The sequence below is a fragment of the Nicotiana tabacum genome, chromosome 23 (genome assembly GCF_000715075.1).
Source record: "Nicotiana tabacum cultivar K326 chromosome 23, ASM71507v2, whole genome shotgun sequence".
NCBI classification, from domain to species: domain Eukaryota; kingdom Viridiplantae; phylum Streptophyta; class Magnoliopsida; order Solanales; family Solanaceae; genus Nicotiana; species Nicotiana tabacum.
The window spans coordinates 123,764,143-123,836,231 of NC_134102.1; the positions used below are offsets into that span (position 1 = coordinate 123,764,143).

At 35.6% G+C, this 72,089-nt stretch overlaps 4 protein-coding genes across 18 annotated transcripts; 3 read left to right on the forward strand and 1 right to left on the reverse strand.

Moving 5' to 3' along the window:
• The first annotated feature begins 33,768 nt into the window (after nt 1–33,768).
• Nucleotides 33,769–35,254, forward strand: LOC107782587 (metalloendoproteinase 4-MMP-like). The gene has a single exon (XM_016603478.2). It carries the CDS (start codon nt 34,021–34,023, stop codon nt 35,089–35,091), a length of 1,071 nt encoding a protein of 356 aa, XP_016458964.1. The 5' UTR covers nt 33,769–34,020; the 3' UTR covers nt 35,092–35,254.
• A 1,339-nt stretch (nt 35,255–36,593) lies between these two features.
• LOC107782589 (uncharacterized) lies at nt 36,594–41,168 on the forward strand. Of its 14 annotated transcripts, none has more exons than XR_001647266.2 (5): nt 36,596–36,898; nt 36,971–37,162; nt 39,083–39,149; nt 40,486–40,528; nt 40,843–41,168. XR_001647266.2 is itself a non-coding variant. In XM_016603483.2 (4 exons), the coding sequence occupies exons 1-3, from the start codon at nt 36,735–36,737 to the stop codon at nt 40,503–40,505; spliced, it is 303 nt and encodes a 100-aa protein (XP_016458969.1). In that variant the 5' UTR covers nt 36,594–36,734; the 3' UTR covers nt 40,506–40,528; nt 40,843–41,168. The 14 variants fall into 14 exon arrangements, 7 of the variants coding, with proteins under 7 accessions (XP_016458969.1, XP_075102565.1, XP_075102564.1 ...); XR_012705995.1 differs by having other exon boundaries at nt 36,971–37,089; XM_016603483.2 differs by lacking the exon at nt 39,083–39,149 and having other exon boundaries at nt 36,594–36,898; nt 36,971–37,089.
• Nucleotides 41,169–42,075: 907 nt separating this feature from the next.
• LOC107782588 (putative pentatricopeptide repeat-containing protein At5g47460) lies at nt 42,076–44,443 on the reverse strand. Its single transcript, XM_016603479.2, has one exon. It carries the CDS (start codon nt 44,414–44,416, stop codon nt 42,629–42,631), a length of 1,788 nt encoding a protein of 595 aa, XP_016458965.2. The 5' UTR covers nt 44,417–44,443; the 3' UTR covers nt 42,076–42,628.
• Nucleotides 44,444–66,091: 21,648 nt separating this feature from the next.
• On the forward strand, nt 66,092–69,443 carry LOC107809002 (WAT1-related protein At5g47470-like). Of its 2 annotated transcripts, XM_016633584.2 has the most exons (8): nt 66,092–66,797; nt 66,909–66,974; nt 67,076–67,192; nt 67,578–67,809; nt 67,959–68,120; nt 68,252–68,403; nt 68,712–68,809; nt 69,111–69,443. In XM_016633584.2, the coding sequence occupies exons 1-8, from the start codon at nt 66,598–66,600 to the stop codon at nt 69,116–69,118; spliced, it is 1,035 nt and encodes a 344-aa protein (XP_016489070.1). In that variant the 5' UTR covers nt 66,092–66,597; the 3' UTR covers nt 69,119–69,443. The 2 variants fall into 2 exon arrangements, with proteins under 2 accessions (XP_016489070.1, XP_016489069.1); XM_016633583.2 differs by lacking the exon at nt 69,111–69,443 and having other exon boundaries at nt 68,712–69,068.
• Nucleotides 69,444–72,089: the final 2,646 nt, after the last annotated feature.

Consider the following 72,089-nt stretch of genomic DNA (forward strand, 5'->3'; position numbering starts at 1 on the left):
AGCATCCAATATGAATACAAGTCTGGAAAATATGGTCTATAATAGTCTGAGACCAAATATAATAAACAAGGAGATAGAGAAGGAGAGACAAGGTCTGCGAAACACGGCAGCTACCTCAAAATCTCCTGAAAATCAGTTGTACGGAAGAATCAACACCCGCCATGTCCGGGAACACCTGGATCTGCACACGAAGTGCAGGGTGTAGTGTGAGTACAACCAACTCAGTAAGTAACAATAATAAATAAAGAACTGAAGATAGTGACGAGCTACACATCTACAGTTCATATTCAATAGTTCCAGCGAAGAATAGACATGCTTTCAAATCTGGCAGTTTAATGTCAAATCATTTTTTATACAGTTCATATTCATGTAATCCGTATATAAAATCGTTCAGAGATTTCACAACAATTAGAGATAGCAACTAGGTGCAACAATAAATGGAAATCAAGCACAACCTCTTAGGACAACAATCACTCACTGGGCTCCCAGCCCTCATCACTCATACTCAATGGGTACCCGCACTCACTAGGGGTGTACAGACTCCGAAGGGGCTCCTACAGCCCAAGCACTATAATCTACACGGACAACTCACGTGCCATAATATTAATATCTGGATCCACACGGCTAACTCACGTGTTGCACGGTCAACTCACGTGCTATAGTATAATATAAGGATCCGCACGGCCAACTCACGTGCTGCACGGCCAACTCACGTGCTATAGTATAATATAAGGATCTGCACGGCCAACTCACGTGTTACACAGATAACTCACGTGCTATATTATCAATTTGTCACAATCAGGCCCTAGACCTCATTCAGTCATAAATCTCTCCAGTCTCTCGGGCTCTCAACAATCATGAAATCAACCCAAACAAAAATGATATGATGTATCAATAATAATAACAGAGACTGAGATAAAATGTGCAAGTAAAAACTGAGACTGAGTACATATAGCATTTAGCAGGCAATTCAACAAGTACGCGACCTCTGTGGGTCCCAACAATACTATTACATAGCCTAAACATGATTTCTAACATGATTTACAGTCAAATTTTATCAATACATAGAGAGCATATAGTTAACAACTAATTATTCAACTTTACAGTTCCCGGGACGAACCAAGTCATAATCTCCCCAGTGCACGCCCACACGCCCGTCACCTAGCATGTACGTCACCTTCAAAATAATCACATGATACCAAAATCCGCGGTTTCAAACCCTCACGACCAGATTTATAACTGTTACTTACCTTAGAGCGTGAAATTCTTTACTTTGTTATGCATTTGTCTGGCAAATCGGCCTCCGAATGCCTCGAATCTAGTCACAAATAATTCGTTTCAGTCAATAAAATTTATTGGAATTAACTTCATAAGAAAATACTAATTTTCCATAAAAATCCGAATTTTAGCTCAAATATCGTTTGTAGGGCCCATGTCTCGGAACTCGGCAAAGGTTACAAAATCTGGAAGCCCATTCAACCACGAGTCTAACCATACCAATTATATCAAAATCCGACCCCAACTCGACCCTCAAATCTTCAATTTAAACTAAGAGGGTTTTCAAACTTTTCCAATTAATTCACCAATTAAATGATAAAAACAACCATGGATTCGGGTAATTTAACCAATATTGAGTTAAGAACACTTATCCTATTATTTTCCTTGAAAAACTTCCGAAAATCGCCTCTTCTCGAGCCAAATCTATCAAAAACTGAAAATGGGTTGAGAACTTAAACTCTTTGTCCAGACCTCTCTTCTTCGCGAACACGACAGGTCCCTTGCGTTCGCAAAGCATAACTTGACTGCCCACAAATTTAATCCTTCGCGAACGCGAAGCTTTGCAAATCTTACCCTTCGCGAACGCGACCACCACTTCGCGAATGCGAAGCTTTACTAGCTCAGACCTTCGCGAACATGTAGAGCAAGGACCCGGGGGTCCCCAATAGCCTCACTCCTCTTCGCGAACGTGACACCTCTCACGCGTTCGCGATGCACACACAGACCAAACCTTCGCGTTGCGTTCGCGTTCGTGTCCTCCCCTTCGCGGACGCGAAGAACAAAACCTCACACTCAGAAAACACTCTTCGCGAACGCGAGGGCCCACTCGCGAACGCGAAAGAGAAAATTAGAAAAATATAGCAGCAAATATCATCAATCTCACCAAGGCCAAAAATGATCCGTTAACCATCCAAAACTCACCCGAGCCCCTCGGGACCTCAAGCAAATATACCAGCAAGTTCTAAAATATCATACGGACTTAGTCAAACCCTCAAATCACTTCAAACAACGCTAAAACTATGTATTACACCCAATTCAAGCCTAATGAACTTTAAAATTTTTAGTTTCTACAAAACGACTCCGGAACCTATCAATTCACGTCCGATTGACCTCAAATTATTCACACAAGTCATAAATGACATAACGGAGGTATTCAAATTTTCAGAATTGGATTCCGACCCCGATATCAAAATGTCAACCCCTTGGTCAAACTTTCCAAAAATTCAACTTTCGGCATTTCAAGTCTATTTCCTCTACAGCCCTCCAAATAATATTCCGGACAAGTTCCTAAGCCCAAAATTACCATACGAAGCTATTGGAATCATCAAAATTCAAATCCGAGGTCGTTTCCATATAGGTCCATATCCGGTCCACTTTTGTAACTTAAATTTTCAATTATGAGAGTAAGTGTCTTATTTCACTCCGAATTTCTTCCGGACCCGAACCCACTAACCCAGTAAATCATAAAACAACTATAAAGCATAAATTGACCAGTAAATGGGGGAACGAGGTTATAATACTCAAAACGACCGGTCATATCTTTACAGGGCGCTTCTGCGGACAAAATTGTGTGCTTGCGAAAATAGCCGGCCTTCTCAAACCTCGCATCTGCGGGCTCGCAGATGCACATTCCCCTTCGCACCTACGTTCGCCCCATGCCACCCCAGTCCACATATGCGCTAACACCTTTGCAGATGCGGCAAAATCCTCGCACCTGCGAGCACTGCCCAGTTTCACACTTAGCCGCTTCTGCGATAGATTTCACGCACATGCGGCTTCGCACCTGCGATCAAAAGCTTCGCATGTGCGATCACACCAGTAAGCAGCACTTCCAGAAATGTTTCAAGTTGAATTTGATCCGTTAACCATACGAAACTCACCCAAGCCACTCGGGACCCCGTCCAAGTACACCAACAAGTCCTAACACACACCACGGACCTACCCAAGGCCTCAAATCACATCAAACAACCTCAAAAATATGAACTACACACGGATTCAAGCCTAATAAATTTTGAAATTTCCAAATTCTACAAACGACGTCGAAACCTATCAAATCACGTCCGATTGACCACAAATTTTACACACAAGTCACATTTCACATTACGGACCTATTCAAATTTCCAGAATTGGATTCTGATCCTGATATCAAAAAGTCAACCCCTCTGTTAAACTTCCCAAAAATTCAACTTTCGGTATTTGAAGCCAAATTCCACTACGTACCTCCAAGTAATTTTTCGAACACGCTCCTAAGTCCAAAATTATTATACGGAGCTATTGGAATCATCAAAACTCCATTCCGGGGTCGTTTACAAATAAGTCGATATCCGGTCACTATTTTAACTTAAGCTTTAAATCTTGGAACTAAATGGTCCAATTCATTCCAAAACCTCACCGGACCTGAACCATTTACCCCGGCAATTCACACAACAACTGTGAAGTACAATTTGAGAAGTAAACAGGGTTGTAATACTCAAAACGACCGGCCGGGTCGTTACAAAAGAGTTTGATTGATGTATATTTGCAACCTCTGATTGATGAGCTAAAACAGTTGTGGTTGATGCAGTTGAGACATATGACATATCAACTAAGCAAAATTTCAACTTGCGTGCTAACTTAATGTGGACCATTAATGATTTTCCTGCGTATGGAATATTGTATGGGTGGATGACTACTGGAAAGGTAGCATGTCCTTACTCCATGAAAAACGGTAAAGCATTCACTTTAAGACATGGCCCATAGCAGTCATGGTTTGATTGTCATCGTCAGTTCTTGCCAGTTGATCATGAGTTTAGAAGGATGAAGAACGCATTCAAAAAGAATACAGTTGAACGCGATTTACCACCTCCAGTTTTGTCCGGTGAGGAAATTTAGGAAAGGGTTCAGAACTTCACTAAAGTTATCGAGGCCCCACCTTCTAGATTTCCTGGATATGGTGTTACTCATAACTGGACAAAACAGAGCATGTTTTGGGAGTTGCCATATTGGAAGGATAATCTTCTCCGACACAATCTTGATGTCATGCATATTGAGAATAATTATTTTGACAATTTGTTCAACAGAGTGGTGGATGATAAAAATAAGACAAAAGATAACCCGAAGGCTAGACTGGACTTATAAGAATATTGCAGGCGACTTGAATTACATTTGCAGTCTACGAACAATGGTAAGGTGTTCAAGCCCAAGGCTAGCTACACATTCATTTTGGAACAAAGACGACAGATTTGTGAGTGGGTTGCAAACCTAAAGATGCCCGAGGGCTATACTTCAAAACTGAAAAACGTGCCGATGTGGTTGAAGGAAAGCTGACTCATATGAAAAGTTATGACTGTCGTATCTTCATGGAAACCTTAATCCCTATTGCATTTTGTGGTTTGCTTGAAAATATCTGAAAACCCATCACAGAAATAAGTTTGTTCTTCAAAGACTTATGTTCTACCATATTAAGGGAAGAAAACCTATTTCAAATGAATCGGAAGATCCCCGTAATCAGTAATAAGCTGGAAAAGATTTTTCCGTGTGGTTTCTTTGATTTGATGGAACACCTTCCAATTCACATTGTACACGAGGCGCGACTTGGAGTGCCGGTTCAATGCATGTGGATGTATCCATTAGAGAGGTAATGATCAAACCTTGATTTATTCTTGTAATTTTATTTAATGTTATCATCTAATATGACGATGTGCAGGACTATCGGCAGGTGTAAACGATTTGTTAAACAGAGGAATATGATTGAAGGATCCATATGCGAAGCATATCTGGCAAAGAAAACAGCCAATTTTTGTTCTTACTACTTCGACAGTCATGTGCCATGTGCTAGAAATAGGTCCAATCGGCACAATGTCATGATTGCGATTGATCCATTATATCCACCAATGTACATATTCAATTAACCAGGCTGAGGTTCTAAAGATCAAACAAAAGGCGCCTAAGTAGTATGTGTCACAACCCAATTTCACCTATAGGTCGTGATGGCGCCCAACATCATAGCTAGGAAAGCCAACTAGTGAATTAAACATATATTTATTCTTTTAACAATACTCTGAGTAACTAAACTCTTCTTACTTGCAATATTTAAGAAAATATAAAGGTCCTGATTAAAGTAAAACCAGGAAAAATACTTAAATCCACAATTCTACTAGTGTGTGTGCCAAGACCTGGTGTCACAAGTATATGAGCATTTAGTAGATTATACAAAAATTCTAAATACTATCTGAAATAAAATAGACAGAATACAAAATACAAGGAGAGGCACTATTCGCTGCAGAACGACTCAGAAAGGCAGCTCACCACTAGGCCTCGGGGTAACGTGAAAGTGCTCAGGTAGGACCACCTAAAGCTCCTGTCTCAGATCCTGCACAAAAAGTGCAACAAGTATAGCATGAGTACATAAACAACGTGTACCCAGTAAGTGTCAAGTCTAATCTCGAAGAAGTAGTGACGAGAGGTCGACTTTGACACTCACTATGGGTCAATAATATTAAAATAAAAATATTTAAATGGACATGATTTATGTGAATAACAATAATTTTCTTAACAAGCGGAAATAAATAATTCTTTCAAATTCAATAAATTTCGATTTATCAATTAGCTTCACAAACTACAACAGAACGTCAAGGTATCGTGTAATTATTATTATTAGGCACGATTTCTGCCGAGGTTATACGGTCCAATCCAGAGTGTCGTGTACACTGTCGAGGGACGTGCGACATGATCTATAGATGCATCTATACTGCCGAGGCGTTTGGCCCGCTCCACAAGGAAGGAAGACATTTTCTTATGAACCTCCTGAATGAGAAGGTATTATAAGCTTAACACATAAGGATGTACAATTTCTATTAACAGTCAAGTAATTTGCACAAAATTTGAAGTATGTGAAATTTCGGTCCTTTATTATTTCCTCTAACAATTTACAATATAATTCCAGTACTTTAATTAAATAAAGGATGCAATTATTACAAGTAATTCATAATTTGAGTCCTAAACTATCCGGACATAGCATAATTAGTAGCAACACACATACTCTCGTCACCTCGTGGGTACGTAGCCCCTCCAATTAGCAATAATTATTAATTTAAATTACCTATGGGGTAAATTCCCTCTTACAAGGTTAGACAAGAGACTTACCTCGTCTCAAAGTCCACTTTCCGATCATAAATGTCGCGTTAAAGTTTCAATTCGATGCCGAAAAATCCAAAATTATTCAAATGTTATATAAAATAATTAATACATGCTCAATAATTCAAAATTAGACTCTTAAATTAATTACCCAACCCAAAATAGTAAAATTCTTAAAATTCACCCCGGGCCCACGTACTCGGATTCTGAAAATTTTCAAAGGAAATCATTACCTATAATCTCAAGAACTCAAATATATAATTTTTATCCCATTCCATAACCATTTTCGTGGTTAAAATCTCATTTTTATCAAAACCTAGGTTTTTCATCTAAACCCTTGATTTTCACGATTTACAGGTTATAATCTACCCATAATCTATGTATTTAACTCAAAGTGTGTAAAATTAACTTACCTTTAAGTTGCTAGTTGAAATCCCCTCGCAAAAAGTTCTAAAATCGCCCAAGAATAGAGGAAATATGGGCTAAAATGGTTGAGCCTCGTCCCTTATAACATTTTGCCCAAACAGCATTTTTGCACCTACAGAGGTACAACCGCACCTGTGGAAAATTCCTCGCAGGTGCGAGTTTCCCCCTCTTGGCCTGGCTCCGCACCTGCGGACAAGGGGCCGCTTCTGCGCATCCGCAGGTGTGCCCACGATTCCACTTTTGCTCCCTGCCCGCTTCTGCGCATCCTCCTTCGCACCTGCGTGCGTGCAGGTGCTCCTAAAATCTCCGCTTATGTGGCTTGTGGCCTGCCCCCCTTTCTTCGCTTCTGCGGCTTGGGGTTCGCATCTGCGAGCTCGCACCTGCGGCTGGCCAAGCGCAGGTGCGATTGCAGCAGAAGCTGGAAGCTTCAGCTGCTGCTCCAAATTCCAAAATTGATCTGAGCCTCGTCCACTTAACACCCGAGGACCCCGGGGCCCCGTTCGAACATATCAACAAGTTTGAAATCATAAAATGGACTCGCTCGAACCCTCGGAACGTTTAAAACAACATTAATACTAAAAATCATACTTCAAACCAAATTGATTTAACTTAAAATTTTCAAATTCTTCAAACTTACTCCGAACATGCCGAAACATACTTAAACTACTCGGAACGACACCAAATTTTGTGTGCAAGTCTTAAATAACCATATGGAACTACTCTGAGGCTCATAATTCCAAACGGACCTCGATTGCTCCAAAATCTACTCCAAACCAAATTTAAAGAACCTTAAACCTTTAAATAGTTAGTTTTCACTATTAAGCGCTGAAACGCTCCCGGGTTGTCCAAAACCCAATTCGAACATACGCCCAAGTCTAAAATCACCATACAAACCTATTGGAACCGTCAAATCCCGATTCCGAGGTCGTTTTCTAAAAATATTGACCGAAGTCAAACTTGGCCTATTTAAAGCCAACTAAGGAACTAAGTGTTCCGATTTCAACCCGAACATTTTTAAATCCCGAACCAACCATACCCGCAAGTAATAAATTAGTAAAAGCACATACGGGGAGTCTTATTTAGGGGAACAGAATTCTAAAAGGTAAAATGACCGGTTGGGTCGTTACAGTATGGAGTACAAATTAGCTTCAAATCATGTGCTGCTAAATTGTCCGGAAGTTCAACCCTTTCTTAAGTAAGTGTTGATGTAAGATTAATTTACATGGACTACTATTTAATTTGGTTGATTCAACTAACAAAATTTTCAATGTGCCGCTAAGTGACTTCGTGATTCAATTTGGCCATGATGCTGTGTATTCTACATTTGAGGCATGGTTTAAAGAGTGTGTAAGTGCATCTTACATACTTTCTCACATGTGAATATACATACTTGGTCACTTGTGAATGTACTTGCTCACTTTTGATTTATTTAACACTACTTGTAGGTCAATAATCCAAACAACGGTGTTAATCAATTTTTGAAAGACATATTTTGGGGACCTGCACCTACGGTTACAACTATGTCTAAGTATTTTGTAAATGATTACAAATTTCACACCGAGGAATGCTCCAAGTATAAAAAAAAAAGCAATAACAGTGGGGTATGTGTAAAAGGTGGTGAAGGCAACAAGGATGGGGAAAATGATTATTATGGTATGATCAAAGAAATTCTAGAATTATCATATTCAGGTTGGCTAAATAAGAAGATCATACTTTTCCGATGCAAGTGGTTTGACCCAACACCTAGAAGAGTTACAAATGTACACTCGTAGTACAACATAATTGAGGTTAATAAAAAGAGGGAGTATGATCGCTATGATCCTTTTATAATTGCAGAAAAAGTTAGGCAAGTATATTATGCTCCATATCTATTGCAGAGGGATAAGGCTGATTGGTTGGTTATAATCAAAACTAAGTCTGTTGGTAGGGTGGAAGTTGAGAATGTGCTAGATGTTGCTTACCAAAATGATACCTCAAGTGTTAACCAAATGGTGGATGATCAGTTAGAAAATGACTTGGAGCATCCTCAACGCATATTAGAATAAGTTGATATAGAGGAAATAACAATCATAGAAAATGAGTATGAAGAATCAATTAATGAAAATGAAATAAGTGAAGAGGAAGAATTTTCGGACGAGGAAGGATACTTCAAACACGACTAGCATGTTAGTTTTTCAAGCGCTCTCAACTTATATAGATTTATATTCTCAATTCTAACAATTTTTCAATTTATGCAGATGACCGTTAGGGGTCGAGGAAGGTCTAGGAAGGATAAGAGGCCTATTGATCATGATGATGGTGCTACACCCTCGCTTCCTTCCACTCCACACTTGCATCCCTCCGCTGTTGATGGCCGACAGCAATCTTCTAGGCACAAATATATTCCACCACATCCATCTACTCATCAGACTACCTACCATTCACCCGGCCAGCAATATTCTTACCATTCTCCGCCACAGGGCTATACCCCGCTTCCTCCACATGATCCTGCATATAGTTACATGGGTCCATCGAGTCAGTAGTCACAGGGCCATGTGGTGATACGCCCATCATTTGCTCCATTTGCTTCATCACCAGTTGGATCACATCCATATAGATTTCAGCCAGCCGGATTGCAACATTGGTTTGGATCGCAACATGGGTCTAGATCGCTGTAGAGGTGTGGATCGCAGCCATCTTTATCAGTGACCCCATCTCCCTCTCCGCAGAGTTCGTCTCCTAGCATTTCTAGACTTCGCCATCAGGATAGTAGCACCGATACAGATGCCCCCCCTTCTACGCATGCTTCAGATTCATCGGAGGAGGATGATCCAGAGGAAGTGCGGTATGATCGTTATCATAGGATAATCATCAGGCCTGAGGGAAATGGTAAGATTTATTTATTACTTCTTTATTTTTGCTGAATTATAATAGCTACTCTTATTTATTTAATGTAATTGCTATGTTGCAGGTTCATACCTAATCATCAAAGTACAAAGATAATCACTGACGCTCTTAGCCGGTTGTATGATGCACCCTATGCGACTTGGAGTGAATTTTCACCGGAGCTCGTGGAGTAAATTTTCAACCAATTTTAGGTTTTAATATAATTCTTATCTATTTAAGCATTATATTAATAATATTTTTATCTAACATTACACATTTTATTTACAGACTAAGTGTGTCTGGGAGGACCGGCATAACAGTGAAATTCTTACAAATTTTATGTTCAAATACCGTAAGAGACTATCTGATTCCTTCAGCTCTGCTCGAAAGAAGAGCAAGAAGCCTTCATGGGTTCTACCGCATATATGGGAGGATCTGCTGAGGCAGTGGACCACCGGAAATTCGAGAAGAGGAGTGAACATGGAAAGAAGGCCTGAGCATCTGAGAAGGGTGGCTCCTTGCACTGTGTGGGTGCGAGGAGCATGGGGACTGCGAGGAGACTACTGGTAATTTCTTAAAATATTTACATCTATTTTTATCGAACTATATTTATATATTTTAATTTAGTTAACATGTTTTATTATATTTGTAGGAAAAAAAATATGGGAGGAAGATGACTCATGATGAGTTCTTCATGGAGACTCACATCCGAAAGAAGAAGGCACCGGCAGATCCAAGTAGATGGGTCGAGAACCGGGCGGAGACTACATATGTAAGTTTTACAACTACTATAACTTGAAATTAATGTTTATAATATTATATAGTTAATAATTTTCTATCTTCTAAATAAAGGATCGCTACAAGACTAATGTAGAGGAGTACACTCAGAGCTTGCCACCGAATGAGCAAGGCGAGCGACCACCCATTTCAGACGAAGAAGCGCAGAAGATATGGTTGGATATTGTCGGTGGTCCTAAATAGGGGATAGCATACGGCCTTCTAGAGAGATCATTTCGGCGCTACAGGGATGGATTTCAAGGTATAGGGACTTCTGCCCAAGGCGAAGCAATTGATAGGTTGACTCTCTCGTCTATGGAGAAGAAGATCGCAAAGCTGACAGCAGAGCTTGAAGAGACAAAGGCTAGAGAACAAAAGAGAGATACGCAATTTGATACCCTTCAAGTTCAGCTAGAAAAGCGGGACCAACAATTTAATATCCTTCAAAGTCAGCTAGTCAATCTTCTTGCTAGTGGTGCTTTCCCCATTCCCCAATCTCGTGAGCTTTCCCCAGATGCTAATCCTTCGAACCATGCTGACGGTGAATGTTATAGTAGTGGAGATGAGGATGATGTAGTAAAAATACTCATTGAATGATGTTTGAACTTTTAACTTGTGAAACGTTTTGTTGTTGGATATGATGTTTTGTTAATATAGTTTAGTGGAGATGGAGATGGTGATAATATTTTGTAAATATAGTTTTGATAGTTGTTATTGTTGTTGGTATTGTTGTTATTGTTGTTGTTGTTGTTGTTGTTGTTGTTATTATTAGTTGAATGGAAGTAATGTAATGTTGCCATTATAGATGATTGATTGTTGGTAGGTGGTGCAGCTATAAAATAACTGTATTCTGCCAAAATATTACCTAGACAACCGACCGACTTCGGTCGGAAATGTTCATCTGATTTCCCAGAAAATCAACTTTACCGACCGACTTCGTTCAGACTTTTTGATTTTAAATTTTAATTATTTAATTAATACCGACCGATTTCGATCGGAATTAACAATTTTAAATAAAAATGAATAATTATATATTTTAAAAATATCGACCAATTTCGGTCGAAATTGAATAATTTTTTAAAAAATAAATAATTAAAATTCTGACCGAATTTAGTCAGTATTTTTAAAATAATTAAAAATTATTTTTAACAATACCGACTGAATTTGATCGGTAACTTTATTTTGTGTCATACAACTTGGTCAAGGTGCGTTGACAGTTACCGACCGACTTCGGTCAGAAAATATCGACTGTCTGCGGTCGCTCTCCGTTTGCGACCATTGTTTTATTGACTAATTGAAAACAGTCGAAAATCAGTCGATTTTTGATTGATTCCGACCGATTTCGGTCGGTTTTTGTGGACGCTTTTTGACAGTTTTTTAGTAGTGCTATAACTTGAACAAAGTAAGATTGAAATAATATTTATGTAACAAAAAAAAATCGAAAATCCGAAAAACCCGACAAAACCGAACTAATCCAAACCGATATTGTTGGTTTGATTTTATTTTGATAAAAACTGAACCAACCCGGTCCATGTACATCCCTACAAGTGAGAAAGCAGTACGTCCAATCTGAAATTTGATTTCCCCTTAAAATTCCCTATATCATTTAATTTATATATACATGCACAATGTAACGAATTTTTATCTAGTATCAGGTTGTTTGTTTTATTTTTTCTACATTATCAAATTAAACTTATTAAAGACAGTTGTTACATGTCGTTGCGGATTACTTTAACTTGATGTTTCTGTAAACTTTACAATGTCAATATATAAAAATTAAATTCATCACCCATATAAGTTATTTTAAAGGTTCACTGCTATTCCTTATATATATATATATATATATATATATATATATATATATATATAAAAGGAATAAAACGAAGGCCCTTAGCGAAATGTCGTTCACCTTTTTTACCCTTTAAAACATAGAGTTCACAAGGTAGTCTATAGTGTTCATAACAGTAGTATTGGCACGCAATCTCGCTTTCTATTGGTAGTAGGTTTCTTTATTTTCTTTCATTGTTGACCACCTTACTATCTTGTTGTTTTATCCTGCTTTTATATGGCTTTTTGTTATTGTCCCTTCTTATCTATATTTTCATTAATATGGTGCTTATACTTTCCCGAGCGGATGGTCTATTGGAAACAACCTCTCTATCCTCACAAGGTAGGGGTAAGGTCTGCGTATACACTATCATTCCCGGATCCCACAGTGTGGGATAATATTGGGTATGTTGTTGTTGTTGTTGTTGTTGTTGTTGTTATAAAGTGGCCGATCTCTTATTTTATTTAAAGAAGGTTAAATTGGTTCTCTAGTATCGGTAAAGCAATATCTTACCATTGCAAATAACAATAGTAAAACATGTACAAGTTTAGGACTAAAATAATATATTTTGATCTTTAAATACCACTCATTTCAAATATGATTTTGAGCATCCATTGTTTTGATTAAATTACTATTGTTCTTCTTTAGTTTTATTGTAACGACCCGACCGGTTATTTTGAGAATTATAATCTCGTTTTCCCATTTACTGCTCAAGTTATGCTTTACAATTATTTTATGACTTACCGGGTTAGTTAGTTTGGGTCCGGAAAGATTTCAAAGTGAAATGAGATACTTAGTCTCATAATTGAAAACTTAAGTTGGAAAAGTTGACCGGATATTGACTTATGTGTAAACGACCTCGGATTTAAATTTTGATGATTTCAATAGCTCTGTATGGTGATTTTGGACTTGAGAGCGTGTCCGAAAAATTATTTGGAGGTCCGTAGTGTAATTAGGCTTAAAATGGCGAAAGTCGAATTTTTGGAAAGTTTGATCGGGGGTTGACTTTTTGATATCGGGGTCGAAATCCGATTCTGAAAATTTTAATAGGTCCGTTATGTCATTTATGACTTGTGTGCAAAATTTGAAGTCAATCGGACTTGATTTGATAGGTTCCGGCATCGTTTGTAAAAACTTAAAATTCCAAAGTTCATTAGGCTTGAATTGATGTATGATTCATGGTTCTAGCGTTGTTTGGCGTAATTTGAAGTTTCGACTAAGTTCGTATAATATTTTAGGACTTGTTGTATGATTTAACGGGTCCCGAAGGGCTTGGGTGTATTTCGTTTGGATCATTGGTTGAGAGAATAATAAAGCTAAGAAATTTGAGAGTTTGACCATGGTCAATATCGGGTCAAGACGACCTCTTTTCAGTATTTTGAGTGCGCGAGCAGGTCTGTAGCATATTTTATGATTGAAATTCATATATGGTTTGTGCCCGGGAGGTTTCGGGTGAGTTTCGGATGGTTAACGGATCAAAATTTGGACTTAAACAGCTGCTAGAAATTTCTGCTGCTGGAAAAATCGAGGTCATGAAAAATCGAGGTCATGAAAATCGAGGCCAGGAAATCGAGGTCATGGAAATCGAGGTCATGAAAATCGAGGTAATGAAAAATCGAGGTCATGAAAATCGAGGCCAGAAAATAGAGGTCATGAAAATCGAGGTCAGGCCTGGGCAGAAACTTTAAGTTACAAAACGGGGATTTCGTCCCATTTTTTCTATTTTTGACAAATTGGAGCTTGGGGAGAGGCGACTTTTGGGAGATTCTCAAGGAAAAATATCTGGGTAAGTGATTTTAACTCGGATTTGGTCAATATACACGAATATATCATTGTTTTCATCATTTAATTAGTATTTTGAAATAGAAATTTGGGGGAAATGAGAAAGAGTTCTTGGACTAGAATTTGAGGTTTTGAATGAGATTTTGTTATAAGATTTGAGTAAAATTGGTATGGTTAGACTCGTGAGTGAATGAGCTTTCGAGTTTTGTAACTTTTGTCGGGTTTCGAGACGTGGGCCCCACATGCGATTTTTGAGCTAAATTTCGAATTTTGTTGAAAAATTAGTATTTTCTTATGAAATTAATTTCAATAAATTTTATTGACTGAATTGAATTATTTGTGGCTAGATTCGAGGCGTTTGGAGGCCAATTCACGAGAAAAAGACATTGCAGAATAAAGAATTACACGGCTTGAGGTAAGTAATAGTTATAAATTTGGTCCCGAGGGTATGAAACCCCGGAATATGTATTATGTGATTGGTTTTGAGGTGACGCACATGCTAGGTGATAGGCGTGTGGGCGTGCACCGTAGGAATTATGACTTAGTTAATTTCATGGAACTGTGTAGTTAAAAAATCTATTGATATCCGTATATTTTTTCCCGTATTAGAGAAATTGATGTATGAATCATGTTTAAATCATATGTTTACACTGTTGGGACCCACAGAGGGTGTGTACTTGTAAAATTATTTGCTAAATTGCTGTTTTGCACTCAGTCACAGTTCTATTTGCAAATTTTTACCTCGGTCTCTCTTATTCATTATTGATGCATCATATCATTGTTGTTGGGCTGCTTATCATGATTTCTGAGAGCCTTAGAGACTGGAGAGGTTGATGACTGAGTGAGGCTGAAGGCCTAATTGTGAGGATATTTATGGATCGGGCTGCACGCCGCAGCATGTTTCATTGATTTATGCCATGATTGGCTTGATATAGCGCTTGGTCTGAAGGAGCCCCTCCGGAGTCTGTACACACTCCCAGTGAGTGCAGGTACCTACTTAGTGCGAGTGCCGAGTGTCGAGTGATGAGTGACTGTGAGGAAAGAATGACCATGAGGTTGGAGTGAATGGGAGGACTGAGTGATTGTTACTCTGAGAGGATTCATTGATTCCATTATTTGCTGCATTTCAGCTGTCATATATCACTATTTTGAAAATTTCGAAAAAATATTATTTTCTGTTTCGGTCAAACTTGATATGAAATTTCAGTGAAATTTTAAATGTTGAACTTGAGAGCATGCCTACTCTTTTATATTGGAAAGTACTATATTTGGATTTAGCTGAGAAGCTCGTCACTACTTTCAGTTCTTTATTTATTATTGTTACTTACTGAGTTGGTTGTACTCATACTACACCCTGCACTTCGTGTGCAGATCCAGGTGATCTCGGATACAGTGGGTGTTGATTCTTTCATACAGTTGATTTTCTGGAGATTCAGAGGTAGCTGCCATGTTTCGCATACCTTGTCTCTCCTTCCCTATCCTTTTGTTTATTGTATTTGGTCTCGGATTATTATACACCACATTTTCCAGACTTGTAATGTATAGATGCTCATGTACTCAGTGACACTAAATTTTGGGAGTATTTGTATCGGTATTTGCGAGACTTATGGATTGCGTTTAAATATTATATTTTCAAACTTAAAAGAAATTATGATTTATTGAGGTTGTCGGCTTGCCTAGTATTGAGATAGGCGCCATCACGACAGGTTAGGATTTTGGGTCGTGACACTTATCATATTTCTTAATTCATGAAAATGGAAAAATATATGTTATTCTATAGATTATTGTCAGTATTTGTCCGTTATTTTGTACATATTCCTTCAAGGTCACAAAAAGATGATTTTTGCTATGAAAGAATACCCAATCAAGTGCCATAAAATTTTGATTTTGGTAGCAAAAATATGACCATCAAAATCAGTTTGTATGTTATACTCACGGGTAATTTTTAAAATTTTCATTTGTCTTCTTATATTCCTAAAGGAGTGAACTTATTCTACTTATGCTCTGGTTTTAACTCGACATTAGTTTCAAGAGTAATTTTCTTCTCATTTGGAAAGGTGAAATTAGAATCTCAATGCCATAAGTTTACTCTCTTTTGGGGATGGCACATAGAATTGATATAAAAATTAGAAGAAAAAAAATTAAAACTTGTTATTTGCATATTTCTTTGTAAAAGTCTAGGTGAGGATTGTTCAGTCAATGTGTTTCTATATTGATTTTTTTAATAATTTATTTATATTTGGTTTAGACCAAATATAAAGTCAGTGGGCAAATAAGATTAAATTGTCATTACAATTAGTTTTCTTTGTATTTTTGATTTGTTTATACGTGTATGTTTATTTTTGATTTGTTTTACAGAAATTTGTTTAGGTTTTTCTTATTTAATTTATAATTTGTTTTATAATTTGTCTAGGTTTAGTTTAGAATGAATACCAAAATCATTGAGGAGTCCAAACCTGTGGTCATTAAGAAATTCATTAACTTTAATTTGTTAAAATTGATATAGCAATGTATTATATGGAAACTCACGGAGCAAATTTTAAATAACAATAAATCATACAAGAAAAGATAAATATATAAAAAGAGATATAATATTATGATTTGGTCATGTGACCTATATATGAGCAATTCACAAAAAAAATAGTACACAAACTTTTTCCTCCAAAAAAGGAATAGCCAAATAAAAAGTAGATTTATATTTTTCTTTTAAGAAAATAACAAGATAATTGTGGCAAATATTTGTCCATGCTTCAAAGGAAAATTAAAACTTAAATATAATAAATTAGGTCAGAAGCAACAACATAACATATCATTATTTTATACAATAAAATATGTATAATTATATTTACTACTAAATAACTAACTCATTTCGTACGTGAAGATTTAGAAAATATTTAATTACTTTGAATTCATCTTGTCTTAACGTAAAGTATTTATTTTTTATTCAAAAACTTATTGCATATCTTACCCGCAACGACGTGTAACAACGGTCTATAATAAGTTTAATTTGACAATGTAGAAAAAATAAAACAAACAACCTGATAGTACATGAAAATTCTCTACAATCACATTGTGCATGTATATATAAATTAAATCCATCACCCAAAACTAGCCAAATTATACATGAAATTTGATTTCCCCTTAAAATCCACTAAATAGAAGTCATTACATAGTTTCAAGGGAAATTAGTAACCTGGCTAGAGTTACCAAAACTAGCCAAATTATTACACATGCTAGCTGAGATGTTCTTATTACACTCTAATATATTGCACTTTAATTGAGTTTGAACTTTAATCGCTAGTATTTTGCACTAATTATGTATTTTATGCCTTGTAGGAGTGATTCCAAGCTATGTAAATAATATAAAATGAATTCAAGTGATTTGGAGTTTTGAAATCTGAGAAAAATCCCAAGGAATTAAGCCGGGATCATGTTCGTAGATCAACGAATGATAGGGCAACGAAACGAAGAATCGAGCAGGCATATTGCGCATTGTCTAGTAAAATACACATAACTTTTCGCTTAGAACTCCGTTTGGGCTCCACAATATATTTTTGGAAAGCTAATTCAAAGGGTTATAACTTTCATGTTTTTATGTTTTTTCAAATTCCAAACAGAATAGGGTGACAAGTGCGCGGAAAGTGCGCGGCCGCGCACTAACCGCGCATATGGGGCAGAAACTGGCCAAAGTGCGCAGTTGATGCGCGGTTGATGCGCGGCCGCGCACGTGCTTCAGAGAAAAATCATCCAAGGTCAATTTTGCAAATTGAGAGGCGAATAACCTTGACCTATATGAAGCACAGCTCGCCCAAAAAGAGGGTATCTCTGTTTTTAGAAGAACTTTAGGGTAAGACAACACCCAAGGAGGCAAGAATACTCTAGGATCAAGGAGGAAGATTTAACCACGAGTTTTTTCCCTTCTTCTTCCTACTTTTCATTGTTGGTTATGACTTTTAGTATTGCAGTCTTACATACTATTATGAGTAACTAATTAATTATCTAGAGTTTTGATGGAACCTCTTGGAGGATGAATTCTTGTTATGTTTTAATATAATTTAACCTTTGAATTTATCTATTTGTCAACTACGTGCTTATTTCTGTTGATTGAATGGTCATCGATTGACTGTACCTATCTATTATGTATTTCTTGAGAAAGGATACATATTTAGGTGGTTGTTGAACAACGTCACTCCTAACGTATGTGAGAAATCAATACAGCGAGTTTAAAGATAGGTTTAGAAATAACAAAGCCTTGACATGATTATAGTGAGCGGTTTGATAAAGCCAACTAGCGTAGTTCGAGAGAATATGCTTAGTAAATTATTATAGTTGCTCGAGAGAGAATTACGGTACCTAAAGTGCTCACGATCAGTAGAAAATACATAGGCAAAATTGTAGGAAACATAGCGGAAAAGATTTTGACAATTGGAAAAATCATAACTCTAGACCTCCTGGATTTAGTCTCCAACCCTTAGTATCTTTAGTTGTTAATTTACTCTTTTAGTTTATTAGTTAATTAGTTAGATATAAGAATCTTAATATTTATAACTTAGGAATTGTTCAAGCTTGTCTTCTTGGTGATAGTAAACAGTTATAGCTAAACCTTAGTTCCCTATGGGATTCGACTCCAGACTCTTAGACCGGATTATATTTGCAGCGACCGCTTAGTCCTTATTATAAGGCATAGTTGGGCGTGATTAAATTTTGGCGTCGTTGCCGGAAAACTAATGGTATAGTTATAGGTATACATATTGCTAGGTTTCAAGTTTGAACTTTTATTTTTATTTTTTGTATTTGATTTTTTTAAATTTTGTGTTACTTGTTGATTTTAAAAACATGGCATATTGGAATTATGAGAGTTTTGATGTTGGTAATTCTTTTTTTAATCCTCCTTATGCATATTGTGAAGAAAATCACCCATGGCAAAATTATCAAAATATTCCCGAGAGCGAGTTATGTGCTCCAACTCAATCTTATGTGTGGAATGTATGTGATATGTATGGTGGTCAAGATGGTCACTTTTATGGTTGTGCTTATATTTCTTATCTTCCCCTAACCCCTCACTTTGATGGTTCTTTTTTTTTTCTTGTGAAGTTAATAGAAACAAAGAACCGAGGAATGATAACCTGAAAGAGATCAAGGATATGCTACGATACCTTGTGGAACAAAATAATGAGAAACAACTGCACATACAAAGGCATGATGCTATGATTTGCAACCTGGAGGCATAAGTGAGTCAATTGGTTGAAGCATTTAATGCTCAACAAGCCAATGTTAGGGATAGTAGCCAAGAAGAGCATGAAGTAAATACCGAAATTGAGGTTCTAATGGAGGAGGTCAGAGTAGAACACCAACAATCTAACCAACTAGAATTTGAGGATGCCAATGTGGAAGAAGTAATACTAGAGTTAACCAGGGACATTGAAGATATAAATTTAGTTAACTCTAGTGCGATTGGTGTTGAGGAGGTTAAAAATCTTGAAGTTCATGTATTTTAGCGTGTTGGACCTCATTCCAAACGCTTCTCTATATTATGTTCAGATGGTGAAATAGAAATTGATCTGTATGAGCCAATGCAAGAGTTAAAGGAAGAGGTAGATGAACAAGGAGGAAGATTTAACCACGAGTTTTTCCCCTTCTCCTTCCTACTTTTCATGTTGGTTATGACTTTTAGTATTGCAGTCTTACATACTATTATGAGTAACTAATTAATTATCTAGAGTTTTGATGGAACCTCTTGGAGGATGAATTCTTGTTATGTTTTAATATAATTTAACCTTTGAATTTATCTATTTGTCAACTACGTGCTTATTTCTGTTGATTGAATGGCCATCGATTGACTGTACCTATCTATTATGTGTTTCTTGAGAAAGGATACATATTTAGGTGGTTGCTGAACAACGTCACTCCTAACGTATTGAAAAATTAATACAGCGGGTTTAAAGGTAGGTTTAGAAATAACAAAGCCTTGACGTGGTCATAGTGAGCGGTTTGATAAAGCCAACTAGCGTAGTTCGAGAGAATATGCCTAGTAAATTATTATAGTTGCTCGAGAGAGAATTATGGCACCTACAGTGCTCATGATCAGTAGAGAATACATTGTAGGAAACATAGCGGGAAGGATTCTGACAATTGGGGAAATCATAATTTTAGACCTCCTGAATTTAGTTTCCAACCCTTAGTATCTTTAGTTGTTAATTTACTGGTTTAGTTTATTAGTTAATTAGTTAGATATAATAATCTTAATATTTATAACTTACGAATTGTCCAAGCTTGTCTTCTTGGTGATAGTGAACAGTTGTAGCTAAACCTTTATTCTCTGTGGGATTCGACTCCGGACTCTTAGACCGGATTATATTTGCAGCGACCGATTAGTCCTTATTATAAGGCATAGTTGGGCATGATCAATGTTCTTAACAAAAGTAGCTCCTAAACTATCTGCTAGTGTTGTTTTTAAAGGTCTACTGATGTTGTACTAATGAGAAATTGCATATCGGGTTCATGCCGGGTCGTTCGACTACAGAAGCTATACACTTTGTTAGAAGGTTGGTAGAACTATACAGAGAGAGGAAGAAGGATCTGCACATGGTGTTTATTGACCTAGAGAAAGCGTATGACAAGGTTCCTAGAGAAATTCTCTGGAGATGCCTGGAGGCAAAAGGTGTGTCGGTTCCTTACATTATGGCGATTAAGGACATGTATGATGGGGCTAAGACTCGGGTTAGAACAGTAGGAGGCGACTCTGAGCATTTTTCAGTTGTAATGGGGTTACACCAAGGTTCTGCGCTCAGTCCGTTCTTATTCGCCCTGGTGATGGACGCGTTAACACACCATATTCAATAGGATGTGCCATGGTGCATGCTATTCGCCGATGACATAGTTCTGATTGATGAGTCGAGAGCCGGTGTTAACGAGAGGCTGGAGGTTTGGAGACAGGCTCTTGAGTCTAAGGGTTTCAAGCTGAGCAGGACGAAGACGGAATACCTGGAGTGTAAGTTCATCGCTGAGCCAGGGGAAGTGGGCATAGATATGAGGCTTGATTCGCAGGTCATCCCGAGAAGAGGTAGCTTCAAGTACCTTGGTTCGGTTATCCAGGGGGGAGGAGATCGACGAGGATATCACACACCGTATTGGGGTAGGATGAATGAAGTGGAGGTTAGCATCTGGAGTCCTGTGTGACAAAAGAGTGCTACCGATACTCAAAGGTAAGTTTTATAAAGCGGTGGTTAGACCGGCCATGATGTATGGGGCTGAGTGTTGGCCCGTTAAGAACTCACATATCCAGAAGATGAAAGTAGCAGAAATGAGGATGTTGCGGTGGATGTGCGAGCACACTAGGACAGATAAGATCAGGAATGATGATATTCGGGAGAAGGTGCATGTGGCTCCCATTGATGACAAGATGCGGGAAGCGAGGTTTAGATGGTTCGTACATGTTCAGAGGAGAAGCCTAGATGCTCTGGTACGGAGGTGTGAGCAGCTGGTTGTGGAGGGCACGAGAAGAGGTAGAGGGCGGCCTAAGAAGTATTGGGGAGAGGTGATCAGGCAGGATATGGCGAGACTCCAGATTTTCGAGGACATGACACTAGATAGGAAGATGTGGAGGTCGAGTATTAGGGTTGTAGGTTAGGAGGTAGTTGAGTCGTGCCTTACTTCGTACCATTGTGGGACTAGCCATGTAGGGTTTTTGTTTGAGATAGCTAGTGGCAATATTGTGGCTTACTATTTCACTTTTCAGTGCATGTCCTATTTACTAGCTATCGCTTTTTCTTTGCATCTTTCTTCTAGATTTCATGATGTTCCTATTGTTCTTATGATTGTTGTGGTGATACTAATATTTACTAATATTGTCTCCCTTTGCTTTGCATCCTTCTTCTGGATTTCATGGTGTTTCTATTTATCCTATGATTGTTGTTGTGATACTAATATTGTCTCTTTTTTGCCCTTTTGTCCTTTTTTTTTTTTTTTGAGCCGAGGGTCTTTCGAAAACAGCCTCTCTACTCCTTCGGGGTATGGGTAAGGTCTGAGTACACACTACCCTCCCCAAACCCCATTAGGGGGATTTTACTGGATTGTTGTTGTTATTGTTGTTAATTATTGCTAGTAGCAATTTGGACTGTAGCTATCTGGCCGTGGGTTATTACTTATTAATTATTATAAGAAACCACGTCAATAATTTAGGTTATATAGCTAGTACAATGAAATTATGTGATCATAGCTCATACATAACCACTTTTTGGTACTTGGTACAATTTTATGCAAATGAGAGTCATTATATTGTTTTTTTTAAAATTATCAGGGAAATTCTCAGTCGTTATCCTTCGGGTGCTCATTGAGTAATTTGCTTACTGTGCAATAGTTCACAAATTACACATGAGATGTAAACCGTATTAGACAAGTTCGGTACGACGAGCTTTGACTGAGAATGCTGTTGGGTGAGGGGAATCGATTCTAAGTCTCTCCCATGTGAAAAAAGTTCACCCAACACTTGCACGCAGATAGTCATTACGTTATAAAGCAAAAAATAAATGTTATCCGTGTATGGTTGGAAAGTAAAGGAGGAGAAGAAATAATTAGAAGACACCCATCCTTTTGTTGTGGGCTTGTGGCTTACCCTATGTTTTTTAAAATTTTATGCCTCATTCATTTATTCCAAATAAGTTCTCTCACTTTTACTTTTATGACTTCTCTTCCTCTTTAACCAAACATATATATAAGCTTAAAATAATTTGGTCAATAGGCACAAATGCCAAATGAACCTTAAAAAATATGAACATTTCTTCCATGGTTTTGGACCACGTACTATATATGAACTTTGCAATATAGAATATTAAATATGTGTATCTAACAAAGGATGAATTGTGGACCAATTTGCTCAAATTCATAATTTACTTCCATCTGTCTTGACGGGGAGAGCTGTTCTTATTTAAGTTTTGCCCAGATCTATAACATATATACTCAGCTCAACGTTCTTGGTAGGTCGAAAAATAATTGGCCATTTCATTGTGTGACAAATCGAAAATGATTTTTTTTTAAAAAACATGAACCTTGATAGGAAGGTATGGAGGTCGAGGATTAGGGTAGTAGAGTAGGTAGTCTAGAGTGTTCATAAAAGTAGTTTGGCACGCAGTCTCGCTTTCTGTTGTTAGTAGTTTTTTATGACTAACCGTTGTTTTCTTTCATTGTTGATCACTTTACTATCTTGTTATTTTTATTCTGCTTTAATATAGTTTTTTGGTACTGTCCCTTCTTGTCTATATTTTCATTAATGTGGTGTTTATGCTTTCATGAGCCGAGGGTCTATTAGAAACAACATATTTATCGTCACAAGATAAAGGTAAGTTCTGCGTACACATTACCCTCCCAAATCCCACGGTATAGGATAATACTGGGTATGTTATTGTTGTTGTTGTTACTGTAGTAACATAAAGAAATAACCAATCAAACATAATTTCGCTAAATCATTTTTGTGCATATAAAATGGGCCTGCTGATCTAACTAGGTGGGCCCATATGTTTTATGTCCAAGTTTGACTATATTGTAGGTATTGCCAGTTTGAAGCATGATTGAATGATATAACCCGTCAATAAATAAGAGTATGACCAGACAATTATTTTAGAGAGAACGAATTATGAAAACTTCATTATTTGATACATAATGCAACAATGGGACTATAACACTTGTCATTTTGAAGGCCTTTGCCAAGTACGGTGTCTTAAATCTTGAAGGGTGATTAACATGAATGGCCCCGTAAAAGGCTGGTTTTTGCTGAATGTCTCAAAATTGGCTACATTTAAAAAAGTAGTTCCTTGATATGCACTCATTTATTGCTTTTCAGCATTTTTTCATCGGATTGGTATAATTTATACTATATTTACTTTATTTATCTGGTAAATATTCATCAAAGTCAACTATGTTTTGCATGATTTTGTTCTTCAGGATTCCTCTACAGAATTGGTAGAGTTTGTACTATATTGACTCTACATATTTATTGAATTGTTTATCGAAGCCGATTGATATAATTTTTCTGTGTTATTTTAACAAAGTGGTCGTCGAATTTGCAACTTCAATTTCAACCAAACCATCCCAAATCTACTCCAAATAATCTCAAAGTTGAAACATAGCTCCAAATACCAACATAATAATTCTCAATCACCATTTTTGTCAAATAATATAAAATCAAAAAGACCCACTTTGTCTTCATCAACACTTTCCATAATACGACGATGGAGTTTTAAGCTTTTACAGTAAATTACTAAATCAGTATTTGAACTAAAATTTAAACATAAATTATCAACATTCAAACGATTTTAACAATAATGGATCATTAACCTTCTACTCTTCACCGCCAAATAAGAATTTCAAGCTTTATATATTGAAGAACAATGATGTTGAAGTAAAATATGGGATATTTCTCTAAGAGTCCGAGAGCGTAGAAAATAGTAAAAATAGCACGGGCTAGTCAATTTTTGGACTGGTAATTAAAAAATAGCAAGCATTTGCAAAGTCATTAAAAAATAGTACTATTTTGTTGCAACATAGATCGGTCCAGCATAATATACTGGAGATTGGTGCACCTGTGTATGAACTTCCAGCATATTATGCTAGAACTCCAACATGCGGAAAGTTCCAGCATAATTTACTGGAGATTGGAGCACATGTGTATGAACGTCCGGCATATTATGTTGGGCCGGTATATTATACTGGAACTCCAGTATAATATGTTGGAGTTCCAGTATAATATACTGGAACTCCAGTATATTATGCTGGAATATTTTTCGGATTTTGAACAGTGTTTTCGTTCAAATTTATCTTTACATGAAAAATGGCTAAATTTTGATTACTTTTGAAACTGTGGCTATTTTTCAATTACCCCTTGTAAATCTGACTATTTTTTAATTTCTCTCTAAAAACATGGACATTCCACCAAGACCAATTCCCGTATAATTTTTTGGGATTTTTTCGTTCCTATACACTATTTGAAACTTTATTACCAAAAATGTCCACGTTTAGTTAATTACCCGACCTAAACAAGTTTTCTCTACAAAATATACACATTTCACCTTAAAGGACTCTCAATCCATTATTAGTATCTTCAATCAAGAGATTTAGTTATATCATTTTCCTTTTTTTTCTCCTCTTCTCTTTCCTTATTTTTTCTGCAATCATCGGCATCTCTTCTATGCAATCTTCACCTTCTTCTTTGCTTTAGGTGCGTATCGCTTGTTAGCCATTCTCATAATCACTTTCTCTTTTTAATTTGTTTGATTGTCTATATTCCTTCATATATTTTTTTTTGCCCAGAATTACATATCATATTACTTTGCTGCTTTGATAGCTTATCATTCTTGATGTATGCGTGCATTCTAATATTGGGGTGGGTTACACATGTGTAATCAGGGCCGTGTGATAATCAATTAAAGTTGGAGGAATCTAAGCTGGATGTGGCGTCCTGACTCCATGTAATCATCTTCAATCATCGTTCCTCTCCAATTTAAAAAGCATTATGCATTCAACATACCAGTGAAGTTGTTGGAAGTTATATCTATGATCTGGAGATTTTTCCAGCTATTTCCTGTTGGATCACACTCAATACTTCTAGTGAATAGATTGGAACGCAAGACTAGGACTCTCAGACTGTATGAGTTACTCAACATGCACAGAAAACTGTCTAACAAGTTTGTCTTTATTTTTAGAGCACAACGAATTGGAATAGAGAGATGATAAATTTGTATGGTACAACAGCATACAAATTAAAAAATAAATTTCGTAAAACTTTAATACAAATTTGATATATCTACAACATCATATAAACTAAAAATAAATTCTATACAACTAATTATATAATATACAACTTATTTATAACTTATCAACAACTTTCATACATACTAAAAATAAATTTCATACAACTAAATATACATTATACACTTATTTATAAATTATCTATAATTTATCTATAACTTTCATACATTATTTCTACACAGTTAAATACAACTACAATATCATACAATTTAAATATAATTTTTATACAAATTTTATACATTATGTCTTTTGTATATTTTGTATCTGATTTATACATAGTAAAAATAAATTTCATACAACTAATTATATATTATACAACTTATCTACAACTTTCATACATTATTTCTACCAAGTTATATACAATTATAATATCATACAACTTAAATATAATTTTTATACAATATTGTTCAACTTTCATACAATATTTAAATTATATATATATATAAACAGAATACAATTTATCTACAATTTTACTACAACTTTACTGCAATTTCGTAAGTATAATGTATGTCATGTCTTCTTCTTCTTCTTCGAGTTTCTATCTGAAATTCAGCCAAAATCAAGTGTAATCTTGTTACGACCCAAATTCTCCCTCCGTGAATCGTCGTGACGGCACCTAGTCTCTACGACTAGGTAAGCCTAACACTTGCGGAAAAGAAATGAAAAACATGAAAACTTAACAACTAACAAATTTTAATAAGCAATTGAGATGCCGCCCGACATATATAATAATCAACTCTCGAAATATACAAAACACTTCCAAGACCCGGAACACCTTAAGTCACAAGCTTTTATGAAGTTCTAATTGTTCTATACATCAGTGTCTATAGAAATAAGAGAAGAATCAACATAGGGGGATAGAAGGGGACTCCGAGGATTTGCGGAAGAGGGCAAATATACCTTGAAGTTCTCCGAAAACAGCAGTGACTGCAACTAAGGACGAGGCTCGTAAGAGAAACCTGGATCTGCACACGAAAAACATGTGCAGGAAAGGGGTGGGTACACCACAGCGGTACCCAGTAAGTGCCAAGCCTAACCTCGGTAGAGTAGTGACGAGGTCAGGTTAGGCCAGGCCCGGCACTGGTATATAATAATTAAAGCGGGAGAATATAACAGTATAATAAGAGATTGAAATTTAACAAAAAAGAAAACACAGCGAAATAACAGTACAACACACAGGGGGTAAACAACAAGGGATTTTCCGAGATACCGTCTCGTAGTCCTAAAATAAATATGCAGGGAGAACTCCCGAGGTACCGCCTCGTAGTCTCAAAAGTAAATATACAGGGAGAATTATCGAGGTACCACCTCGTAGTCTCAAAACTAAATGTGCAGGGAGAACTCCCGAGGTACCGCCTCATAGTCTCAAAAGTAAATGTGTAGGGAGAACTCCCGAGGAACCGCCTCGTAGTCTCAAAAGTAAACACACAGCTCAAACCGATAAGTACCACAATTAAGAGCAAGAGTTCTACAGCCAAGACTAATCAAGAACAAGGAAAAGCAGAAAATCAACTAGGCATGCTTCATATAGTTCAAATAAGCAGTTAAAGCATGTAGACATGTGATATTAGACGAAACAGGATAACTACACATATTGAAATAGCTTAAATAAGAATGGAAACAGGCTAATACTCATAAAAAAAATATAACTCAATTTAAAAGGAAAAACAACTTTATACTCAGTAAAACATCGGGTTTTACAACAATATAGCTTGTGTACGTACTCGTCACCTCACGTACAAGGCGCTCACATATCACAACAGTATCCCCACACAAGGTTAGGCAAGCCACTTACCTCGAACCAAACTCAATCAATCGGTAACAATGCCATTTTCACGAATATCCAATTCTGAATGGCCCAAATCTAGCCAAAATCAAATTCATACCATAAATACAACTATAAGTAACTAATTTAATTAATGAAATCAAAGCTAAAATAAGAAATTAGAAAATCGCCCTAAAAAGCCTCCTCGGGCCCACATCTTACAATCGGGTAAAAGTCACCAAATATGAACACCCATTTACTCACGAGTTCACTCGTACCAAAATTATCCAAATCCGATGTGAAAATCCCAATCTAAACCAAAAATCTTAGTTGAAGAACTTCTTCCCATTTTTCTCCAATTTTCAACCCAAATCCGAAATTTAATGATAGATTAGTGGGATATAACCAATCAAGTGTAGAATCATTACCCAATCGATGTCTCTGAGAATCTCTCTAAATCTCATCCAAATCCGAGCTCCCAAACTCAAGTTTTGATAAAAATGGCCAAACCCTCATTCTTGAATCCTTATATCTGCCCAGTTAATTCCTTCTTCGCGAACCCGGTCAAAGCCTCGCGATCGCATTGAACAAAAAAATATTCACAGAAATTCCTCTTTCGCGAACGCGAGTGACCTCTCGCGAGCGCATACCTTTCACTGGCGGACCCTACGCGAACCCTGGACCCTCTTCGCGAATGCGTAGGCTTAAATGCATGAAGCTCTTTCTGCCCGTTCCTCTCCGCGAACGCGACGACCATGTCGCGAACGCGTAGCCTTAGGGTTCCACATCTTCGCGAATGCGGGAACCATATCACGAACGCGAAGAGTAACTCAGCTGGCCTTCCCAGATGCCTTACGCGAACGCGAGAACTCCCTCGCGAACGCGATGAAGAAAATGTCTGCAACAAAATACCAGAAAATCTACTATCTTCCAAAGTCTAAAAGTGATCCGTTAAGCATCCGAAACTCACCCGAGGACCCCGCGACCTCAACCAAACATACAAACCAATCCTAAAACACCATACGAACTTAATCGAGCCCTCAAACTACATCAAACAACGCTAAAATCACGAATCGCTCTCTCCAATTCAAATTTAAAGAACTTGAAACTTTAATTTTTCACAACCGATGCCGAAACCTATCAAACCACGTCCGGTGACCCGAAATTTTGCACACAAGTCATATTCAACATTATGAACCTACTCCAACTTCCGGAATCGGAATCCGACCCCGATATCAAAAATTCCACTACCGGTCCAAATCTCCAAAAATGCGACTTTCGCCATTTCAAGCCTAAATAAGCTACGGACCTCCAAAACACAATCCGGACACGCCCCTATGCCAAAAATCACCCAACGGAGCTAACAGAATCAACATAACGCCATTCCGGAGTCGTCTTTACACAGTTCCGACTATGGTCAAAATCCTAAGGCTTAAACTTCCGTTTAGGGACTAAGTATCCCAAAACACTCCGAAACCAAAAATAAAACCTCCCGATAAGTCACAATAGCAGAAATAGATACAGGGGAAGCAATAAATATGGGTTTGGGACTATAACTCTCAAAACGATCGGCCGGGTAGTTACAAATCTTTACCAAAACACCCTCAAAATTGAGATATAAATCCAAACAATATTCCCAATTATTTGCAACAACACCCAATTCAAACAAATAATGATTTTTGAAAACCCAAATTCGAATTCAAAGCTTCAAAGCGTTTTAATGTCTGTCAATGGTGGAGAATCAAACACCTTCAAAATTTATTGCTTGACAATTTCAATTTGAACACCAATTGTGCAACATTACTGTAATTTGAACACCAATTGTGCAACACCTTCAGCTCTATATTACTGAAATTTCAATAAGCATGGAATTATTACTGCTCTCCTTTCCTTTCCTCTACACTACTGGAATTAGGAATTGAGAGATAGAGAGAGACGTAGAGAGAGAGAGAGAGAGAGAGAGAGAGAGAGAGAGAGAGAGACGGAGAGAGAGAGAGAGAGAGAGAGAGAGAGAGAGAGAGAGAGAGAGAGAGAGAGAGAGAGAGAGAGAGAGAGAGAGAGAGAGAGAGAGAGAGAGAGAGAGAGAGAGAGAGAGAGGATGAGAAATAATTGATTCCTAATATAAATGGATACTCATTTAATTCCTAAAGTGTATATAATTGGTAAATTTGTATATAGGAGGTAATTAGATTGAAACTTGAGTAGGGAGGGTATTAAAGTTTCAAAGAGTGTATAGGAATGTAAAATTTTCTAATATTTCTGAATCTTGAAGGCCTCGTACAACATCAAGCCCAATCCAGTCTATACAGACAGAACAGCTTGGACTATTACCACAAGCCCATATCTTAAACACATGTATGGGTCAGTAGTCCAATCGGAAATCCAAACCCTTTTCAACTACAAAGAAAATAGGAAAATGAAAAATAAAAGAAGTTTAAATTAAAAGTAGTCGGCGGGTATAATCAATATAAACTTTGTGCGTACTAGCTAAGAAAAATAAACCGTGGTTCCACAATTCACTATTTATGTAAAGATCCAAAGTTTGCTTATGAACAAATGGTGGAGCGTTAGAGGAGTTTATGAATGAAGAGTTGGAGGGAAATTTGGGACCAAGAATAAACTCATTTTCATTAGATGAACAACAAAATTGTTTTGCTCAAATGAGATTGATTCAAATGTATACTTAGTTCGTGTTAGTAGGTGGGATAAAACTTAAAAACATGAGCATTTTTTGTTATGGTGTGAAGTCATATGTATTTTCTTGTAATTCTTTCTTAATTATAAGCTATTTGCATGTAAACTTTATAATAAGTATTAACTGGTAACCTACTCAAATTGGTAATGAACATGCTTAAAGGCTAATTACATGTAAACTCTCACCGTTAAGAGATTGACAGCCAGACCTATCTAGGTAGGTGAACTGATTAATCCACCTAAATGCTCATATAGATATTATAAAATAATGGGACCAAAGTTAACATCCATAAATATTGGAAAGTGCAAATATTCTTTCACCCTTTTTTCACCCCTTTATCCATTTTTAAAACTGCAGAGGACTTGATGGTAAATGAACAATTGCATCAAGAAAAATTATTTAAATAGAGATCACGACACTTTTTTTAGCACAAATTTTGGGGGGGGGGGGGTGTCTACGTTTAATGATACCTGCAAAGTTTAGTAAGAATATAAAGAGCTAAGTCTTCTTGCCGGCTGAATATAATGCCATATTGTGATAATCTATCTTTAATTGAACCAACAAAAGACAAATAAATGAATTCTATTTTCTTTAATTGTTTTAATTTCTTTTTGAAGCAGGGTCGGTTCATTAATATTGAAGAAAGGAAAGATAAAAGAAGGAATTAACTTTGGTAAAATTGGAAACATGCACTTAAATGACGCTGCAAGATAAAATTTAGACCAGTTATAAAATAAAGACTATAAAAGAAATAAACTGAAAATAAGTATAAATGGAGATTGATGTTTTATTCAACTTTCAAAGTTATGTTCATAATGAACTGAAAATTACTCTATTTATAGAAGAAAGGAAACAGCTGCGAGACTTTTCAGGAAGCAGTTGCAAGACTTTTCTTTAGCTGCTTGTAAGTTGTCTGCATGAGCTGCTTGCAACCTGCCTGTTTAATAAGAAATTGCTACAAATTATTTCATTGAGTTGCTTGCAACCTGCCTGCATCAGCTGCTTGTAAGTTGTCTGCATGAGTTGCTTGCAACCTGCCTGTTTAATAAGAAGCCGCTGCAAATCATTTTATTTAGTTGCTTGCAACCTGTCTGCATCAGCTGCTTGTAGATAAATTTCAACAGAGTACTAAATGGATAATTTTGTTCAGGAAAATTATCTATAGCGAAGTAATGAAAGGACATCCACAATATAATATTTTCATAACAAGACCAATAAATTACACCGGCAATCCAACATTTCTATCTACTTAATATTAATGAAAGATAACTTGTGTTATTTCAGTATCTTTTTGCTGGACTTGCACATATCGATCGTTAATTTACAACTATTCACAGCTATACAACAATATATTGAAGGAATATTATGATACCGAGTTCCAAAAGTTTAAGGATCCATGACATAGGACAGAATCTTGACCACCCAGAGGTGGTAAGTTATAGATAAGATCTTTTTAATTTAATCGGAGGTCTCAGTTCGAATCTCGAGAATGAGAAAAGGAATTTCTTTAAAAGTCTTACACGGCACGATCCGAATTAATCAGAGGTCTCACAGCGAGCATCGGACATTAGAAGAAAACCAAAAAAAAAAAAAAAAAGTGTCCCTAATTGTCCCTTGTATATATTAGCCTATTAAAAATAAGGAATGTTCTCTTTTGGATTCTCAAAAGGAAATTAACATCGGGAGTTTGGAAAATCCGAGGTTATTGTTCATACGTCTTTCTGGGAAAACGTAATGTTGTAAGATGAGACTTACAAGGAGCCAATTTTTCTATGTTAGCAAAAGCCGCCCAATGACTATATTGTATTGAAAGAAAATAATTAAGTGTAATAAATTTAAAAATAATATGTAGAAAAGGAAGAAAAATATTCAAATTAGTTTGTGCCCTTTGAAAACCAACGAGTAATATTGCATTATGTGTAAACACTTTCGTCATTCCAATAATATAGCTTTCAGTTGCACGTTGAAAGCGATGTTGGAGAAGACTTAGACCTATAACGTCTATTACCGTTCAAACCTAATCATTTTCAGTAGCATTATTATACTTAATGTGGTCTTGCTTTAAGGAGGAGGGGAAGGATCAAAGGAATAAAAAGAATGGAAGAAAATAAAAGTTATTTTTTGGTTGAGATTTGTAATTTATATATGTTTTCTTAAGTGTCACCTAATGATATTGTCCAATAAAAGACTCTTGTATTTGATCTCTACGTTTGAACTATACAATTAACTGTATATAAAGTATATTATCTATTACATTTTCAGTATTTTTTTGTTGGTAAATAATACACTTCTATATATTATTTTGACAAAACTCAATGTTATGCTGATATATTCCACAAATATATAGATTAATAGGTAGATTTTTGATAGAATAATTAGTCATTGCTATTACACTTTTTTATCTAGGAGTCCAAGTAAGACCTGGTAAAGGTCAATGGAAACCACAACGTACAATAAGTTCCAACAGGAATTTAAGGAGAGAATATATGTATTTGCTTATGCACTTTGAACGTTTTAGTTAATTTTATTACATCTCTTAAATTTGGAAACCTTGTGGATATTGTAATGCAATAACTATAAAGAGTTTTTAAGTTGAAAAGATACTATTTTGAATAATACCACATCTGAAGATGGTTCATTAGAATAATCAAACTCATGTTTAATTTCATTCTCTTCTTTTCTTTTTCTCCCCTTGATTTTGTCATTTTAGATGAGGAGCGGCCTAGAGTTGGTAATTAAACATATGGTTGATGTCCTAATTCTGCTTTACAATTTCTAATTATCTTGCTTGTTAGACAAGACAGAAAATCAAAGTGTTAAGAGAATGACATCTCTAAGATTATGTCAAAATCATCTAGCTAATTTGGTCAACAAATGAATAGAAATCTTCAACTAATACTTAGAATATTCTCATTCAAACTAGTATTTAGGTTAGAATTTTGTATATTATTGATTTTGTAGGTGTCTGGCTTCGTTCGTTAATCCCACTTCATTTGGAACTTTTATATAGTTGAGGAAGCAAAGAAACTACTAACAAAAAGAAAAAAGAAAAACTCTCATATTTCCTCGAGATTATATTATTATGAATTACTTCTCAACTTCTATTTTTGAATACACAAACTCGTGTATCCTTAATCTTCTAGTACTCATTCTATAATCACCTCAAAATTGTTAGAGAATTAACTGCTATATACACTCTTACAAATCATCTAAAAGTTACATATAATTGTGCGTAATAGTTAAGTAGCATCGTGTAATTCATTTTCTTATTATCATCTAATACATGAATTTTCTTTTCGGTCTATGTGTTTAATCTTTTTTTTTATCCAATTTTTTTATTGCTTAAAATAATAGGATTACCAAATACAGTGGTTCAACCACCAGTTACATTCATGAAAAGTCAGAATCTCAATAGAAAAGGCGAACACGAAAGAATCTTCGTAGCTTTCTTTCAAACTATTTTCTTGTACATTGATCTTATCTCTATTAACCAACAAAACTTCCTCCTTTTTGTTGTTCTCATATAACACAACAACAAATACTACTATAAAATTAAAACATACAACCCATTAAACAATTATACTAGTACTAATATTTTTCATGTCATATATAAATGATTAAACATACCCTTACTTCTAATAAATCCCTCTCAATCTCTTTGTAAATCCAACAGAAAAAACTAACTCCATGTCTCCGTTTCCAAGTTATTATTACACTTTTGCTCTATTCATTCTCCTCCTTTCACTTCCTTCTTTTCCCGCCAGAATCCTAAAACACGATCCTTTAACTGAATTAACCGCCGATATTCAAAACAACACGTGGCACGCTTTCGTTAAATTCCTCGACGCCGGAAAAGGCAGTGAACTCCCCGGCATGTCGGAGCTCAAAAAATACTTCCAACGCTTTGGCTATCTGACTAATATTCCCGATCATAATTTCACCGATTTTTTCGACGAAGACTTAGAGTCTGCAGTACTCAATTACCAAAAAAACCTCGGATTAACAGTCACCGGAAAATTAGACGACGAAACGATGAACGAAATTATGTTGCCGCGTTGTGGGATGAGTGATTCAGCTCATGAACACGATCACAGCTCGTTACATACAACGAGAAATTACGCGTATTTTTACGGGCGACCTAGGTGGATGAAGTCATCGCCGATGATTTTATCGTACGCTTTCTCTGAAAATTACATGATTGATTATATAGATATCTCGGAGATTAAATCGGCTTTTAAAAGAGCGTTTTCGCGGTGGTCGTCAGCGATTCCGGTGAATTTCACGGAGGCGGAGGATTACTACAAGGCGGATATTAAAATCGGGTTTTTTAGAGGCGATCACGGCGACGGAGAGCCGTTTGACGGAGTGTTGGGAGTGTTAGCTCACGCTTTCTCGCCGGAAAATGGGAGGTTTCATTTAGACGCAGCGGAAACGTGGGCCGTTGATTTTGATGAAGAGAGGTCGAGAGTTGCCGTTGATTTGGAATCAGTGGCGACCCATGAGATTGGGCATGTACTTGGGCTGGCTCATTCTTCGGTTAAAGATGCTGTTATGTACCCAAGTTTAAGCCCAAGAATGAAGAAAAGGGACTTGAAGCTAGATGACGTGGAAGGGGTCCAAGCTTTATATGGGTCAAACCCGAATTTCAAATACACGTCATCGTTGGAACATGACACGTCAGCATCAAGTTGGAGAACGTCATCAAAGTGGACCACTTTTTTTGGCTTGGTGGCTTTGATCTTTTCCTTATGTTTATGATTGCTTATGTTTTTTTAGTTTATTTTTATTTTTTTTGGATGTTGTAAAGATATTTTACACAGAAAAAGGAAGTAAAGAACATTCTTTAAAGATGGAGTAGAGGTCATATTCTTTGTGAATTATTCTTGTTGACTTGTGTTGAAACAGAGAAGGAAGATAAAAGAGTCAAAGAAGAATTAAAAGATGGGTTACTTTGTGACCTTAGTGGGAAGTTTTGGTTTTCTTTTTTTCAACTTTACTTTCTTATGGAGTTAAAACTTTGAAACCTAATGGAGGTTTTCTGTATTTAGTGGGAAATTAGTGGGGAACATGACAGTTTTTAATGGTAATTTCAAGATTAGGTTAGTTGGAAAGCAGGAAAAAAAAATCTAATTTCAAAATGAGCGTGAGGATATGAACTTCCAATGTTAATGGAGTACTAGTTGCTTATTTGTTTAGGGAGATAAGATGGTTTCTACTTAATATAACCAAAAACTATGGTAGGAGATGTATATTGAATGAATTTACTATCTTGAAATTGACAAATTATAATATAGATTCATACTACTTTCATATTCCATTTTGTGTCACACTATTACTATGGAAAGAGACATATTTTTCAAACGTTTAAGCAAATTTTTAGTTGTACAAATTTGTGATCTATGGTGTTTCTTGTATAATTTCTAGAAATGTGATTCTTATTTAAAAGATATATTATAGTGTGATATATGGTGTTTCTTATGTAGTTCTAGGATTTTTACTTTTTATTTTAAAAAAATCAAGACATCAATGTTTAAATTTACCAACAAATAGATAATTTGACTCTCATATTCGAACTATATATATGCCGATTAAGTTGATTCCGACGTTCCTTGATTAATACCAAATCGAATCAAATATATTCGACTTTTTAGTCGGCTTGGTTTGGATGTTCAGTTTAATTGGATTAATCGATTTGGTTTGAACATCCCTAAATTGTTACGTTCATTTCATTTTGTTTGTTGTAGTTTGACATGCACAAAGTTTAATAAGAAAATATTTTTTTTTAAAACTTGCGGTATTAAATATTTTATAATATTTGTGTGAGTATAAAACTTTTGAAATTTGTGACGCTAAATATGTCATAACATTTGTGTAGTTATAAAAACTTTTCATTGTCATTTTTTTTGGAACAAACTAATAAAGAAATATCAAATAAAACGGACCGGAATAAGTACTTCTAATTGTGACGTTGATTCTTCTTAATGTTCATTTCCAACCTCTCTTTCTTTGAGACATTTGACAAAAACAACTCAACAAAAACGTTAAAAAGTGAGGTATTCGAGAAAAATGCTTAGTAGAATTGAAAGGTGATCTAAGTTTTGCTTTTGATTTCCCGTACTACAATTGGATTTATTCAGTTGAATTTTAAAAAATCTGCTTTCTTCAACCTAGTGGTAAAGTTTACATAAAATTCCTAACAAATAAAGGACTGATGTTTGACTTTTAAAAACATGTGTGCCTTACATGTAATTGACCCAAATAAGTTGGGCTATCACAATTTACAAATGCACATGCAGTCGGGTCCGATCCGACTAATTTGGACGCTAAAACCCTAAACCCTATCAACCTTGTCCAATATCCCCAAGATCTTCTCTTTGCTCAAACTTTCTTACAATTCTACAATGGCGTCAAGGTGTAGTAGAATTATCAATAGGGCTTCAATTTCTTCTATCAGATCCGCCATTAAATCCAATTCCCAATCAGCTTCTTCTTCACAGTCGTTTCCCAGTTTCTCTGCCTCAACCAGATCTACATCGTCCCCTCTCCGTCGGTTCTCTTTTTCAAGGTATTTTTCGTTTGCCCCAACGTCTATTGTTTGTTAATTTGTTTTTTATATTTGTACTATTCGGGTTTGCAGAATTCCGTCGGAACTGGGAGGGTTGCAGTCAATGTTGCCGCTACACAACGCAGTTGCTACGGCGAGGATGACGTCATGCCTGAGCTCAACATCGAGGAGTTGCAGAGCTCTTTCACAGGGTACTCTCTGCTGCACCTCTCCAGACCTCTAGCATGTTCCATTTATAACTACCCCAAATTAAAATAAAAACAAGTATGTGCTTGTTCTTACTGTTTGTTGTACATGTTTGCTATTTTTTCATTTTTTCTTTTATCGTGCTATCTGTTTCATCTTCTAGATATTATAATTGGAGATTAAATTGAATTCTTTCCCGGGAGAAGGGGGGAACTTCTTAAATATTTAAATCACTAATAACTGATGCTAGCAAAAGGAATTTTGATACGGAAGTCATTTCTAGAATCAGTAATTACTAAATCACAATAATTACTAAATCAATTACAATAGCTAGCAATTTAAAATGGAATTCTTTCCGGGGAGAAGGGGAACTCCTTAAATATTTAGATAACTAAATTCTGCTAATGGCAAATGGAACTTCGATATCTGAGACATTCCATAGTATTTCAGAGTTACTAAAACAACTACTGTACAACATTTTTGATCAAGACTTCAACAACTACAACAGCTAGCAGTCATTAGTCAAAACCACTTTCCTTATGAATACTATATCCAAATGGTAGAAAATAGTTGCATAGCTGTAGGCTACCGAAGAATGGTACACCAGTATGATTATTAATTTGAATGTGCACAACCATATGACATCAATTACATATACCAATCAGAATTCGAGTTAGTGTTGCACAGTCTTGAATTGGCTAGATGACTGTCTAATCTTCCTTTTACTGAAACATGTAGAGTGATCTTATGATGTTTGTGAGATTTGTTTAATATTTTTGCCTATTCTGGTGCTTTTTTCCTACTTCTCATATTTCAATGTGCCAGTGTTATTTAGGTAATTAGATCTACCTACATTCTTTGACCAGTAGCTCTGCCTACACTTTTTTGTCGGAAGTAGCTCTACCTACACCTTGCACCAGCTTAGATATGGTGCTTCTGTTTCTTGCATTTTGTGTTAAGGACTGGACATATTTATGAGGAGAGGGGGCAGAAAAGCTCTTCTTGATTGACTTCCCTCCTCCCTTTCCTTTTTTCAACAAACTGTATGGGAGAGTGTCTCCTATTGAGAAGAAATTGCAGAGTAATATGGTATATCATCCTTGCCTTACTAGCTTCTTCTAGGCTTCTACATAGGATGAGGCAGAAGTACCATAGAACTTGTATCGCTTTCGCAGGTTATTTATAGTGAGTAGTGACTAACAACAGCAATGGATTCACCTCAATAATGCTCTACCTTATTACTTGTACTCTAGAAAAAGAGAGAAATCTGAAAGGCATTTTTTTAACATGAATGGAAAACCAACAAATTAAAAGTGAGATGGTGAAACCTATTGTATCTATACATCTATGAACAGAACGTATGGTTGTGCAGCTGTGGTTTTCTTTTTCTTGGGCAGGAAACTGGATACCTTTTCTTTATTGCATTTTGAAAATTATGTTACTACATATCTCTTAAAAAGATTTTTTTGGGTGTAACAGAATAGCTAATAATTTGTATTCGTCGTTAAACTCCTACTTTATTCACAGCTTTACTCTGGAAACTCTATTAATATTCATGCAAGTAGTAACTGGGTTTGATTCGGTTGTCTATAATTCTACATTTTTTTTTCTGCTGTCTTTTCTTAAATTACCCATATTTTTTGTTTCCTCGTTTGGGAGGGTTGTGGTGGTGGACTGGTTGTAAAGGGTATGTAATGGGATTCTTGGAACATAGGGGCTTCTCTTGATGAACCATTAAAGCTCTAAAGGTTACTGGGTTAGCATGGTTACTCCTATGAAGCAATTGCAGTCTAAGTTGGTTTGGGCTGGAACTTCTCGCTCCTAAAATGAACCAAATATAAATCTTCTCATGCTTGTTCTTCTCTATATTATACCGGAACTCCATACAAAAAAAGTTTTTGAATCTCTTAAACACCCTTCCTAATAACCAAAGTGGGCATATATTTTGAGGTGGAAGGTTTTGATCAGCTATCTGACCGGAATATTTGGTTCCTGCAGGCACATGAATTTCCAAAAGCATGAAAGAAATATACTGGGATATCACAGGCCTTTCTATTTTGCTTAAGTGCGTTCCTATCTTAGCACCAAGTTTTATCAGCAGTTTTAAGAAAACAATTAATGAGTAGGATGGAAGCGAATTGTGCTTAGGGCTGCCATTTTTCTTTTCGAAACCTTCACATGCAATTACTGAATGTAAAAACATAAATTTAAAAGCTTTCAGAATGAATAACATTTTATTATCTTGTCGTTGATAATGTCATTTTACCTAATTCTAATCGTAGCACTTTGGGTTATCTGACAAACTGTGTTTCTGCTTCTTACCATTTAGAAAAGGTTCATTTGATGGGTAATGCCCCGAGATTATGTTTTTGAGAGTTCCTTACTTTCAAGTGATTCCAAAGTTTAAGATTCACACTGCAAAATGAAAGCTTATAATCATACCTAAATTCATCTATTAGTCGAAGGATTTTCCTATATTTCAAGCATCTTCCCGGGGCTCTGTAGGGGATCAGAGCGAGGGAGATACTGTATGGGCTGATGTTTCAGTCTTGTGGCGAGAGTGTTTAACATTATTAGGGACTTTTTAGGCCATTCTTAGGGTAAAAGAATGATGGGTTCAGCAATACATAATGAAGTAATTAATCTTATTTGTAGAGCCGACCCCAATTTGCTTGGGATTGAGGAGTAGTTTTTCTTTCATGCTTTCATCCACTATTTTCCTTTCTGTGGTTTGCTCTTCCTTTTGATTTGTTTGAGAAGGTTTGAAGGTACTTTCAGGTCATAACAATTCCATATGTCCACATCTTAAATACACACTTCTAAGTCAATGTCAGCTCTAGAAATGCTCCCAAGAATTATAGCAATCTTGTCTATGAGAATGGTCTCATTGTTCTTTAAGAAATCCAAGATACAGGTCTATAATGAATTCAAACAGTCTAGTTTTATCTTTGAAAGTCCTGCTATGATTGTTAGACATAGGTGGAGCCTGTTAGGAGACCACAAGAAGCAGATTTAAAAGTATTACTGATTAATCTTTAACAATTTCCATTCATTTTGACTTTCAAATAATGTATCTGTTTATAACTTATAGCGCAAATAATTTAAAATCCCTAGACCCATTGATCTGGTGAGTGAAACTTTGATCGTTCTTGGTGGGTTTAGGAAAGTGAGAACGCGTAACTGTTTCCGTTTAAACTGTTCAAGACAAAGTATCAGCTAAGAGGCGACAGTTCTGACTGTCACCTCCAGGTTTCTGTCGAAAAGAAAAGAAAAGAAAAAAAGAACCTCCAAGGGTCTGTTTGTCATAAAATAATTTTCTGACTTCAACTGTTTTTATGCTTAGCTATTATGCCCCTATTTGACAAAGCCTATTTTGGTAACAAGAATTTTCGTTTTCCCAGATAATACTGAAGGAACGTGAAATTTTTTGCTCTTCAGGAGGAGGTTGTATCTGCTTGAATTTAGCTACAACAATTTTGCCTTGGTTTTAACCATATTTTCAGACATATCATCTGTTTATTGTAGAGAAAGATAAATCAGAGTTGAGCCTCCCCTTTTCTTTTCAAATACTTGAATGCAAATTTATCTTGTATGTAATGCGGTAGGTTAAGTTTTTTCTTTTGTTGGCAAGTGTATCTGCAGTAAAATGTATTTGACTGATTTAAGGAACCTAAGCTAACGTAGTCTTGATTTTTGTTTTTCTACTTTGCCTCTGAATATTTCTCCTGATATGAGTCTTTTGTTGTTTGTGGCAATAGAGCTGGGTCTCTCGGTACCAAGGTGACTTTGTTTAGCAGATTGTCAAAGAAAGTTGTCAACTCTTTGAATGGGAAGGCAAGATTTTGTCCTAGGAAAGACATTTATGTTTAATGACTGCTCAAACTTTACAAAAGTGGTAATAGTATTTGAATGTATTGAATTTTCAGCTGGTTTTGCTGTTAATTCTGATTTCTGATTCCTTGATTACTTGGAATATTACTATGGAATAATCCTTATTTCCTTCTTTCCTTTTTGGGCCAATTTGTTATACTGAGAATGGAAGAGGTTGGAGTTTTATAACGATTAATGAGTGCGTTTTGTTTTTCCATAATTTCTTATTTTTTTGGCCTATTTGTTAGACTGAGAAGTTGAACAACGAAGGCATTCTGCCACTTATTTTGTGGCTGTAATAAGTGATTTTTTTTTTTTTTTTTTTGGTCAAATGAAAAATTTTATTTAACAAATAGAACACGATATGTTTTTATTATTATCAATGCGTCAACGGCAAAGAACAAACATGCATGCGTACAATGTAGTCAAACGGTCAATAAAGTGGAAGAAAATCATAGTAAATCAAAATTCAAATTATAATGAAGGCAAAAATAGTAGGGAAAATACTATTGTATAGCTACTCTTAAAATAATAGTCGAAAAATATATATTTTTTGTATATATATACATTTTGTATGTTATATACAAAAATTATACAAAATTTATATTTTTTCGGCTACCGAATGTAAATAGTTTCTAATACGGACTAAAAGTGATAATACTCAAATAGTAAGTTGAGGCAAAAGGAGGAAACATCAAACAATTAGGACCCGTTTGGCCATAGATTTTGTCAAAATATATTTGGATTTGTTTTGGCAAATACATGTTTGTTCATAATTTTATCCATATTTTGACAAATTCCCAAATCCCAATTGATTTTGGCCCAAAATATTACTATTATATTTTTTAAAAATTGTCCCAAACTTTTGTATTTTATAAAAAAGCCCACAATTTATTATTTTGTAACAATGCTGCTTCGTCTTCTCGGTCATCTGATAGTGTATTATGTTATTCATTTTAAAAATAATAATTTTGTACTAAATTTATTTATGTTCAGGACTATGGTTTGCGATAATATAATAAATATTATTGATGAAGGTACTATTGGGTATTTGTGATAGTTTTTAGAACTTGTGGGTGAAAAAAAGTGGAATATGTTTTGAAAACTGGTGTCCAAACACATTTTCATCTTCAAACCAAATTTTACCCAAATCAAAATTTTCAAAACAAATTTGGAAATTTATGGCCAAACGCTAGCTTAGTTTGTAGCTTTACTCCCCCCAATAATAGTTCAAAAAAGAGGCTATTTGCATTATACAGATACCTTCCCAACATAATAAAAAAGTACTTTCCGTTGTCCTCAAGCATGATTAGATCAGGCATCTCATCTTCTAAACCAAATCATGGCAACATAAGCTAACATTTCCCAGTATAGTTGTAGCACTTCCACTTGTCAACCAAGTAGTAATAATGGACAGAACGAGTATTCACTCTTTCTCCTCAGTAGGTTAGTGCTTCTGTTGTAAGTGTTGATTCATAAACGCAACAATGAAGTTGGCAAACAGCCATCCCCAATTTAGCCGTCCAACATTTTCATCTTCATCTTCACTGTTTAAATAATCTACCTACATCCTATTGTCCGTAGAAGTTCAAGGTTGTAGGTCATTTTCGTTTTTTGCATTTGTATTTAGGTCATCGAGTGTTTCAATTTGTGACCAAACAAGGACAAGCTTACTTACTTTTCGAGCGATAGTCCCATGATCCAACTCCAACCAGCTTCTTTTCTCACTTTTCTCTCCTTCATCTGCTCCCTCGTGCCACCAACATCTATCCACTTCCTATGCAATGCATACATATTAGACATTAGTACATAGACAAACTCGTTATCACCTTCCAATTCTATCACCTTCGCAGCTGCAACTTCTGCTATTTTTATATCCCCACAAGTGACAGAAGCACCTAGTAATGCTTTCCAAACTAATCCACAGTTTTCAAATCCCAGTTCATAAATCATTTTCTCGGCCTTACTCACATCCCCTTCTTGTCCCATGAGCTTAATCATCGAAGAACAGTGTTCCGGCATGGGACATATCTCATACTGCTTGACCATCAATTTGAAATACTCATTTGCAGCTTGCAGAGACATTTTATTATGCCAACATGCAGCTAAGACATTCACGAAAGTAATACCATCTGGTTGTAAATCTTTCACCAATTTCAACTGCTCAAATAGCCGGATCACTTCATCTGAATTACCATTATGAGCATATCCAGATATAATCGTGTTCCACGTTATCAGATTCTTCACAGGGAGAGATTCAAACAGAATTTCAGCTTCCTTCATTAGCCCACATTTAGAATACATGTCAATGAGAGCAGTTCCAACAACAACAGTCTCATTCACGCCGTACTTAATTGTGCAACAATGGATCAACCTTCCCCATGTTACAGCTGATATGTTGGCAATGCCACTTAATATACTTGAAAAGGTGAATTGATCCATAAGAACATTATTGCGATGCATGTTTTGGAAAAAATGTAGAGCTTCTTTTGCTCTGCCTCGGTTGACATATCCTGTTATTATCGAATTCCATGAGGATGAATTTGGGGTTGGCATTCTTGATAACATTTCAACAGCATCTTCTATGTTACCAAACTGTGCCATGCCACTAATTACCTCATTGTATGAAACAGTATCAGGTTCAGGCATTTGATGCAAGAAATCAAATGCCTGTTCAAGCCTGTTGTTTCTTGTATTTGCCGCTATGACAGAATTCCAAGAAATAGTGTCCTTCTCCATCATACTATTAAAAACATTAGTTGATTCTTCGGTAGAGCCACATTTTCCATACATGTCAATCAAAGAATTGCAGACCACAATGCTGCACTCAACACCAAATTTCACAATCTTAGCATGTAATAACCTTCCAACTAGTCGTAAACCAAGCGGTCCGCATGCTGATAAAGCAGCTGTAAAAGAGTACGAATCAGAACAAAGTTCCGATCTTTCGAGCTGAATAAACAAGTTCAGAGCAGCAGTGAACTGCCCAGATCGAACATACCCAAAAATCAACGTATTCCAAGAAACTACATTTGGTTCAGTCATTTCCTCAAACAACTGGTGAGCCTTATTCAAAAGCTGAGACTTGACATAGAAATTGACCAAAGCTGTAGTAACAAAGACATTGATGTCATACCCAGATTTTAGAATGCAACAGTGAAGTTGTTCACCAGGTGAAAACCAACCCAGATTGGTACATGCACGGGTCAAGTGAACCAGAGAATAAGCATTAGGCTTGGAACCAGAATTCAACATTTGAAAGTCCTTGAACAGGGCAATTTCAGAACTAAGGCCAGTTTGTGACTGATTGGAAATAAAAACGATTCTTGAATTAAAGTCATCTTCTAGATGGGGTTTGATAGTGCTGCTAATGGACTTGGAGAAGAAACAATATAGTTGCCTTTTGCTTAGTAGTTGAATGGAACATTTCTTGAATAGTTCATAGTTGCTGAATCTTGGCATTGCTTTGTATGCATAATAACATTTTGGCTATATGCTCTTGACATGTAGTAAGTGAAGGCAATTTGTATATACAGGTTTTTTTTATTAAAAAATTCAGTTTTTTCTTTCTTTTCCGTAACTACCCACCCTGCTATCCACTCCAGCGCAACCCCCTTGCCCCCCTCCACTTACTTTTTTATTATTATTATATATTTTTAATTTTCTGTTTTTTTATTTTTCTGCACCACCCACCCCGCGATAATTTTTTTATTTTATTTTATATATATTTTCAGTTCTGGTTTTTTTATTTTTCAATTTACAGGTTCGAAATTTTACGAGTTCCAAAGTTATGAGTTCAGAGGTTTATGTATTTAGAAATTTGTGGGTTTAGAAATTATAGAGTGATGTTTGGCTATAATTATATATTTTTAGTGCATTACTTACCTTACATTTTGGGGCTTTAATGTTAAATTGTACTATATTTGTGCTTAATTGAGTTTAATTTATGTGTAGGTAGTTTGTGTTGCGGAAGCCAAATGTATATAGTGTGAATGAGTCACAACTACTATACCAAAAATTATGACAACCACTAAATAATAAACAAGACAATAAGACAACAATAAAAGAACACCAGAATTTACGAGGTTCGGCCAATTTTGCCTACTTCTTCGGACACAATCAATATTTTATTCCACTCCAAAATTACAAGTGAAATAATACTAAAGAGAGAAGATACAAATGCCTTAAGAAGATAAAAAGGCAAAATGAGAGGTGTACTTAAATCCTAAACATTAGGCCTCCTTTTATAGGGTGAAATTCCCATTCAAAATTGTCATCCACCGATGTGGAACTTTTGACAATTTCAACAAATCTCCACCTTGGAAAAATTCCACATCTTCAATTTTCTCTCAATAACAAATTTTGGTTGTGTCTTCATCTTCAATCTTTAGTGTTCAACAATGTTGAAACTTGACCGCAGTCACCACTTTTGTCAGCATATCAGCAGGGTTCTCCGTAGTATGAATTTTCTTCACCGTAACTCCATTTTCTTCTATGATTTCTCATACAAAATGATACCGAACATCAATGTGCTTCGTCCTTGCATGATAAACTTGGTTCTTCGCTAATTGAATAGCACTTTGACTATCATAAAAAAAATTATAATATTTTTTTGTTCAATACCAAGCTCCTTTAGCAACCCCTGAAGCCAAATTGCCTCCTTCACAGCCTCTGTAATAGCCATGTACTCTGCTTCTGTTGTAGACAAAGCAACTGTTGACTGCAAAGTAGACTTCCAACTAACCGGTGCCTTTGCAAAAGTAAACACATAACCAGTAGTTGACCTTCGTTTGTCCAGATCACCCGCAAAATCTGAGTCACAATATTCAACTACAGACCGATTGCCTTCCTGCTCAAAAACTAACCCAACATCTACAGTACTATGAATATACCGTAGAATCCATTTCACAGCTTGCCAATGCTCCTTTCCTGGATTGTGTATATATATGCTAATAACTCCAACGACTTGTGAAATGTCAGGTCTCGTACAAACCATTGCATACATCAAGCTACCAACAGCATTTGCATATGGTACCCTTGACATATACTCCTGTTCAGTTTCATCCTTTGGCGACATAGTAGTACTTAGCTTAAAATGGGGAGCAAGTGGCGTACTAATTGGCTTAGTCTTCTTATCTATGCCAAAACGCTGTAGTACTCTCTTCAAATATTCTTTCTGAGATAAACAGAGTTTCTTTGAACGTCTATCTCTTATTATCTCCATGCCAAGAATTTTCTTTGCCTCACCCAGATCCTTCATCTCGAACTCCTCCTTCAGTTGAATCTTCAACTTATTAATTTCTTCCGAATTCTTGGAAGTTATCAACATATCATCAACATATAGGAGAAGATATACAAAGGAACCATCATTAAGTTTGCGCAAATACACACAATGATCGTATTTGCTTCTCTTGTACCCTTGCCGCAACATAAACTTGTCAAATCACTTGTACCATTGTCTAGAAGATTATTTTAATCCGTACAACGATTTTTCAAGTTTGCATACCATATTTTCTTTTCCAGCAACTTTGAATCCTTCTGGCTGAGTCATGTAGATTTCCTCCTCCAAGTTTCCATGTAAAAATGCAGTTTTTACATCCATCTGAACTAGTTCCAAATCCAATTGTGCTACCAAAGCCAACATAATTCTAATGGAGGAATGTTTTACAATTGGAGAAAATACTTCATTGTAATCAATTCCCTCCTTCTGAGCATATCCTTTGGCCACCAACCTTGCTTTGTAGCGAACATCTTCTTGGTTAGGAAATCCTTCTTTCTTTGCAAATACCCATTTTCACCCAATTGTTTTCTTTTCCTTCGGGAGATTGGCCAATTTCCATGTATGATTCTGATGAAGGGACTGCATTTCTTCATTCATGGCAATCCTCCACTTATCTTCTTCTGAACTTTGGATTGCGTCTTTATAAGTGGTAGGAACACCATCAACTACAATTGAGGTTGCACAAGCAACCGTCTCTATGAGACGAACAAGTTTCGTTATTGTCTTTTTTGGCCTGCTGGTTGCTATTGATTCAAGTTGTTGTCGAGGTTCCTGAGTTGGAATCTCCCTCTCTACTGGCTCTTCTTCCAGAGGGTAATCTTCATAAGTTTCCTCCTCTGCTTCTTGTGTAGGAAAAATAAATTTTCCCTCAAACTCCACCTGCTTTGATGCACTACCAGTTTGTTTGACATCTTCAACTGTCACCTTATATGTTATGGCAGATTCATCAAAGGTAACATCTCTGCTGAATATAATATTCCTTGTATCTGGACACCATAAGCGATATCCTTTGACTCCAGAAGTAATCCCCATAAATCTAGCCTTCTTTGCTCTCTGATCCAATTTTGACTCTTTCACATGATAGTATGCAATTGAGCCAAACACGTGCAAAGAGTCATAATCTACAGCAGGTTTTCCATACCATTTTTCAAATGGCGTCTTGCCATCAATAGCAGCAGATGGTAGATGATTAATGAGGTGGCATGCATATGTAATTGCCTTAGCCCAAAATTTTTTGCCCAAGCCAGCATTGGACAACATACACCGTACCTTCTCCAGTAAAGTCCGGTTCATACGTTCTGCCACTCCATTTTGTTGTGGTGTATGTCTGACAGTGAAGTGTCGGACGATGCCATCATTTTAACAAACCTTATTGAAATGATAATTTTTGTATTCACCTCCATTGTCTGTGCGAATAAACTTGATCCTCCTGCCTGTTTGATTCTCCACCATCGTCTTCCATTTGAGAAAAATTCCCAACACTTCATCTTTCCTCTTCATTGTATACACCCACACTCTTCGGGAAAAATTATCAACAAAGGTTACAAAATAGTGCTTCCCACCCAATGAAGGTGTTTTGGAAGAACCCTAAACATCAGAGTGTACATAATCCAAAATGCCTTTAGTATTATGGATCGTTGTACCAAATTTAACCCTTGTCTGTTTCCCTTTGACACAATGCTCGCAAAACTCCAAGTTGCAAGTCTTTACGCCTTTTAACAATCCTTGATTAGATAGAGCTTTCAAGGATTTCCCTCCAGCATGTCCCAAGCGCATGTGCCATAGCCTGGTTGCTTCTGCCTCTTTGTCATAACTGGATGTCACCGTCGCTGTCCCAATAACTGTACTACCACGATAGCGGTACATGTTATTGTTCTTCCGATTGGCCTTCATTACCACTAGTGCACCGGAGCATATTCTCATCACTCCATTTTCTGCAATGATTTTGAACCCTTTTGATTCTAGGGCTCCCACAGAGATGAGATTCTTCTTCAAACCCGGTACATATCCAACATCTTTTAATGTTCTGATCATTCTATCATGGCTCTTTAATCTTATTGAACCAATGCCATATGAGGTAAGAGGGCTGTTATCCGCTGTGTGGATGACTCCATATTCTCCTTCTTGAAAATTCACGAACCAGTCCTTATTGGGACACATATGATAGCTACAAGCCGAGTCCATCAACCATATGTCTGATGATGTTGATAACTCTGTTGTAACTAATGAGAAGTCTGAATCATCACAATCAGCTACATTTGAATCCATAATGGCCTTTCCATTGTTATGTCTGGCCTTATTCTTCAACTTCGGACAGTCTTTCTTCCAGTGCCCCTTTTCTCGACAAAAGGCACATTCATCTTTGCTGGGTCTAGATCTCGACTTGGATCTTCCCTTCTTAGTCCTCGTTTGATTTTGAGGACGACCCCTCACAATTAGTGCTTCTCCTTCTCCGCCCTTCTGTTTTTCTCCCTTTCTTTGTTCATAGCTGTACAAAACCGAACAAACTTCTCTGAGAGAAATTTTGTCATTTCCATGGAGTAGAGTAGTTTCAAGGTGCTCGTACTCATTAGGAAGTGACCCTAACAACATCAAGGCCAAGTCACCATCATCAAAAGTTGCATCCATATTTTGCAAATCTGTGACCAACTTATTGAAACTGGTGATATGTTCATTTATTGTGGTACCAGGAACATATGTGAAGCGAAACAGTCTCTTCTTCATGTACAATTTATTTTGACTGTTTTTCTTCAAAAATTTATCCTCCAGTGCTTTCCATAATTTACTTGCAGAAGTTTCCTTTGTGTATGGATATTTCTGATCTCTAGCAAGGTAGGATCGAATGGTACCGCAAGCAACACGATTGATAATTTTCCAATCTTCTTCTCCAATAACATCTAGCTTGTTTTCTTCAATGGCAAGATCTAGCTCTTGTTGAAAAAGAACATCTAGAACCTCACCTTGCCACATCCCAAAATGTCCTGACCCGTCAAAAATTTCTATCGTAAATTTCACATTTGACACAATTCTTGTCATAAGCGAAGATGCCAACGATGACGTATTATTGACACTTGATGTAGATTCTTCTTGTTTATATTCTTCCATTTTGACACAAATATTATTTAGTAGATGACGACACAAATCAAGATTATTTTCTTTCTGGTGTGGAAGATCAGACTAAGCTGCAACCACAGAGCATACTCAGACAGAACCTTGACTCAGTTACCAAGATAGATCTTTTCTGATGTGGAAGATCAGACTATGCTGCAACCACAGAGCATACTTAGACAGTACCTTGGCTCTGATACTAATTGTTGCGGAAGCCAAATATATATAGTGTGAATGCGTCACAACTACTATACCAAAAATTATGACAACCACTAAATAATAAACAAGACAATAAGACAACAATAAAAGAACACCAGAATTTACGAGGTTCGGCCAATTTTGCCTACTTCCTCGGACACAATCAATATTTTATTCCACTCCAAAATTACAAGTGAAATAATACTAAAGAGAGAAGATACAAATGCCTTAAGAAGATAAAAAGGAAAAATGAGAGGTGTACTTAAATCCTAAACATTAGGCCTCCTTTTATAGGATGAAATTCCCATTCAAAAATGTCATCCACCGATGTGGGACTTTTGACAATTTCAACAGTTTGAACATGAAATTTGGGAGCAAGATAAATATTTTAAGTATATTTTATACATTACAATTAGTAGCTCGTAAGTACCTAATGATAGTAACATTATGACATTATGATGGAGGAAGTTGAAAGCATGAACATTAATTAAGTTAATTGGCTGAAAGTTTGCAAAAAGACATGAAGCATCAATTGGAAAATAAAATAGAAGAAGTTAGGCAGCAAATAGTGGAAGCAGAAAGAGTCACGCGACGCGAGAGAAATTCCTCGCGTTAGGTCTCGCGTCCAGCACGGGCTGCTTCGCACGTTACATGTGGTAACGCACGGTGTTTGAGATTTGCGGCAATTGTATCTCCTTTTTAGTCTTGGATTTGGTTATTTCGCCTAGGCCTATTCCTACATCTATAAATAGTCATTAACATATTTTTTATATAACTTTTGATCAAGGGAGACCACAGAGCCGCCGTGGAGGCCGAGTTTCATCTTTTATTCCGCCAAACTTAGTAATTTTTATGTTCCTTTGTATGATTTATTGTTTGACTACTATGTCTATGTGGAGCTAAACTTCACGTTCTAGGGTTGTGGTTCTTTCATGACTATTGTTAATCGAATATTGATTTTAATTTCTTAGTTTATTGTATTAGTTTATTTATTCAATCATGCACTTAATTATTTGATTGCTTGATCACCAATTGAATATTATCTACGAACCTAGAATTGAACTCGAAAGTGGGAATTCTAGATTGCATATAGGATTGAGTAGAGCAAGTTCTTGAACCTGGGCATCGGGGAATAGATACGCAGTTAGGATAGACATATACCTAATTGCCTTGCTTGGTTAATTTACAGGAATTATAAATGCGTTCTTGTAAGTTCTAATTCTATAGACATATAGGCGTTAGGTTAGCTTGAATAGGCGAGTAAGAACTCGACAGATTTTTATGAGCAATATTAACCATGTTAACCAATAAACTAAATAAATTAGTTAGTCAATTCAATTGAAGAATACAATAGGAATGTTAGATAACCCATAACCCTAGATCATTTTCATCACATTGATAATATAAAAATATGTTCTTCCTTTGTTTAAAGTTTATTAGTTATTTTCTTTTTAGTTTAATTATTTTAGCATCACTATTTTTGGGTTTAATCCTTGTCCAGATAATTAGGATAGTCTGATCTATTTAATAGTTGATAACAAGTCCTCGTGGGTTCGACATCCGACTTTTAGTAACTTTATGACTTGACGACCGCGTATACTTGCGTGTGCGTTTGGCCGCAATAAGTTTTTGGTGCCGTTGCCGGGGACTTAGAATTAGCTATTTCTCTAGATTAGACATTTATATTTTTTATATTTTTAGTTTAGTTAGTATTTTTTTATTTATTTTAACATAGCATCTTGGAATGAAAATTGTTCGAATGATGATTATTCTTATTTTGATGATCCTTGTCCATATTGTGGAGGACCCCACTGGTGGAAAAATTGTCAGAATATTTTCGGGACCGAGTTGTGCGCACAATCTCAATTCTTTGAGTGGAATATTTATAATATATGTGGTGGTCAGGTGGTCATTGGTATGGTTGTCCTAATTCTTTTTATCCTTCTTTGAGCCCATATTATGATCTTTCTAACAGTGTTTGTGAGTTTGATAGGGGCAATGAAGTGCAGGATATGGAACGTAATGCATACATTAAGGATATTTTGAGGCAAGTAGCAGAGCATCATGATGAACTAAAAAAAAATATGAAAAGAATGATGGCAGCAATCACAGGCATGAAGGCCAATATGGAAGAATCAAATGAAGAGAGCGAGTGCCAGCAAGAGGAAAATTTTAAAAAAGAGGAGATATTGAGTCAAACTTGGCTAGTGGAACAAGCTGAAAAGTTAGAAATATATGAGGCTCAACGTGAAGAAATTACAAATGAGATGAGATACTTTATAGAAGGAAGAGCTGAACTGGGACAAGAGATTGATAAATTTGGCACTGCTATTCACGACTTAGAGGCTCAATTGAATGCAAAAGTTGATGCGTCTAATACCCAACAAAATAGTAATGAGTTGTGTGAAGATGAAAAAGAGCTTATATGCCAAATTGAGGAGCTAAAAGTGGAGAGCCAATCATTCGAGCATATTTTTGTTGATGATGCCCATGTTAAAAAAAATAAACTAGAGCCATGCGAGGAAACAAATAATGTTATATTTGAATACTCTAGTGCATGTAAGTATGAGGATGTAAAGAGTAATACAATTCTAGAGTTAGGGCGTATTGATCCTCATTCCATATATTTTTCAACACTGTGTTTGGATGATGACATGAAAATCGAGTCATCTGAGCCTTTGGAGGAGCCAATGGACGAGGAATGGGGTGTTTACATTCTTGAATTTGGCGTGCCAGAGAGACAGAATTACATACCTCATCTGAGGGCCAAGAAGTGTAGAATGCGATATTGGTTGCTTGGCCCAATTAAATTTATCTCACCGCCCCGGGAGCATAACAGAAAGTTTGAAGCCAAATTAGGGCCTCAATTTATAAGTTCGGGGTGGAGGCAAAAAATGGTTCAAGTCGTGCTGCGACTTTAAATTAGGCGCTTGTTGGGAGGCAACCCACCTTTACTGCTTTCTTTTATTTTTGTTTTTTATATTATTTTTGAAGTATTTATTTTTATTTTGTAGGATTATGAGAAGAGGAAGCGAAGCCATAAGAAGTATGCAAAAGAGAGCTAGATGGTTGGGACTAGGTGTGGGGTGCCCACGCAAAGGACCATCCTTGGGAGAAGTCTGAGTACCCCGTGAGCTGCTATTGCTTCGGCTTTTGGCCTTTCAGGGAGTTTTTCTTACCCTCTTGATTTTATTTATGATGTGCATTAAGGACACTGCACTCTTTTAAGTGTGGGGTGGGAGAATATTTTTGGATAATTAGCTTTTTAGTACTTTAGCTTCTTATTTTTTGTTTTTTTAGTAGTGTAGTATTTTAGTAACTTAATTTTTTTTTAAAATCAAAAATTAATTATGAAAATTTGGACTTTTCCCGATGATGGATCTCCTAGACAGTTTTCTTGAGGGATTAAAGTCTAACAAAAAAATACACACAAAAAATTAGAAAATAAAAAAAGTCCAAAAATACGTCTTTTAATTTCTTTAGGTAGTAATAATCCCCCATGATTTTTCTTTGTGCCCCGGTTCTTTTCCATGGGATGTAGTTTGAACCGAATAGTAGTTTTTCTATTTTTAGAGTAGGTTAGACTTTAGGGAATAAATGGATGAAAGATGAGATTCCTAGGCGCCCTTGATTTGTTTGATAGTAGCATATTTAGGCTTTGACATGTGTAGTATTTTTCTTATATTTTAAAATTATCTATGATGCCTGTGCAGACTGGATAGCATGTTATTGACGTCTCTGTCTCATTTACTTGACTTATGGTCACTTTGTACTTAATGATTAATATCTCGTGGCTCCGTGAATACTTGCATTTGTTGAGAGTCGGAATGGGACCGTCCTTACTGAGTCATGTGCCATGTGTGGTAAGATTTTTGTGTAGTCCATATATTGTACTTGTGTCTAGAACTTGCCAGTATATGAGTTTCGCGAAAGTTTAGGTGATGCTCCATTTGAAAAATAATTTTAGGCTTTCTTTGATCTTTTTGAGCTTTATTGCTTACCATGAATAAAATTTATCCCTAGTTAACCCTTTTGAGCCTATAACTTTTATTTGGCACCCACATTAAAAGGTCAATATCTCTTTTATTCTTAATTGATATTATTTTGATCATTTTACCTCTTAAAGCACTTTAATTGTAAAGTGAACGCTAGAAGAAGTGAGGAGGAAATTTTGGTGGCTTTCGAGTGGAACCAATAAAAGGAAGAAATGTGCACTTATTTTGTAAAGGAATACACCACTAACGGAAATTGTAAAAGAAGAGAAAACTATTATTGAAAGAAAAAGGAAAAAAATATAGATAAATAAATTGACATCTTGTTCTTGCTAGTGGAGTATAAATTAAAGTAGTGCTTAAAGAAAGAGGGAACGTTTTGAGGGGTGATTTTAGTTGTGAAATTGAAGTTGAGTTTGAAAAATTTGCGCTTGAAAGTTAATTTTGTGATGTGTTAAAGTGCTTAGGAGGGTGGGCCACTTCTTCTATATATTTCCTACCCATCCCTTAGCCCACATTACAACTATGAAAAAGTCCTAATTGATTTTATATCGAGCGAGCTTACATTAGTAGAGATTTACATTATGGGCAAACTTATGGTACCAATTGCATGCATGTGACTTCTTTGGGAGAGTAAGCGATTTCCTTTGATATATGTGAGTCCTTAAAATATATTTGAGCATGTGATTTGAATATGTGGATTCAACTTACTCTCTTATTCTTGTTGTGATGGCACATGGTTTCACAGGGGATAGTAACGTTATTAGACTTTTCTACAATGTTGAGTATTCAAGCCATGAGTGCATTGTGACATTGAGTCGGTTTTTGAGGTTAGGATTGTTATGAACATGTTGTCTTTATTTTGAATGTTTGTGAAGTATGATATAAAGTGAAGGGGAATGTATGTGATTGCATATGCTAGAGTTTAAAGGTTGCTATCAACCATATAGTCATTGGTATATTGTGCTTCAAATGTGTTACATATAAAGTGTTCAAGGTTAATGTAAATTGTTGGTTGACTCGAGGACGAGTAACATTTAAGTGTTGGGTAGTAATATTTTGCTATAATTATATATTTTTAGTGCATTACTTACCTTATATTTTGGGGCTTTAATGTCAAACTGTACTATATTTGTGCTTAATTGAATTTAATTTATATGTAGTTAGTTTGAAGATGAAATTTGGGAGCAAGATGAATATTTTAAGTGTATTTTATACAATATAATTAGTAGCTCGTGAGTACCTAATGATGGGAACATTATGATGGAAGAAGTTGAAAGCATGATCATTAATTAAGTTAATTGGCTGAAAGTTTGCAACTTCTTATTTATCTTTTTTTCTCATATTTTCACAAATTTCTCATCTTTTTCCCTTTCTTCTATGTAAATTTTGAGTATTTAGATCCTTGGCAGCAAATTTAAGATACATAATTAATTCTCATCTTTTAGAGTAAATGCATCTTTTCTAATCTAGTCAGTTACAGCGTAATGCAAATTTACAACTTCATGCGCCACTTCATTACAGAATTTGAAAGGGCTCTTCAACCTTAAATTTTGAACACCACTATATAAACAGATATACCATATGCATTCACAATTTCACTTTTTCACAATCCAAATCTCGTGCAACGTGAATTAGCATAAATAGGTCAGATGCACTGATGAATGAGAGCAGAGGACTACTATCAGAGGCGGATCTAGGATATGAAAGTGACGGGTGCCATAATTTTCTTTAATGTAGACCTTGTAATAATTAATATAGAGTTTATTTGAAACGCTTGTTCAGTTTTTATTTTTTTTAGTTTATTCGGGCAATTTAATTGGCATTTTTTAATTTGCAAATATGAAAATTACATCTCGATCGCATACCCTACTTGTGAGATTTCACTGAATATGTTGTTGTTGTTATTGTTAAATGAAAATTACATCTCAGACATCAAGAAGCAAATGTAATTAGCATTTTAAAGAAGGAATCACACCTTTATTATTAACAATACAAGTACTCAATATTTTTGATGTTTGGCATATTTCGATATGTGTTAATGTTACTTTACCCATGCTTTAACCACTTTTTGATGTTATTTAATCTTTAAAACACCCAACATGGTGTAATTATTGGTTTGATGACTAATTAAGTTATGTGTGACGATTTAAGGTGTTCGGAGTGCAAAATATGAAGAAAAGGTGGTTTAGCTAGAGGAAGAAGGGTTGGATGCGTCGCATCCAACCTAGGAAAACATCATCCTGCATGCAACCTTAGCAGTGAAGTTGTGCCATCGCGTCCGCCATCGCGTGCGAAACTGGGAAGTAGAAGTGAAGCTGGATGCGTCGCGTCCACCATCGCATGCGAAGCTGAGAAATAGAGGACAAGGTGGATGCGTCGCATCCACCTTAGCATCAATCCCTGAAGCCGAATTGGACTAGGAATGGGAGAGCTTTGGCCCACGACTTTTGTACGCAATATATAAGCTAAAAACGCCTCTTTTAGGTCATCTAACATATTGGGAAGAAGAAAAAAAACCAGGAAAAAGCTGTGAAGGCCGGAATTCATCAAGTTTCATCTTTCTCCTACCAAACTTAGTAATTTTTATGTTTCTTTGTATGATTTGTTGTTTGGCTACCATGTCTATATGGAGCTAAACTTCACGTTCTAGGGTTGTGGTTCTTTCATGACTATTGTTATTCGGATATTGATTTTGACTTCTTGATTTATCATATTAGTTTATTTATTCAATCTTGCGCTTAATTATTTAATTGCTTGATCACCAATTGAATATTATCTACGAATCTAGAATTGAACTCGAAAGTGGGAATTCTATATTGCATATAGGATTGAGTAGGGCAAGTTCTTGAACTCGGGCATCGGGGAATGGATTCGTGGTTAGGATAGACATATACCTAATTGCCTTGCTTGGTTGATTTACAGGAATTATAAATGCGTTCTTGTTGATTCTAACTCCATAGACATATAGGCGTTAGGTTAGCTTGAATAGGCGAGTAAGAACTCGACAGATTCTTATGAGCAATATTAACCCTGTCAACCAATAAGCTAGATAAATTAGTCGGTCAATTCAATTGAAGAATACAATAGGATTGTTAGATAGACCATAACCCTAGATCGTTCTCATTACATTGATATCATTAAAATCTGCTCTTCCTCTGTTCAAAGTTTATTATTTATATTTTTCTTATTTAATTAGTTAGAATAAAATATTTTTAGATTTAATTCTTAGTTAGATAATTAAGATAGGCTAATTTAGTTAATAGCTAATCATAAGTCCTCGTGGGTTCGACATCCGACTTTGAGTCACTTTATTACTTGACGACCGCGTATACTTGCGTGAGTGTGTTTGGTCGCAACACGTGAAGTTTAGCTCCACATAGACATGGTAGCCAAACAACAAATCATACAAAGAAACATAAAAATTACTAAGTTTGGTAGGAGAAAGATGAAACTTGATGAATTCCGGCCTCCACAGCTTTTTCCTGGTTTTTTTTCTTCTTCCCAATATGTTAGATAACCTAAAAGAGGCGTTTTTAGCTTATATATTGCGTACAAAAGTCGTGGGCCAAAGCTCTCCTATTCCTAGTCCAATTCGGCTTCAGGGATTGATGCTAAGGTGGATGCGACGCATCCACCTTGTCCTCCATTTCAATTTTTTTTGCCTGCGAAGGTGGATGCGACGCATCCACCTTGTCCTCTATTTCTCAGCTTCGCATGCGATGGTGGACGCGACGCATCCAGCTTCACTTCTACTTCCCAGTTTCGCACGCGATGGCGGACGCGATGGCACAACTTCACTGCTAAGGTTGCATGCAGGATGATGTTTTCCTAGGTTGGATGCGACGCATCCAACCCTTCTTCCTCTAGCTAAACCACCTTTTCTTCATATTTTGCACTCCGAACACCTTAAATCGTCACACATAACTTAATTAGTCATCAAACCAATAATTACACCATGTTGGGTGTTTTAAAGATTAAATAACATCAAAAAGTGGTTAAAGCATGGGTAAAGTAACATTAACACATATCGAAATATGCCAAACATCACTACCCCACACTTAAACCTTTGTTCGTCCTCGAACAAACCATCATATAGTAGACGAAACAAAATTAAACTCTTATCGTTCAAAGCACACTGCACCTATGACCGTGGTTATTTGCTACAATTAGGCTCTAGACTATGCATCAACACACTTCCCTTTTCTTATGCCCTTCTTTAAACATATTCGAACAAAGACAACATGCTCACAACAATCCTAACCTCAAAAACCGACTCAATGTCACAATGCACTCATGGCTTGAACAACCAACATCATAGAGAAGTCTAATAACGTTACCTATCCCTCGTGAAACCATGTGCCCTCACAACAAAAGCAAAGAGAGTAGAATCAATCCACACATTCGAATCTCATGCTCACAAAGAAAATCGCTCACTCTCACAAAAAGAAGTCGCATGCATGCAGTTGGTACCATAGGCTTGCCCTTAATGTAAATCTCTACTAATGTAAGCTCGCTCGATCTAAAATCAATTAGGACTTTTTCATGGTTGTAATGTGGGCTAAGGGACGGGTAGGATATATTTAAGGAATAGTGATTCACCCTCCTAAGCACTTTAACACATCATCAAATAACTTAAGCGCAAATTCTTCAACACCACATCAATTTCACAAATAATATCACCCCAACAATATTTTCTCTTTCTTTAAGCACTACTTTAATTCATACCCACTAGCAAGAATAAGACAACAATTTATTCCTCTATATTTTTCTTTTTTTTTTTTCGCTAGTGGCGTATTATTTTACAAAATAAGTGCACCCTTCTTTCTTTCATTGGTTCCACTCAAAAGTCACCCCACACTTAGTCCCTTCTTACTTCTTTTAGCGCTCATCTAACAATTAAAGTGCTTTAAGAGGTAAAAGGATCAAAACAATGTCAATTAAGAATAAAAAGGGTATAGGCTTGTAATGTGGGTACCAAATAAAAGGTCTACACGCTCAAAAAGGGTTAACTAGGGATAGATTTTATTTGTGATAAGCAATAAGCTCAAAAAGATCAAAGAAAGCCTAAAATCATTTTTCAAACCGAGCATCACCTAAAATTTCGCTTCAACTCACATACCGGGCAAGTTCTAGACACAAGTACACTACATGGACAACACAAAAACCTCACCACACATGGCACATGACTCGCTAAGGACGATCACATTCCGACTCTCAAACAATGCAAGTATTCACGGAGCAACGAGATATTAAGCATTAAGCGCAAAGTGAACACAAGTCAAGAAAATGAGAAATAGGCTGCAACAAAACATGCTATCCGTTTTAACAAGGCATCATCAATAATTTCAGAGTGAGAAGGGAAGATATTACATATGTAAACGCTTAAATATGCCAGTATCAACCAAGTCAAGGTCACCTAGGTTCATCATTCTTCCTCCTTTTATTCCCTACATTCCTACTCTACTCTAAAAAGAAAACAAAATTACCCGGTTCAAACTACATCCCATGGAAAAGAACCGAGGCACAAAGAAAAACCACAGGGGATTATTACTACCTAAAGAAAGCTAAAAGATATATTTTGAATTTTTGTTTAGACTTTAATTCCTCAAAAAAACTGTCTAGGAGATCAATCGTCGGGAAAAGTCCAATTTTTCTACTTTTTCGTTTTTTTTTTTTTTTAATTTTTTTTTTTTTTTTTTCACAAAAGCTACTACACTTAAGAATGAGTACTACAACTAAGCTAAAATAGCACAGAAACTTATCCAAACGATCTCCTCACCCCACACTTAAAATTTTGCAATGTCCTCAATGCACATTATAAATAATAAGAGGGTAAACGAGACTCCCTGGTAGGCCAAAGGCCGAAGCAATAGCGGCTCACGAGGTACTCAGACTTCCCCCAGGCATCGTCCTTTGTGTGGGCACCCCACACTTAGTCCTCACCATCTAGCTCGCTTTTGCACTCTTCTAATGGCTTTGCTTCCTATGCTCATAATCCTACAAAACAAAAATAAATACTACAAAATAATAAAAATAAAATAAAATAAAAAGTAAACAAAAATAAAAGAAAGCAGTAACGCTGGGTTGCCTCCCAACAAGCGCCTGATTTAACGTAGCGGCACGACGTGAACCACTTTTTGCCTCCACCTCGAACTTATGAATTGCGCCCCTAATTTGGCTTCCAGTTTTCTATTATGCTCCCGAGGCGGTGAGACACATTTAATTGGGCCAAGCAACCAATATCGCATTTTACACTTCTTGGCCTTCGGATGAGGTATGTAATTTTGTCTCTCTGGCACGACGAATTCAAGAATGTAAGCACCCCGTTCCTCATCCATTGGCTCCTCCAAAGGCTCAGATGACTCGATTTCCATGTCATCATCCAAGCACAATTTTGAAAAATGTATGGAATGAGGACCAATACACCCTAACTTTAGAATTGTATTACTCTTTACATCCTCATATGTACACACACTAGAGTCTTCATATATAATATTATCTACTTCCTCACATGACTCTAGAGTGCTTTCCTCGACATGGACATCATCAATACAAGTATGGACGAATGATTTACTCTCCCCTTTTAGCTCCTCAATTTGGCGTATAAGCTCCTTTTCAGCTTCACACAACTCAGAACGATTTTGTTGGGCGTTAGACGCATCAACCTTTGCAATTAATTTAGCTCCCAAGTCGTGAATATCAGTGCCAAAATTTTTAATCTCCTGTCCCAGTTCAGCTCTTCCTTCTATAAAGTGTCTCGTCCTATCAGTAATTTTCTCACGTTGAGCCTCATATATTTCTAACTTTTCAGCTTGTTCCACTAGCCATGTTTGGCTCAAAATCTTCATTTTTTCAAAATTTTCCTTTTCTTGAAACTCGCTCTCTTCATTCAATTCTTCCATATTGGCCTTCATTCTTGTGATTGCTGCCCTCATTCTTTTCATATCTTTTTTGAGTTCATCCTGTTGCTCTGCTACTTGCCTCAGAATATCCCTAATATATGCATCAGGCTCCATATCCTGCACTTCATTGCCCCTATCAAACTCAGAAATATCATTAGAAAGATCATAATAAGGGCTCAGAGAAGGATGAACAAAATTAGGACAACCATCCCAATGGCCATCTTGACCACCACACATATTACAAATATTCAACTCAAAGGATTGAGATTGTGCGCACAACTCGCTCCTGGGAACATTCTGACAATTTTTCCACCAGTGGGGTCCTCCACAATATGGACAAGGATCATCAAAATAAGAATAACCATCATTCGAACAATTTTTATTCCAAGATGCCATGCTAAAATAAATAAAAAATACTAACTAAAATAAAATAATAAAAAAAACATGAATAGATAAAAAAAAAATGTCTAATCTAGAAAAATAGCAAATTTTCAATTGGGAACTACATCTTTTTTGTATGCTAAAATAAATCTGCACAAGTAAAATAACATCTCTAATAAGGGAATTTTACCAATCCGAATAAGAATAATAAAAAAATATCTTCAATAGATAAATTATACCCCATGAGTAAATGCAGAATTAGATAAATTACAAGATTCCAAAAAATAAAATAATAAATCTCATATTTTTCTAGGCAATGCCTGCGAAATATTTATCACAATTTAATAGTAAAGAGATTTAAGTTGTATTTAATATTAAAGTTGATCTCAATCCAAAATTCCTATCAAGACCAAGTTTTTTGATTTTGAAAGAAAAAAATTACTTTAAAAGATTTGAGATTAAGAGAGATGCTTATTTTATGAAAATTTAAATTTTGGAGGTAGCCAAAAAGGAAAATGATTGGCACAAAGGAAATAAAATGCAGAACGAAAAGGGAAAGTCAGATAAAGTTCAAGATAAATTCGAATTTGAATTTTACACACAAAAAAAACTTTTAAAAAGGTGTACCGGCTATGTCACATTTGTCTAGTTTGCAACTGGGGGTGGCGGGATCAAATATTTAACCTCGGTTAAAAAAATTTCTAGATAAATATATAATAATTTTACCAACATAGCGGGTATGATACCACCCCACCCTAAAGGGTGGATCTGCCACTGACTACTGCATTAAGAATCCAAAGCCATTATGTATTTCAAAGGTATTAGACACTGTTACTATCTTATGCTCTTCAAGTATTTCAATATCGTTCATATGGACACAACAAAAGGAGACGGACTTCCGCTGGGCAGGGTTTAAGTTTTAGTTTCATGGATATCTTAGGGTGAAACAAGAAGAAGAAAGGAATCAGGGGTCAGAATCTTTGTAAAAGTTTAGGTCTGAAACTACAGTATTTTTGCTACACGGACTCTTGTGTGAATGTACTTTTCTTTTATTTGTCATCTTCCTTTTTTTATTCACTGCCAAAGCGAGCACTTTTATAGGAGAAAATGATGAGAACCGTTTAGAGAATATCTGATTTTTTGAGGATTTTGCATAAAACTAGAAATAAAATATAGGCAAAAAGAGGGAAGTAATCCATATATGGAGTAACAGGAGGAAAAGGAAAAAGAATAAATGACTAGAAGAAGAAAGGAAATCAAAGATTCTACATCTAGAATCTGTCAAAAATTGGGGTTTAATTTGAAACGAATTCATTTAGTTTGTTCCATACACAGAGTCGGCCAAAATGGTAGTTTTCTGCTACTTTATTTATCCTTTTATCTTTTACTACTTCTTTCTTTATTTTTATTTTTTTTAAAATAGTACAAAATTTACAAAAATGAAATAACTATATACAAATATAAATACAGGAGACTATAATCTAATACTAATAAACACACATGAATAGTTATATGGATTTGGGGATAGAAAATGTCTCTACTAATGTTACGCACAATCCAAGTACTTTGATATTTACTCTAGACGACCTTTTAATTATTTTTGCAAACAATCAAAGACATAAGGAAAATGGTCAGTGATGTAACTTATCTAGAATAGTAGCTTATTTAACCCTTAATGAATAGAAAAACAAAAGGCGAAGAAGCAATGAAGAAAAATTAAAAAACCGAGAAAGAATAGGAAAAGATATATATAATGAAAATGGATTCGATGGATGTACACCGCAATTGCCACTTAGTTACTATGTACTAGTATTGTTTTCTTTTTGTTATTTTTTAAACATTTTATTTCATATTTCTTTTATTTGAGTAGAAGAAATTCTAGATACAACAAAAGTCTTATTACCTAATGAAAAAAACCGGTTAAAATGCAGTTCATCTAAACTCTAATTCAAATTAAAATACTAAATTCTGATTTCATCAAATATGTCGATTTTTTTTTTCATATGCGCGCCAATACACACACATATAAGATTTTATCTCTTCTATCTACTAAATTTTGTGAAAAATATTTTTAAATTCAGTGATAATTTTATAATCGCGCGAAGCGCGGGAAATTTCACTAGTTGAAAAATAAAATCAAAGAAGTTAGGCAGCAAATAGTGGAAGCAGAAAGAGTCCGGCGACGCGAGAGAAATTCCTCGCGTTAGGCCTCGCGACGCGAGGTCCAGCGCGGGCTACTTCGCATGTTCCATGTGGTGACGCACGGTGTTTGGGATTTGAGGCAATTTTGTCTCCTTTTTGGTATTGGACTTGGTTATTTCGCCTAGGCCTATTTCTACATCTATAAATAGTCACAAACACAATTTTTATATAACTTTTGATCAAGGGAGAGCACAGAGCCGCCGTGGAGGCTGGGTTTCATCTTTTCTTCCGCCAAACTTAGTAATTTTTATGTTCCTTTGTATGATTTGTTGTTTGGCTACTATATCTATGTGGAACTAAACTTCACATTCTAGGATTGTTCTTTCATGACTATTGTTATTCGAATATTGATTTTAATTTCTTAGTTTATTGTATTAGTTTATTTATTCAATCATGCACTTAATTATTTGATTGCTTGATCAACAATTGAATACTATCTACGAACCTATAATTGAACTCGAAAGTGGGAATTCTAGATTGCATATAGGATTGAGTAGAGCAAGTTCTTGAACCTGGCCATCGGGGAACAGATTCGCAGTTAGGATAGATATATACCTAATTGCCTTGCTTGGTTGATTTACAGGAATTATAAATGCGTTCTTGTAAGTTCTAATTCTATAGACATATAAGCGTAAGGTTAGCTTGAATAGACGAGTAAGAACTCGACAGATTTTTATGAGCAATATTAACCCTGTTAACCACTAAACTAAATAAATTAGTTAGTCAATTCAATTAAAGAATACAATAGGAATGTTAGATAACCCATAACCCTAGATCGTTTTCATCACATTGATAATATAAAAATCTGCTCTTCCTCTGTTTAAAGTTCATTAATTATTTTCTTTTTAGTTTAGTTATTTTATTTTTAGTTTAATTATTTTAATCCTTGTTCAAATAATTAGGATAGTCTGATCTAGTTAATAGTTGATAACAAGTCCTCGTGGGTTCGACATCCGACTTTTAGTCACTTTATTACTTGACGACCGCGTATACTTACGTGTGCGTTTGGCCGCAACATAGAGTTTACGGGTTCGAAAGTTTAGCGGTTCGGAAGTTTATGAAATTTGTGGGTTCGGAAGGTTGTTGGTTCGAAAGTTTATAGCTTCATGTTTATTGTATCTAAATTATTTATGAATACTCTTGAGAAGTTATTTTCCTTAATTTGCGTACCAAACACCAGAAAATGAATAAGATTACTACTTGTTTTCTAAGAAAATATTTTCTTAGAAAACATTTTCCGTTATACCAAACACACCCTATATGTTGGATAGTTTTAGCTTGTATAAATACTGCACGAACATATCAAACAAAGGCGAACAAGTATAGTTTTTCTCTATTTTGAAATGTAGACAAATATACCTTCTTTACTAAAACGGGCTGGAATGCAAGTATGCCTAATTTATACATACTGAGCTCTAATATCTAATGGGAGTAATAGATATCACTATATAACTTTTTGGAGGGCCTGCTATATAATTGGCTACTTTTCTTGAATTTTACTCTTAGCAGTTCTTATTCTCAAAGCAAGAAGTTGTCCTAATTAGACCATAAATTACATTTCGTGAAGTTCTATTTCTAGAGGGTCCAATTGACACCCAGGATTTGGAGGCAGCGGGGCACGTGAGCAAACTGCTCTGCTAGTCTAGTGCCTCCATCGGACTTTTGATCATAAGGGTAACAAGCAAAATATATCACCGGTTTCAACATATATATACATTCAAATTTTTTTGTTGAAGTTAACGGGGTCGGTGACCCCTCTTCTCCAAGCATATGTCCGCCTCTGCAATTGACCATCAGAGAGAAACTTATATCTGAAGAGATTTTTTAATAAAAATAATATTCTAAAAGAAAGAAAAAAAGAAAAAGAATGACAAGTTGAATAATGGATGCAGCTCCTCGGAGAAAATATTACTCCAGATTACAAAAAGGTGTCCTAAAAATCTTAAAAGTTGAACTCATCAAGTTTAAATTCTGAATTCGTCTCTAATTATCTTTCGTTTCATAATAATAGTAGCAGTGACGGGGAATGCCTAAAGTTTTTATGATTTTAATATGTCAAATGAGAATTTGACGCTTGAGATTTAAATGACAAATCATAGAAATTCAATTACCCTTCACGCTTATGCAATATTGGCAGAAACGTGGTTTGGTAGACTAAATATTGGTCACGCAAAGTCACAAATCATGTCTTTACCAGAATTTAAGGAAAATAAGATTTCAATGAAGTATTTTCTGTGGTTCATTCAATTTGATCTTTAACACTTGTAAGGCTGAAAAGACGCTGCCGGCATATCGATCCTACAACAAATTGCCAAAAGAAGAAATTCAAAATTAAAAAAAAAAAGAAATTTGGATATTTGTTGATTAAAATGACAATTTTGTTCCTTTAACTAGCATTACATTTCGATGAAAATGGAAGTAAAAAAAAAAAACTAGAAACAATTAAAAAATCTTTAATCAGTTTGTATTCACTATATGAAACTTTTGTTTCATCATGTTGTATTCTTGACTAAGCTCGCATTGATTACTAAGGTATTGCAAATATTTTACTGACTAATTTATTTCATGTGATTTTTAAGTCTACGTAGTCCCTTTTAAGCATCTTAAATGATTTTACCTTATCTTTTATGTGTGCTACTTGGGCACTCGATCTGTGTAGTGTGGTCATATATGATCATGTCTAATCTTGTTATGATCGTGCGCTCATCCTAGTTAAATATTTAAATTGTCGTTTACATTTAATTAGATACAAAATTCCGTCCAATCCCACCTTTTTAAATTCTTCTCATTAGGGTTAAATCTAATGTATAAGTTTATAAATATTCTAAATCGAAAAAGGAGGAGAGCTAAGTAGATTGACTATTATGTCGCTAGTTATTACTCAAGAGAAATCTTTGGTTTAGTAAATTTATGGCTTTAATTAAATATAATTTTAAAGTAATACGAAATTAAAAATAGTAAATATAGCTAAGCTATTATAATTAGAAGGGTAAAGAGAGGAAATTTCCTCTAAAAGTAGTTGAAGGAAAACCGGGGGCACCTACAAAAGGAGCTTGCCTTTGCACTAAATTTCTATACTAATTAGTTTTCTTCCCAAAACAGATAATGAAAGAAAGGTTTCCCTTGAAAAACAAATGATACGTCCATTTTGAATAATCAATAGCCAGAGAATTTCTGTGCAAAAAGAATCTGCAGAAAATAGGATTAAAAAGTAGACATTACTTTTTAATTGTCAAATACAAAGTTCCCTATATAGGGAAATCACTTATATTTATGACAAGAATTTGACAGGTAGATAGATAAATAGGAAGGAAAGAATCGTTGTGCATCCGTTGAATGGTAGCTGAAAGGAAAATACTAGCTTTCAAGAGAATTTGATTGAGTTTGGAAAAGTATTTGGAGAAAAAGAAAAAAAAGGGTTTCTTTTTCATGCATGCATGCATGAATAGGGTAGAGGAATAAAGAAGGGCAAATTACGCCCGAGGGAGAATAGGTAGAGGAATAAAGAAGGACAAATTAAGCCCGAGGGAACGGATTTCTTTTGATTCTGTTTCTTGCTAGAAAAGAAAATTAAAAATGATGGGAAGTAGAAAGAGGGAAATTATTGAGGATTTTGCAATAATAGGAGGGTTGATAGGGGTACAATTTATGTATGCAGGAAATTCAGTGGTTTCTAGTTATCTTATGATGTTAGGTTTCAAGCCTTCATCTCTCATTATCTTGTCTTCCTTGGCCACATTTCTCATCCTTTCTCCATTTTCCTTTATGTTTGAAAGGTAAAAATTTTCTTTCTCTTAATTTTTCTCTTGTTCATTGATTATTTAATTTATTGGCAAATTTTCCTAAATTAAGCTGCTTATATATATGTTTGCATGTTGATGTTGCAGGAGTCAATGGCCTAGGGGCATGAGTTTGAAGTTGTTGATTGAACTTTTTTTGATTTCTTTTGGAGGGTAAGTAAAGATGATTTTATGAGCTAGTAATTTAGTTTATTTCAAAGTTTTAGTATGGCTAAATATTAAATAGTTCCTTAAATTTTTTGCTTATTTTGCAGGGTTACATTGTTCCAATCTTTGTTCATGAAGGGAATCAAACTTACTTCTCCTGCAATGGCAACAGCTATGCCAAACCTTGCCCCAGGACTTATCTTTCTCATTGCTTGGGCTTTTGGGTATTATACCTTCCAGTTTCGTTTTTTTCTCTTTTTTCTGTTTGAGAGATGATTTTTCTGTTGGAAATTTGAGAAATAGGAGTATAACTAAATATATATGAAACAGAATAAAGAAAGAAGCTGAAATAATCGGCTGAGAGCAACATGGAAAGGGAGAATTTATATAGCCGACCCCAATTTGTATGGATTAAGGCATATTTGCTAGTGTTTCATGTACTTTGTGAGTACAACAACAACAAACCCACTTTAATCACACAAGTAGGGTGTGGGGAGGGTAGCGTGTACGCAGACCTTACCCCTACCTCGTAAAAATTCTACCACTGAGCTAAGATGGCTTGTACAACTTTGTGAGTGTCAATCTGATATCTAAGTGTGTGATGTGCAGATTAGAGAAAGTGGAGTTAAGATGCAAATACAGCAGAGCTAAAATAGCAGGAACATTATTGTGTGTTACAGGGGCTATACTTATGAGCCTAATGCAAAGTAGCTCAAATCCTAAAGAGATGCCTTCTTCACCTCCTGATCACAAGGACAACTTTTTTGATCCAGAAAAAATCAAAGGTTCAATGTATCTCATGGCAGCTATCGTCGTGTTATCAAGCAATATTGTCTTGCAGGTACAGGTCTAGTATTAACTAATCGTACCAATTTTACTAGGTCCCGTCAAGGGATAAAATTAGAACGACACAGAAAAGATTACTATGCTAGAATGATACATATAAGTCGAGAAATAGTATAGAGTTTTGATCAAATATTTAACTTGCAGGCAGCAACACTAGGAGATTTTCCAGCACCAATCTCCTTATGTGCTATAACTTCACTTATAGGAATGGTATTGACTGGAATTGTACAATTGATTCAACAAGGTAGTTTGGAGATTGGATTGCCCCTATTAAGTATCCGCGACTTAATTGGCTACTCCTTACTGGTAATTCATCAAATTCACTCAATATACTCATGTTAAGTTATGGTGCAGAGGAGCTAATTAGCAATGGAAAATTCTTTTAAAGTTCAAACTTTTGAGTTTTATCTACTGTTGGTTTGTGGTTGTGATCATAGGCAGGTATTGTTAGTGGAGCATGTGTAAGCTTCAATAATTGGGCAATGAAGAAAAGAGGGCCAGTTTTGGTTTCTGTATTTAGTCCTGTTGGCACTGTGTTAACTGTGGTTCTTTCTGCTATCACCTTGAGTGACACAATTACTATGGGAAGGTAATTAAACACCTTATCTACTTTCACTTGGATTTAATTTATACACTATTTCCAGGCTCAAGGGGAGCCTTGACGTAACTAGTATGGTCACGGGTTCGAGCCGTGAAAACAGTCTCTCGCAGAAATGCAGGGTAAAGCTGCATACAATAGACTATTATGGTCCGGCCCTTCCCTGAACCCTGCACATAGCCGGAGCTTAGTGCACCAAGTTGTCTTTTACTATTTTCTAGGCTACTAATCGCACTTTTCTTTTATAGACGGTTATCTGCAATTACCTTTTAAATGACATAATTTTATTTTTTTTGCAGCCTTGCTGGTATGTTTCTGATGTTTACGGGTCTGTATTTCGTGCTATGGGCTAAAAGGAAAGAAGGATTTCTAAATAATGATATCAACTCTTCAGAAAGTGAGTACGATGTGGAGAAGCCTCTTTTACATTAAATTTCTTCTTATTCTCTTTGTACTTCGTAGATTAATTAGTTTGTACATATAATTAGAAACCAACTTAGAGAAAGAGCGAGCATGTAATTTGTAGTAGTACAAATAGATAATATGTACTCATTAATCTAGACTTGGAGCTCAAAATATATAAAAATCAAAAGAGAAAAAAAGGAGGAAGAAAAAGGACAAAGAAAGACTTGATTATGATAGTTGAAGTTTTAAAAAAAATGCAAGTTACAATCCTAGTAATGTCTTTTATTTTGCAGTAGCATGACGGAATATGGGAATCAACATGTTGCTGTATTTCTGGCGTTTTGTTTTCCTTCACTTTTGGAAGCAGAAAGGGTAGATTTAAGATTTAGACCACATATGCAAATGATCTTTTTTTGTTAAAACTTAGAACTATATATATATATAAAATATAACCTCTGGAAAAGGGGATTGAATTAATGACCATAAGCTCACAATCATGTAATAATACATTTTTGTTCTTCCTTTTGAGTTTGCGGTTTGAGAATTCCCATGCACCTAGTGCCTTTAGCCTCTTACGGCAGAAAAACATACTAAATCATATTGCTACAATACTAGGATTGCTTTTTCTTGTTTTAGATTATGATATTAGTGGTGTCAAATTCAGCCTATGGAAATATAGTAGAAATGAGCTGCACTAATGAGCTGCTATTTAGGAATTAACCAATACGTTCTCAATTTTAATTTTTCAGCTCAATATTTTGGGATCCAAATGTCCTGAATTGACCTGAAATTAAGATTTTTAGTTCAAGTTTTAATGACAAAATAAATACTGGCTAATTTCTAAATAACAACCCTAAAAATGATTGTTTGTGCAGTCCCCTGGAAATATGTTCCATTGACAGGTTCAATTGCGCATAATTTAAGTTAGCCCATCAAAATTGATATTTCAAAATTGATGGAACGCATACAACCTGTCGTGACTTTATCCGGCGCGACGATGTATGTTGATATATCAAAACTGATATATTAGCTACAAATGATAATTAGACAAACTATAACTACGTATGCTAATTAGGCTCTAAACTATAGCATTTTATGAAAATTCCTCTTTGGATAACCTATGTAGTCCGTATTTATCAAACATAAAATGGATCGGCCTATCTTGATCCAAATTAAGTATGGACGAATTATGATCTAACCTATTCATTGATTTTAACTCGTCTAGATTTTGTCTAATCAACTCATTTGGGAAGAGAACAGTAGTGGTTTATGGAGATGGCATGCAGCTGAAAACAATGGTTTAAAAAAAAGATGAAGGAGATGGTTAAAACTTAAAAGAGATGGCTGTCTAGAGCTGTGTTTTCGGCGGATTTTTGGGGTTTAGGAGCAGAGGTTTCCTCTGATTTTTGCTTTGTATCCGTCTGTCTCCTCACTGTGCTTCTCTCCCCTTCTGCTCTATTCCTCTTTTATGCCATCCAATTTTGGACTCTCTCTTATCACGTGAACTTGGTGTCCAAGAAAGGATTTTTCTAGAATGAGTTGTAGTTTGTTAGAGGGAATTGAGGTGAGAAGAGGTGATTAGAGAGTGAGAGAAAAAGAAATATATATCTCCACTACTCCCATTACTTTTATCCTTGAGGTAAATAACCTCCCACATCTTTCCCGTGATCTCAATTGTTAATGTCATGTTTAAGACAATTATTTTATAACCTTTCTGTATAATAGTATAAATAGGGACATGAAATATGAAATGAATACACTCGAACACTTGATGAAATAAGAAAGTTATTTCTTATTCTCTTATTCTCTTATTCTACTTATTTTTTTGTTTTATGTTATTACTTTTAACTACATTTCCTAATAAAAATAAAATAATAAATGAGGATAAGGGACTACTTTCACTTTTTCTTTTCTTTTTTTCCGTTCTTTACTTTCTGTTTCTATTTTTTTCCTTCATTTAAAGATAATCCAAAGTAACAAAAACTAAAAATTAAATACTACTAAATTAAAATAGCAAAACAAATTCCAATTGCTTTAGATTAATAGGGAATAAATATTAGACAGAAGAATATAGTAACTATATTAAAGGGATTTAACTACTACTGTTACTAAGTATTTCCTAAAAAGCCTACAACTTAAAAATCACTAAATTGAGTAAAAATATTTTTGTGAAGTAAGATAAATAAAAAATGCTAGACAAAATACCAACTAGATAAAATCAAGGAAAATATTTCTGTAGTTTTCATTTTTAGGATAAAATAGAGCAAAAAGGTCAAAAATAATCAAAATAGCATTACTACACCTAAAACCAACACTAAGCACTAAAAGATGTAAAATTTTGGGGAGGGTCAAAAATTACATGTCTACACTTATTATATTTGGTTCTTTTATTTCTTAAATGAAAGGGCAACATATTTAGCATAATTGAGCTTTCCTTCTTGTAGAAGAAAATTATAAATCTCCTCTATTTGGCAAGTCCTTTTTTCTTGGAGGAAAATGTTTTAGGCTTCTATAAATTGAGGATCATTTCTTCTCATTCAGTAGCATCCACGATGTAACCATACGGGGTTTGAGAGTCTTGTTTAGGGCGAGAACTTTACGGAACAAGTGTTAGTGTGTCACTTGTGTTTGCCACTTCGTGAGGTTGTTCAATTCTCTCGATATTTTATATTCTCTTTTATTTAGTGGATTGCTCATCTACATCTGTGGATGTATGTCAGTTGACCGAACCACGTTAAATGTTTGTATCTCTTTTAGTATATTTCTCTTTTGTTGTCTGATTTATCGTCGTTTAAAGTTTGTTTTACTAACTTTCGCATGACACCTGATTATTTCGATCCTTACAAGCATGCAATGAGAATTTAATCAACAAAGAAATAGAAACTAGTGTCTTAAGTCTACTATATTCGTAAAACTAATAATGCCACTTATTGTACGTGTATGTGTTTATTTTGTTTAATTATTCTGTTAGACTATTACAACAGTATTTTTAGATAGAAGTCACTAGTAAAGTAGTCCACCAATCTTACAAATTTCTTAGTACAACATTACGTACAATACGATTTTGTGTCAGTAAGATTTGACTGAAGAAAAACATTGCTATAACCACGAGAGTTAGAAATAGTCTGCCAACCACATAAACTGAACCTTCCACTTGTCATACACTCATTTTCACTCCCCTCCCTTTACTCATAACAAACTCTCTCTTCTTCTCATCCACAATCAACTAACTTCAACTAAAAACTAGGACTTCCCTCACTTTGCTATAATAA

Coding starts and splice junctions, on each gene's coding strand:
- LOC107782587 (XM_016603478.2), top strand. CDS start 34,021: ATGTCTCCGTTTCCAAGTTATTATTACACTTTTGCTCTATTCATTCTC.
- LOC107782588 (XM_016603479.2), bottom strand. CDS start 44,416: ATGCCAAGATTCAGCAACTATGAACTATTCAAGAAATGTTCCATTCAA.
- LOC107782589 (XM_075246463.1), top strand. CDS start 36,735: ATGGCGTCAAGGTGTAGTAGAATTATCAATAGGGCTTCAATTTCTTCT. Junction 36,899..36,970: donor CGTCGGTTCTCTTTTTCAAG/GTATTTTTCGTT, acceptor TCGGGTTTGCAG/AATTCCGTCGGAACTGGGAG.
- LOC107809002 (XM_016633583.2), top strand. CDS start 66,598: ATGATGGGAAGTAGAAAGAGGGAAATTATTGAGGATTTTGCAATAATA. Junction 67,193..67,577: donor CTCATTGCTTGGGCTTTTGG/GTATTATACCTT, acceptor TGTGATGTGCAG/ATTAGAGAAAGTGGAGTTAA. Junction 67,810..67,958: donor CAAGCAATATTGTCTTGCAG/GTACAGGTCTAG, acceptor TTTAACTTGCAG/GCAGCAACACTAGGAGATTT.